The sequence below is a fragment of the Parambassis ranga genome, chromosome 10 (genome assembly GCF_900634625.1).
Source record: "Parambassis ranga chromosome 10, fParRan2.1, whole genome shotgun sequence".
Classification (NCBI taxonomy): Eukaryota; Metazoa; Chordata; class Actinopteri; family Ambassidae; genus Parambassis; species Parambassis ranga.
The window spans coordinates 10,128,467-10,200,330 of record NC_041031.1 but is presented as its reverse complement, the minus strand read 5'-3'; the positions used below and the strand labels follow the sequence as shown (position 1 = coordinate 10,200,330).

The 71,864-nt window shown below is 41.3% G+C and overlaps 3 protein-coding genes across 3 annotated transcripts; 2 read left to right on the top strand and 1 right to left on the bottom strand.

The window, feature by feature from the left end:
• Positions 1-30,781: 30,781 nt before the first annotated feature.
• On the top strand, positions 30,782-36,235 carry zdhhc15b (zDHHC palmitoyltransferase 15b). Its single transcript, XM_028417034.1, has 11 exons — positions 30,782-30,922; positions 31,320-31,346; positions 31,437-31,531; positions 31,615-31,735; positions 32,035-32,104; positions 32,336-32,368; positions 32,461-32,581; positions 32,747-32,879; positions 33,014-33,140; positions 33,369-33,487; positions 34,407-36,235. Exons 1-11 carry the CDS (start codon positions 30,805-30,807, stop codon positions 34,448-34,450), a joined length of 1,008 nt encoding a protein of 335 aa, XP_028272835.1. The 5' UTR covers positions 30,782-30,804; the 3' UTR covers positions 34,451-36,235.
• Positions 36,166-41,492, bottom strand: uprt (uracil phosphoribosyltransferase (FUR1) homolog (S. cerevisiae)). Its single transcript, XM_028417035.1, has 8 exons — positions 41,437-41,492; positions 40,969-41,202; positions 40,172-40,214; positions 40,020-40,089; positions 39,765-39,827; positions 37,966-38,127; positions 37,258-37,356; positions 36,166-36,518 (listed from the first exon to the last, which is right to left on the bottom strand). Exons 2-8 carry the CDS (start codon positions 41,199-41,201, stop codon positions 36,412-36,414), a joined length of 777 nt encoding a protein of 258 aa, XP_028272836.1. The 5' UTR covers position 41,202; positions 41,437-41,492; the 3' UTR covers positions 36,166-36,411.
• abcb7 (ATP-binding cassette, sub-family B (MDR/TAP), member 7) lies at positions 41,338-60,108 on the top strand. Its single transcript, XM_028417033.1, has 16 exons — positions 41,338-41,705; positions 43,111-43,194; positions 43,275-43,352; positions 44,866-44,985; positions 47,177-47,309; positions 48,959-49,227; positions 49,886-49,974; positions 50,084-50,171; positions 52,212-52,386; positions 52,903-53,060; positions 54,438-54,601; positions 54,780-54,909; positions 55,275-55,446; positions 56,928-57,031; positions 57,715-57,822; positions 59,206-60,108. Exons 1-16 carry the CDS (start codon positions 41,556-41,558, stop codon positions 59,422-59,424), a joined length of 2,241 nt encoding a protein of 746 aa, XP_028272834.1. The 5' UTR covers positions 41,338-41,555; the 3' UTR covers positions 59,425-60,108.
• Positions 60,109-71,864: the final 11,756 nt, after the last annotated feature.

Sequence of the window (71,864 nt, the reverse complement as noted above, 5' to 3'; positions counted from 1 at the left end):
AATAGGTGCTCACCTGTTTATTTGGAATAGACAAACTTCATATATGTCTTCTACAGTGATGGGAGCAAAGGTCTGCTTTGTACAGACTGAGATGTGCTGAGTGTTATGAGCTGCTTGTTTGTGTTACTCATTGTCATTGATGAAGTCAAAACATCCATCCGTCCATTTTCTTAACCCACTTTGTTCGACGCTACATGATCACAGGGGGAGCAGGGGGAGGCTGGAACCAATCCCAGCTGTCAATGGGCGAGAGGTGGAGTACATCCTGGACAGGTCGCCGGTCCATCGCAGGGTTAAACGTTTTTGTAGCAGTTTTAAATCAATAGGTTCTCACATGTAAATAAACAGATAAGGTTGTCAATTGTTTCCACATTATTGTTAGGCCAAAGCAATGTAAAGCCAGCTGCTGGGGGAGGTCGAGGCATAGAACAGTGATATTAGGAGTGACATCAGGAGACCCATGTCACACCAGTGCTTTTTCACTTTTGTCACTGTTTGCTTACCGGCACACAAGCTACTTGAATCAGATTATGGTTTGAGTTAAAACATGTCAAACAGGCTTCAGTTCCCCCTCTTTTACTGGATATATTGGAGCCTGCTGCCCCTCTTTCTGATAGATACCCAGTTTAGAAGAAGCCCTCCTGCTGCCTCACACGTAATCATCAGATCTAGGATCAGGTTCCTCGTACCCCTCTTAACCTCAGCCCTAGTGAGGGCATGAAGAAATGGCTGAGTCAGTGTCGGTGGCTACCAGGAATGAGGCCTTGTATCTCATACCACCTGGTTAACAAGGCCACTAAAGGGGTCAAACCGTCATGTCTGCCTTCTAGCAGAGCTGCACAACGAAGTGTAAAAGAGTGCGGAGTGTGGCTGCAGAGCGGCGCTACAAACTCCCAGGGAGAGAGAGAGGATATCATCTGTTCTTATTTTACCTTTTGTCAAGCAGCATGTGGAAAATGATCTTCACTGTGAGTTATTTGCAGAGCTGGATTCCATGTTATTTCATTCCCTAGCAGAGACATAACAGAGAGGGTCTCCTCTTTCACGCAGGTGGTCCTTCGGCCTTGTTCAAGGGCGCTGTGTGTGCTGGGGCAGGGTTGGGAGGGTATGCCGGGAGGGGGGTGGACACAGACAGATGCATGCGAATTTAGGTAATGGTGTAACATTTCAGCCCCTGCTTTCCTTGGCCACCCCATGTAAAGATAGTGTTAATTAATTTGTTTACTTTGCTTTCAAGCACTAACGAATGGAGCCCTCCAGGTTTTGAAAAGCCACTAGTATGCAAGGAACACAGTCTAAAACCAACATTTGTTGTACAAATTGCTTGCATATGTTCTTGGGAGAGGAAAAAAGATCCCTGTCATGACACCGACAGCGATGTCCCACTATTTTTTTCTCTTTTTTTTTTTTTCAAAGGGAAAACCTTAGTAGGAATATTTTTAAGTTTGTCTCCAACATTTTGGTTTAGCAGTTAATTATCCATACTCCAAACTTGTGGTTTTGCTGTTTTCATCTGATGGCTGACTAAACTGGAACACTCAGAGCTGTATTTCATGCTATAAACTTCCTACTTATCCATGATATAAGTCAGGTTTTTAGGCTTCTTTTCTTTCTTCTTCATGCCTTTTTTTTCTTACAGAGTGGACATCTATGGGATTATACGGGTGGCGATCTGCTGTGAGGTTCCACCTGTCCGTCCACGCTGTTGCAGTGTAGCAACAGCAATAACAGCTCGACTGTTTCTCAGCTCTGCAGGGCCGCCTGTGGTCTGACGTTAGAGGGTCTATATGCGTGATCATGATCCTGTCTGATGAGGGAACAGGCCCTCAGAGCGAGACTATTATTCTTACTACAACACAGAGCAGGAATCTACCCTCAAACAGATGTTAGGAGCCCTTTGTAGAGCCTTTGGCCCAAAGCCCAAACCTACCTATCTGCACAGCTATTTACATGGCAATCCAGCTGCTCGGCCTCTCTCTCCTTTTCTTCTTCTTTCTTCCACCCCCTCGCTCACTCTGCCTGAGTCTCCCTCTCTCTTCTCTGCCCCCCTCCTTTGCTCCCTCCCTTGTTTGAAATCAAATACTTGCTCTCATATAAACTTTGATCAATCAAACATACTAATTTGTTTAGCTGAGGAGACAGTGACATACTGATGCAAGTTCAGTTACACAGAGATGAAAAAGGCCAGGCGTCCCGTATCTCAGAATATCTTTGAGGAGGGGGTGGGGGGAGGTGATGCAAAACCTTTTCCCCATGTTTTATATTTAGTTAGTCCCTTTTTCTGTGAAAAGCCAAAAATACCCCCCCAAAAAAACATCTACCTGCTCCCCTGACTTATTGTCCCCTCTGGTCCAAGCAGATGTGGGAGCGAATGATTGATCATGATAATCATTCCTGGAATCAGAGTTTATATTTGCCTCCTCACTAATCTTGTGAGGTGATATAAAACGCCTTCACTTCTGTTTTAGGCTGCACAGACTTTGTGGCAAAAATATTCGTAATGTGAGTCATATAACTTTATTTAAAGGGGCAATTTGTAAAATTTCTAACAGTCAAAAATGATTTAAATGTTTTCGTTCTTGGTTAGCAACCGTTGGAGCGCAGGATTCATTTGATTGACCAGTCAGGGTCAATACGTACCTGTTGCAATGTCCCCACTGCCTGCAGGTATATTGGCTGGTTATTTATATAGGCCTACATGTGTAATTTGAAATTGAACACAGGTGGACTAAAAACCTGACTCACTCACAGGAAAAGTGCTACACAACATTGTTATTTAACTCACGTCTACATTCAAGATTCAAGAAGTCTATTGTCATGTGCACAGCAAAGGTTACACTGAGCAATTTTCACACGAGTAGAGTACACAACTAAACCAAACTAAAATACAAGAAACAAACTTACTTCAAGCTTAGAAAGAATAAAATACAATAAGCACAGAAAATGTATTGCTGGCATTAAGCTCTTGAGTGGGCATAAATAAGAGAATACCTGCAAAATCTAAAGAAACAGTAAAAGAATGTTAAATTAAAAAAACAAACATTAAAGAGTCCTTGGCTCACCTGTTAAACCTCATAAAAAAGCAGGTTTTATTTGGACCCCCCCAGTTCATTTCACAATGTGAGAATACTACATGAATCTGTGCTGAGGAGATGATAAAAGACACCCACATCTGTCATCCACCTTTTTTAGCAGTGACACTAAACATCACCCCGCTCCCTTAATTGCAACTGTACGGTCACTTAGAGCAGGAGCCAAATTGTCACTGCTAACAGTAAATCGAGTGTGGACGGATTTTATTTTATTCACTTATTCAGCACCGATCTGTCAACATGTTTCCATCATGTGACGCTGACATAAAACAGTGTCACTTCAATGGCCTTTAAGGCTTAATAACAGTCACAGTGACTTAAATGATGCAAAACAGCACAGAGTTCTGTAGCTGTGGGAAGGATCTGGTGCTTATTAGCGGGCTCTGCTCAGTGGCAGCATTATCACAAGATGATAATTAGACAAGCAATCTTCATGTAAATGAAAGGAAATGAAATCAAAGTCCGCTGGGTCCCCCGGCTGGCTCGTCAGTAGAGGGTGCTGATGTTTTCCCCTCTCAGAGCTCGGCCAACATCTCAGATTGCCTCAGAATCATGCAATGTCACGCTATGACAAATGGAGATACATTAGTTAATTAAAGTAGGGAGTTCAGAGCAGGGTGATGCAGGTCGTCTCTTTCTGCTTTCATTTTTACACATTCCTCCATGTCACGATGCAAAAGCAGAGCCGAGTCCAATTCTCTGACTCTCCTGGCGTGATTGGTTGAGTTCTTTCTCAGTTTCTGTAATCAAGGCCGCTTCAGTTTCTGACGTAGTTTTGCTGTTATTCTCCCCTCTGTTGTTGGGCTGGTTGTTGACTCAAGTGAACACTCTGGTCTGGTATATTAGCAGAGGTAATTTACTGTCCAGAGTGATTTACAGTTCAGGGTGATTGTGTGGGTCTGTGCCTGAGAACACACGGGTTTGTTTACCAAATAGGATTAACAGAAGGCATGTCTTTTGCGTGCTCATTGACATTAAACAGTTCTTCTTCCAGAGAAGTTTTAATTGACTTAAAGTGATTTTTGGCAAATGAGAAAATGTCTAAGGAACTAATGGGGGCGGCGGGTTCATGGTTGATGATTTCTATTGGGAGGTTACAATGGAAAAGAAAGCAGAGAAACACTCTGCTTCAAGTCGGAGTCTTCAAACCTCTGCGTCTTTGATGTTATGGGGCAAATAGTTGTTCAGTTGAGACAGTCTCTCCGCTGCCAGAAACAGGGCTGGAGGCTGAGACAGGTGCACTACGTTCATCACATCCTGATGGAGGAGACTTGGGGCCAAGATGTTGTTCTCAACATATTGGAAGTGTTTGTTAACAGATGGAGACATGTGCTGGCAAACGTTACCTCACTTTGTGCAGAGAGAGGGGAGAGAGAAAAAGGATGGGGTGAAAAGCAACATTTAATTTCCAATGGCACGAAGGACAGGGAGATAGAAGGAAGGAGGAAGATAAGAGACATATCCATCAAAATTGTAATATTTTTCCTGCCCGAGCACTGTAGCTGAAGGCAGTGTGCAGTTGTAAAAGAGATCTCCATGCAGTCGACTGTCAATCTCCTCCGAGAGAAAAAGCTTGAGACTCTGTTTACTCCCAGGTTCTGACTATAATATACAGCTGCAAATTGTGCAAAACCACAAGCAGGTTAAAGATTTTCCCTCTTCTATCCGATGGCTGTCATACTTTTCAAGTATGTCCTATAGTCACATATGTTCCTCCACAGTTCGCTCTATCTGTGTTTGTATCACAGCTTTATTTCTCTTGTAAGGTCAGCCTACAGCTGGCATCAATATGGCAGGGATTTTTTTTTTTCTGTCTGAGCCCAGTGCTGGAAAGTTATATTCATCGGGCTAATCAGTTTAAAAGATAATGAAAACAGAGATTGTTTACAGAGATTAGGCCCTTGGAAATGGAGTAATCAGTGCTTTGAAAGAGCACTGACAGTGGTGGGCTGGATTATTGTCTGTAGAAACCAAGCAACGCCGCTGTAGCTCTCCATCTCTAACAAGCTCTCTGAGCCCTGATGTCATCACAGATAGAAGATAGAGTACCTTACTCTCCACTGCTCTCTCCATTTGCTCCTCTTTGCTGGAACCAAATTACTCAACGTTTAACAGACGGGGCACCTGTCAGCCAGATGTGTTTGAGTAATGAAGTATAGGATGAAGTAAGCGTTTTGACAAAAAATGTCCAGAGAAAAATTAATCACAGGCTTAATTTCTTCTCAACCCCATTGTTTAATATGCTGTTATGATTTATGTGGCAACAGATTGATTTATTTCAGGGCTGGATTCTGGATTACTCCAAAAAAAAAGTCACCAACCCAAAGCTCAACTTTTGAAATATTTCATAAGCATATGGATTATATGTTGACTCAAAGCTCATTAAACAGAGGCCAACTGTTCTGTTCGGTTTTGTTTTCTCTGGTGAGAGTAGGTTTTAATTTGTGTGGCTCACATAGTGTTGTTTTGGTGGCTGGACTCTTCTATCCATTGGGGCCCCAGTTTAATTGGGGAGGGGTTCCCTCATAAGCGCTCACCCCAGAAAAGCCATGAAAGTAATTATCAGTATCTCAGATCTCATCCAGTGAAGGAGAGAGGGGGGGGCATGCGGACATATGTTTAGGATTTGTAGTTACAGGGTTGCCCCCTTCACCAGCCAAACACAACTTGTGTCCTTTTGCTAGCTGTGAGCTCAGTGTGAGTATGTAGTTATCAATAAGTTTGGAAAAAAGAAGGGGTTCAGTTAAAAAGTGTAGGAAGCTGAAGAAATGGAGTCCCACTTTTGTCCTCATAATATTTAGCTTCAGTACGTGTAAGATAATCAAAGAGAATGCCGGCAGAAATGTGTTTGGTGGCGTTGCTCAGCCTGTGACTGATCAGGGGAAGACGTCCTTCTGGAGAGGAGAGGATGGGTGTGAATCTTTTGTCTGAGTCCACTCTTGGCTACAACACACAGTCAGTTGAGCAGCCCGGGGAGGCTAAGTCCCGGTCCTCCGCCTCTGACCAATGGCTCTGGTATCCTCTGGCATGGTGAGATCCTGGGGGAATCTTTATTCTGATCAGAATACGGGGCAGAAACCTCCTATAAAGTCCCATAATAAAGTGAAACAGAGCGACCGCGGACTGTGCTGGAGAGAGGCGAAGGGGACAGTTAGATCACCATAAAAATGTCATTTATCTTTGGGGATTTGACTCGATTACAGTGTCCTATTTTCCCATACAAGACGTTTTTCTGTTCTTCAACAAAGAGCAATGCTCCTTTTTTCTGTTTGTGCTGCTGCTGTCACACTTTGAACTGTTTTGAGAGACTAATGTAAGGAGTTTGTAAAGCACTGAATGTAATTCCGCCCGTTTGATTCTGAGGGAGACCCTGACAGTATACTTGACAAACAGTCGGCTGATCCATTTCCTTCCCAAAGGAGAATGACAGGGGACTGCTTTTGCTGTGAGCGGCCCCACTGTGTGCCTATAAGAGCTGAGAGTTGGGTGGTCTGTCCATCAACGGCAGATCTGGGGTTAGGCCTGAGAAAAGCAGCTCACCCAGATCACTTTCAAAGAATGAAACCCTAAGCGCCGACCGCTCTCTGCTCGCTGCAGCCATGTACGCACAAAGACACCTGTTGTTCAACCCTTATACTAAAAACAATCGAGGTGTTTGCAGCCAAACAAACACAAATGCCATCTTTTATTCAGTTTGGTAAATTTCACGTGGATGAAACAATGGTGCATGTTTTGCATTTGGCTAGGTGAAATCACTGGATGCCAGAACGCTGATTACACTTTTTAAACATTAGACGTTGGGCCCTTTGAAGCAATTAGAAACAGATATGATTTTCCATGCACTGTCAGTTTGGAGCATTAATGAGACGGCTCTGTGCTAAAGGTAGGTGGCCTCTTGTAAGCATATAAATAAAGAGTAAAATTCTGCCCTGAAGAATACCATGATGTACTGGCTGTCCTCAGACTCACAGGATCTTTGTATAAATCCAGAGAAAGACTCTTCCAAACCTGTCTGGCTGCTCTGTTCCTGTAAACCGCATTGATGGAGTTGAGGATGTGTCAGACCTGGGAATATTTACTTCCATATTTTTTTATGACTAAAATGTCATAATAAAATACAATGTTTTCCTATAGAGGCACAAATAACTCAAACTGTCAAAGAACTTTGTCCGGGCACAAGTGAAAATATCACTCCACACCAGCAGGAGGCAGCACTCTGTGTTTGTCATTGAAAAGGTGAATGGGAAGAGCTAGGACAGCAGACATACAAACTGTAAACAAAGCAGTGCTTTCTTACTATTTTAAGGTCATTTCATGAAAAATGGTGAGATCTTTGTTCACTCTCTTGTTTGTGTGTGTGTGTGTGTTAGCTTGCTTTTAATACTTTGGACTCACACAGTCTTTGTATCTGATGGTATTTAATCCACTCGTTAAACACTGGACAATTAAGAGAGACTGAAGATTGTTGAGGAAAGATGGGATTGCTTTCTACCTAAATCTTTCCAGTAGAGCGGAGGCAGATATGAATAGCTGTGGTAATTTGATGAGGCGCTGCCTCTCTTTTGGGATCACACACTGAGAGGAGGCTTTGTTTACGTGCCAAATGGATTTATGGAATCAAATAGTAGTTTTCATTTCCTTGTTTGAGTCTATGTGCCCGGGGATTAGAAGGGGGAAAAATGTGGGCAAAGACAAAAGTAGTTATCAGACACATGGTGGTGGAACAAAGGAACCTTTGGTTTGTTCTGATTTTCCATTTTACTTTGAACAGTGTCTTTATGGTGAACCTGCTGTGTGCTTGATGGATCAAGATGGTTAGGTTTGTTCATGGAATGTAGGATAAGCTGTGAAAAGCTCATTTATCCAACTGAGAGTATTTTAGTCAGGTATATTTGAAGAATGTGTGAAAAATTGCACAAAATGTGCTTCTTATTTTTTTCCTTATTTGCGGCTTTAACAAAAATCAGTTATTCAAGTAATTAAACTGACAAGTCCAATGGAAGATGTAGTTTTAGTGCCTTTTTTGCTGGTTGTTTTGCATTTACACTTTTACTTTAATTTTCCTTTATTCATTCAAAAGTGTGTTAATATGTATGTGGTAAGTTATCTTTGCTGTTTCCTCTCATTTCATATTTACTGCATAGATGTAAAAGTGGCACTCACATTCATAAGTTAAAAAAAAACAACTTTTGCTGTGAGAGACAATGTCTTCAGTGTTTTGTTTTGTTTGTGGCATTGTTGGTATTCAGAGTTGTTGTGCATGCACGTATGCTCTCAAACAAACAGCAGGCATAAATAAGAATGCATTTTATAACACGCTGCTAGCTGATCGACTGCTGGCTCCAGCGACACATTGAACAGCGAGTGTGGCATTGACCTTCTTATTTAGCTCTCGATATGTGTAGCCCGCTTCTCAAAACGTTCAGCTTTTAAACTGTGACTTGATAGATGTGTGATTCTAGTGGGCAAATATTTTAAGTACTGAATGCCTGTTTTAAACAGCGCTGCCCTCTTGGCTCCCTCCCTGCAGTTAAAAGAGTCCTGTTCACATCTTATTCTCTTTTACAATCCAGAGCTGGAATCAAACCCTCACTCCAACTGTTCTTTGTGGTTTCAGGGGGCACAGGTTCAAATCTGTCAGTGGGAAAGGACAGCAGCCAGCTTTGAGCAACCAGTCACACTCTAATTTAAGGCACTGGATGAGGTAAATGTGTGAGTTTTTTTGTGCGTGCACGTGTCTGTGTGCTTATATTTGCTTTTCCAAACTTGAATAGGACACTTTGGTCTGTAAAGGGTTCGGTCTCATTCTGCCCATGTTCTGAACATCTGACAGCATCCCTCTTAAATCATCCTCTGATATCATCAGCTTTGTTTTATGCATCCAAGAACTCAGATCGATACAGAGAACACAACATCAGCTCACTGCCAACCTCCGACTAGATATGAGATATGAGACTTCTGGCCATCGCAGTCCAAAACAGCAACTTAATGGATGAAATATGGAACTATTTGTCATGGCGTTGTGTGTATTTTGACTCGAAACTTGCTCGTATTGACTTTTGCGTGTGAGGCACAAGTGAGGTTATTAATTATCATGGTCTCTCAGCTCTTGTAAAGGGAACAGCTGCATTTCATAGAGGGCTTGCAGGCAGCTTTGTATATAAAGAGAGGGACAGAAATAGACCTTTGTGCCTCAGAGTGATGTGTTACTCTCAAACTGACATTTCATTAGAGAGCTGAGGTGACTGAAAAGAAAAGGACAGAATGAATGTTAATGAGGTACTTCAACATTTTCATAATGCATAACAAATTTGCCAAACATATCTCAGAGCACAGGTATGTGGGTTACTATGGTGCCAAACCTCTGTTACATTCTTTTTGAAATTGAAATGACAAATATATCCTCATCATATTTGATCAGCTGTAGCTAGCTAGCCAATTAAAGTAATGACTTTGCTAACGACTTTTTAATATTTCCACCTATTTCAGCAACAGGAATCTTGGATGCTGTGTCTGTAAAATCCACATATTGTGGTAAAACTCTGTGTCAGAGTTGGATACAATAAAAATACTCCCAGTTCTACACTTTCTATCACATGGAATCCATGGAGCTTTCCACAGAACCCAGAAACAACATAATCAGAAACATCATCACAAAGCGAAGCATGAATCAAGCGGGAAGGAAGCCGTGAGTGTGGGCGGAAGGAGGAAATGTGCTTGTGCATTTGGCTGCACAACATGGAAGCAAACGTAGAAGCCATAAAGTGTAATGGACCATGTGCTGCAGGTATACCAATTTTCATTCAAGTGAGTAAGCACCATCCAGTACAGTCCAGTATCCGGTCCTCCGTGGTTGAAATACTGAGGCTGAAGCTGGCAAATATTTTGCATCCTCACCAGGTGATCAGTGTAGAGGAAAACTGTGGCCATCCCAAGTACTTCAAATGTATGATCTCCCCTTGTACTGAAAGTATAGGCCAGCCAGCTGCCCACGGTGTTTTCTACTTGTGTGGTGAGCATACATGTGGGACATCCTATGCTGTCACAGTGTGGCTTGAAATTTCATCCACTGGCTCACAAATGTAATTTGGCAAAATGATTTAGTACCACATTTCTTTCTCTTTGTGAGTCAGATGCATTTTGTAAGATTCATGTGATCAAAAACTCAGAAATAAAATCCATTTAGCTGAATCCAAATACAGCAGATATTATCTACTGACAAGCTGCTCAGTCATTTTCATCCATAGTGGCACTTAATAATTAATCTGAGACTTATTGAAGTTTCTTAATTAGAGACAGAGATTCAGTTCATCCATTCACCTGCGCAGTGTTCAGAGGGTTAACTTTCAGGCACTTCTGTAAAACACACATTCTATTCACAACAAATACACTTCAGCTGAAATACTGCTTCTTATAGATCACAATGTAAAGGTTATATTGAATAAGCAACAACTGTTGAATAAGGCTGTTCCAAGTTGTAGTTATTAATGTAATTTCAGATGTCTGGGATTTCAGTGCAGGTTTTTGTACTTCTGGAACAAAGATGTGAGCTCCTTGTTACAGTGCTGTGAACATCAGTTCAACATCTGCTCTGCATAGTGGCAGCTTAAAAGTATAAAAAAAGTCCGTTTGCAATAAAGAGACATCCTGATAGTGGGTGACTTTACCATGTTGTGGGAAATGGAGGCAATAGGTCTGGTGGTTCCTATTTGTGGTATTAAGTACATTTCCTTCTGCTGAATTGAATATTAGGATGATGGAGACAGAACACACACAGCGGCAGCTTCTTCGGAAGATATGAGCATAACCTTTGAAGTGAGTTGTGACAGTAGTTCATATATCTGCCGATGGTTTTGTCAGGTGGACAGACGTCCATAAACACATTCCAGAGGTCCAGACATGAGCCATTTTCCAGAGAAGGTGGAGAGCAGCGATGTGAAAATCACAGGCTTGTTTAGGTTTTTGCAGAGTGATCGCTGCATTATGAAGCTTTACATCTCTGACCCAGGGATCCAGAACTACCCACGGACACATGGCTTTTTCATTGTCCTCACAAAGCCCATTTTTGTCTACCTTCTTTTTCTATGCCTCAGTCGAAGTCTGACGCTGTTCTGCGGATGCACCTGGCCCATAAGGTTTCACTCATATGTCCTCCGCCTTGCAATATTAAAACTCTGACAAGAAGTTACACTGAGTGGTGCTGTCATCTTTTAGCAGACCGCTCTGTGCTGCAGTATTAGGTGTTATTATCCAGACAGACAGATTCAAAAACAACGTGTTCTTTATTGGTGGATAACATGTTTTTTGGAGGGATGAATGCAGGTTGGGATGTGGGAGCAGTGTGTGGAGGAAGTCGGAAGGTGGCTGTGACTTTTGCTTTCAGTCCTTTAGGGGCACAGATTGGCGTGGATCGGCCCAGTCATGAGCCTAACAGATGTGGCTCTCCCTCTGTTCCTTGTCCAGGCTGCCATGGCAGTTGTTCAGTTGTTCTCAGAGGTTCAGTCCAGGGAGTGCAGGTTCGGGCCTCGCGTGCGTCCTCTTTTAGTGTTTACTCTTCATGCTGTCAGTGTGACTGGATAATGGCTAAAAACAGCCAGCTGATGATGTCCAGGACTGATAGAGGTATCTGCTTTCATTAAAGAAGACTCCGTAGTGTGAATTTATTGTTTGTTCTTCAAGGCCAAATCTCAGATAAATGAAGGGTTATCTACAGCGCTCTTATTGGAACCACCTTGACTCTTGTTTCTCTCTTTCTGTTTCCCTCCATCGCTCCCCGCTCACTTCTCTACTAAGTGATTTCATGTCTTTCGTCCGTTTGGCGTCACAAGAAACAGATGTGAGCAAGATTCCTGCTGGTTTCTGTTTTTGATCGAAAACCTGGTACTTGGTTGGATTGATGACATTTTGTTTGCCTGTGAACATGTTCTTCATCGGATTTATGGAGTGTGTATCTGCTTTCAAAAACACCTGCTGCGGCGGTGTGGAAGTCAAATCAAAGTGCATATTCTAATGTCTTGTACAGCAGAAAAGAAAAACAAGTTGTCTAAAAAGAAAAATAGCCAATATAATAATTGGCCAATAATTTATGGGTACCTTTTTAAAACTCAAAAACAGATAAATGTATTCTGAATAAAAGTAAAAGTGGGCATCCATCATCAATTTACTCCTTATTTGAAGTCTTATCTGGACAAATTATTCACTTAAATTCAAACTCAAAGGTGATTTGTATTATGCCAAAATGGTATACTACACTGCAGCTCACTGTGATATATCACATCATCAAGTTTTGGATCAGTTTAAAGGGACAGTTCACCCCAAAATTAAACCTTCATGTTTGCTCTCCAGTATAACGGAACACTGGAAAAAAAATATGAATATTTGATTTTGGGGTGAACTGCCCCTTTAAAATGATTTGTGTTTAACCTTGTGGTTAACCTGATAACTCCTGAAGGAGATCTGGAAAGTAGAATGATTGTCTATTGTTTCCTATAGCTTCAGAGACCCTGTCACTTCACATTAGTGCTAACAGTCAGCCGGCCCGACACTGTCTGGCAGTCAGCTTGAGAGTCTAAAGCACCTGCTCGTATGAGGCGGTTTCCATGGAATAATGCAGTAATTCCATCAGGAATTGATTGGAATTGCTGGGGAGGAGGGAAGACAAATACGTGCCTGCACTTACAGTAGACTCGATTGGAAAGAATGCCACTGTTTGTTTTTTCAAGCGAAGGAAAAGCCTACGCTCTTTCACCGAAGGGAGATCAAAGAGGTTTTGTGATGTGAGATGAGACACATGCATCACGTGCATCAATTAATTACACCCCCAGTTTCCTGATGCTGTCTGAAACCTTCTTTGATTAAGAAAAAGAAGAAGTCTTATATGTGCTTTACCTGGGTGTCTGTGTTTATGAAAAATAAGTCAATGTTCAGATACAAGTTTCTGTTTGTGATTCAGTTCATATCCAATAACTTTAAATCAAAAGTGCAACACAGACATTGGCAGAGCAAATTATGCATGAGGACAGTCAGGCTCTCACAGAACTATATGTCTTTACACCATTTGGTATTTCCTATTGAATCATACTATGTAAATATATATACAGTATTTAACACTAACATTATTTAGCTGTTGCAGGAAAATGTCTTCAAGAACTGTGCTGAAAAAAAATCTCTGTCTTACAATTTTTTTCCTGCCATGTGTATAAATTCAAATATTCCCACTTCTTCCAGAAGGGAGGATAAGTGTTAGTGTTTTTTGCCAGGATCGAACATGCTGTGGGGAAGTCATGATATCAAAGGGGCTGGGGAGGATCCAGAGAGTGGAGGACGCACACCTCATGGGCCCCAGAGAAACACAAGTCTTCGCACATTCATCATCCCACAAGAGCACCATTAACGTCCTCATTCTTCTTCCAGCGGTGGACAGCGCATCTTTACTAACGCCGGATTTCTCCCACTTGGAATATGCAATGTGAATTCCTTCATTCCTTCTTCAGAGCATCCTTCTCATAACCTCATCCATGGGCGTTTTGTTATTACAGACTGTCCTGAGGAAACTACAGCCTCCAGTGGTTACCCACAAACACAGTTTGATGTCTGAAAGAAGAAAAAAAAAAAAACCTTTGTTTCCTCTGTCAAACGAATTGTAAATGACAAAACTATTTGATCTGTTCTGATTGCAACATCAAGATAAACTGATGGAAAACAGTGCAGTGGAACTTTCCGCCTGATTCAGGAACGGCTTGTCTACTTGTTTACTTTGTCTCCTCAACCTGCTAAGACATGAGATATTGTCTTCCTGCTCGCAGGTATTCTACGAGCTGCCGCTCGTGAGCCTGTGCACACACATGCACATGCACAAACAATTTCCCCCTATGTTGATGGCTGAGCGAGGAAAACATTCCTCATTTAGGAGGTGGAGGTGCCCTAAAGGAGTGTGTGTCAGTGTCTGTGTGTGTATTTGTGAGAGAAAGAGAAGAAGACAAAAGTGTAATTTTACTACAGATTTCCAAGACACAATCAGCTGGAATCCCTCCTGCTGCAGTGCAAGAGACACTATTACACATAAACTGTCATACACACACAGCAGAGGCACGCTCTGCAGAGTGAGGCTAGGTGGATTACATCAGGAATTGGGTATTACTTCAGGTGATGCCTTGTCATCTGCAGGGTGTTGGTGTTGTACACAGACTTATGCAGTGAACTCCAGGGAGAGGCATTTTGAGGAGCGGAAGGCAAAACAGCAAAGAAATAAACATGTTGCCAAGGTGATATCAAGCATGTTCTCTCACGCCTATAACTGTGTGTGCAGCAGCTGAGTATTTCTTAGGCTGTTTCTGCACTTAAACACCTGTGACACACAAAATGAGCACAGTCTGGGAAAAGCGTGGTTGTGGTTCCCCTGGGGAAGCTGGGGACAAGGGTGGGGAAGTGTGTGAGGCCTGAAGAAGAGTGTGTGTGTGTGTGTGTGTTACTGAGGTGTTTGCAATGCAGCACAGTGTGAGGAGCAAAGGGCTGCTGGGGACTCCAGTGTGTGTTCAGCTGGACATGCAGGATGTTTTTTTAAGGGAGGTGATCCCCCTCCTGCAAAATACGCACACACACACAGGTGCTTACAGGCTTTAGCTCTGACGGCACAGAGTTATGTGGTCAGTGCATCACTGTGCAATATGTTCGGTATGCTGTGAGTAGGCCGGTCTCTGTGCAGCGACAAGGCCTTTCCTGAAGCCTCTCTCTGATGTCTGCTTCGCACGCCTTTCTCCTCTCCGCTGTCAGCCTGTCAGAAGACTTGTTCAAAAATCTGGAGGTTTGGTCCGTCCTGCCAGGGCCTCAGAGGGACCTCCACTCACAGGTTTCCCACAGGCAGGAGGAGGAGGAGGAGGAGGAGGAGGAGGAGGAGACCCGACACTCACAGCCAGTTCTGAGTAGTTACAGTAACTGTCTGGCTTTTCCCCCTGCCAGCAGGAATAAATAAATAAATAAAGCCAACTCCACTTCATAACATTTTAATTGGCTTTGGAGGCTTAGCTGTGGCTCGTCTGTGGTTACCGCGGTCAGGCAAATATGGAGTCCAGCAGCCACTGGATGTTTTAGGCTTTCAGACACACACACTCTCTCTCCATGTCTCTCATTCTGTAAAGGCCAGAAGTGCTGTACTACAGAGGCTGGCATTTCCTTTGACATAACCACTTGTTGAAATCCAGCTCCCTCATTACACTGTCTTAGAAACATGCACACTCTTCCTGTGAACCCACCAATAGCCAAAACTCGTCTTCCAAACAAGTCAGATCAGAGTGTAAACACAGCGAGCTTGTTTCTGTCCGACCTCCTGTTCTGCTGCCCTTGTGTGTGTGTGTGTTTTGATATGTTTTGACTTGAGGCTTTTGTGGTGTGTGTGTGTGTGTGTGTGTGTGGTTCTCCAGCCAGTTAGAGTTGCACTGGAAGGGATCTTGTCAGCATTGAGCGCTGTTGCGTTGAAGCCTGCAAGTGGCGTCTGATATCAATAACTATCGCTAGCACAGGGGGGTTGTGTTATTTTAATCCTGTTTTGTTGGAGGAATGAAGAGTGGCTTCTTAAATTTAGATGAGATGATACAAAGGTTTGTACGAGTGTATGTCTTTCTCCTGTCTAGATGTTCCCTGCACCTCTGAGTGATAGAAAAGTCTCCAATTAGAGCCTGAGCTCATGTCACACATCTGCTGATCCCATCCACCCAGCTCCTGGAGTTTCCTACCTTTTTATGAGAAAGCCATCCATCCGCCTTCACGCCTCCTAATCCCCCAGCCTCCATTATTCCTGGGAAGTGCACTGTCACCATAGAAATCAGGACTGAAAAACAGAAAAACAACACAACACACAGGGAGGAGGGGAAAAAACGATAATGCAGGGACATGTAGAAGAAGAAAGCAGGAAAGGAGGCGAGTATTTATATGCATGTATAGATTTCTCACACATACACACACACATATATAAAGAGATAAAAGACAGAGGAAAATGAACACAGAGAAAAAAAAAAGAATCAGCCATGAAAGTGTCAATGTGGAGTTTGTGACGCATTGTCGGTGCAGGGTTTGCCTGCTCAGGCGAATGGGTCTCAGGGGCTCTTTATTTTTGAAGCTTGACTGCAATTTGGATAAGAGAGCCAGTGGTCCCAGGGAAGGAGCCGCCAACCCTGACAGGCTGCTGGAGGAGCCCTGCACGGGTTCACACAGCGAACCCCCATCCCCTTACAACTCTGGAAGTCAACTTGCATGCACGTTGTGCACGTGCACACACACACACACACACACACACACACCTTATCCGTGCACTTTATGGCAGGGACTACGTGTTCTCATGGCGTGCAGTGAGTGAGAGAAGCTCATCAGTGTGTTATTGTTTACCATGTCTCCTTAAAACAATTCAAGATAGCCTTATTACTCTGACAAGAAATGTCTCAAATAATCTGTAGCCATGGAAACCAAAAAAATAATAAAAGCAACTGGGAGACAACCTCAAACAAGCCATTTCCCAACTATTATCCTGTTCATTTAAAATAGACACACACAATTGTTGCTTGTGCTGGTTTGTCAGCCTAGTACTTCATCTAAACTAATGAAGACAGCAAGTGTGAAAGTTTGAGAAAGGGAGAGAGAGAGAGAGAGAGAGAGAGAGAGAGAGAGGAACCTGACATGTTCCTGTTTTGATGGGGAGATTCCATTATAACTGCAAAGGTTAAGCCTCCTGAAGGCTGGCTGCTGACTGGTTGATGGGATTAGAGAATACATAATTGTTCGCCAGTCACATGTGTCATAAAAAGAGATGCCAAACCCTTTGTAATGAGGATTATGTGTCTTTTCCATGCATTCATTTCTCCACTCTGTGACATTACTGTGTGAGCTGCGAAGGCCTGTATCTCGCCCATCCTGACTGTCTTTGTCTGATTGCACACTCGGGCCAACTACCTTGACTTTCCACTGTGCACTCTGAGGTTTTTACTGGTCAGTGTGGATACAGAGCACCGCCGGCCAAAACGTGTAAAACTAGCACAAGCATGTTTCATTGCACTACAAGGTGTGAACTAATAGAGTCTTAGTGTTTGGCAGCAGAGACGCCTGGATGTGAATCCTTGGACCTTGACTGTCCTCAGCAGATAATTGTCTGTTATTCTGCTTTTTTTCTCAGGAGAAGCCACAGCGCTTTATAAAAACCTACTGTTTAGGTATTTTATGTTTCTGGACTGATGAAGTGCATTGGCAGAGGCATCTTTGAAATGTGCAAAGCTGTTTATTGTTCAGTATATTAATTGACTGTAAGTGCTCCCATAGGCACGGTAAAGTCAAAGTAAATAGCCACAGTGGTTTAGATTCTTCCTTAGAAGGTGGATACAAAGACGAGACGAAACTACCCTGTGTGTGTGTGTGTGTGTGTGTGTGTGTTTTCTAGATATTGGTACTGTGTAATTGGTTTGTACCATTTAATTGACGCTCTGCTGCTGGACAATTACACTGCACAGACAGTAAGTTACACATTTGTTGTAACATTTTACACATGATGTAACATCGTTTACTGTTTGTGGGATCTGTGGTTGACCTTCCTAGACCTTCATGTTAAAAATGTACAACTTTTGTCACTGTGGTGATTGTGGGCTTGTTTAGGCTCTGGGCTTTTGGTTGTGAAGAACAAACCACAGAGGACATGCAGCTTGTTTTCTTAGAGACACAACACAGTTTGGCTGCAGATGAACACAAGAGAAAGAAAAGACTGACAACTTTTGGACATTTTAGGAAGAACACTACACTTCGACATGTCAACTTTATCAGGCTCATATGACGTTATAAGAGTAAAAAAACACAGAGAGTCACAGAGAGACATGCTGAGCTTTAATTTCATTCAGAGAGCAGTGTAAGCTGCCAAATTTAGTGAAGTGCCAGCAGGAGTTTACTGGGGCCCTGGGGGGTGGTCAGCAGCTCTCTGCTGCTTTAACACGACCCTTTTATGTTGTTGATTTTCCCTTTTCCCTTATTCTACTCTCCTTTCACCTGTGGTACAGGTTGACACCGTCGGTCCCCGTCTGCTCACAGATGATTGTCAGTGAGTGTCTGAAGCACTGCTGTGTGTAAATACAAAGTGATTACTGGAGCATGCATTGAAATAAGGCTTGGCTGTGGGGAAAGGAAACATTAAGTCTTGTGCTGCACAGAAAACACCAGAAACAGCATTAAACATTACAGTCACATTGTAATTTTACAGCCTGTTTTAGTATTGCTCTTGACTCTAATGTACGAGTGAGGCAATCAGTGCGCGTGAAGCTCACGAATCCAAATGAACTTTGAAGTGCACATTCGCGTAATGAGTTTTTCTTGCATGCCAGGCAGTTAAATTGTGGGAACCGCTGGACGTAGAAAGTCCATGCGAGTGGCTGTCTGAGGAGTTTGCGGGAAGAGCTGCTGATGCTGTATGGACTGAACAGACAGGAGCTGCAGCACACACTCTGAGGATCAGAGCAAAAGCTAAGTGAAAACCACTTCATAATGATAATGTGTTTTAAAATATCAATGACATGTGTGTGTGTGTTTTGAATCACATTTATTTCATTTTTCAACAATTTGTTGCTCTAAGCAACAAACAGAAAAAGCTGTGAGTGTGTGCGGTCCTGCTAGTGTACTTCTTCAACACCCTGAAAACCATAAAATAGCCCTCAGTGGAGCGAGCCTTCACGCTGCCTATCACTCCATTACCAGGCGCGCTGCTTGATTCAACCAATGTGCAAAACAGCTGTGGAAAAGGCCTCATGCCTTTTCTTTAATAGAGTGTCCCTTTAGAAATGTTTTTCCAACTCTCCGGTTTTTTATCAGAAGTACAGAAATACCCACCCACTTCTGTCATGTAAGATTGGTTCCTCTCCAAGTATGACATGGTGGAGCTCATCTGGATTGAGTTAGGGTGGGGCACCCTGTGGAGATAGAGCAGACGAGAATGTCATTACAAAATCGATAAAGTCTTGTTAGCATGTTCAGGCTCACGGTGTGCAATGAATGCTCATCAAGCTGTATCCCCCATGCTCAGAAGGAGCCACTGTAACATGACGGTGCAGCATTTTGCTCTTTTAGAAACACACACACACACACACACACACACTCTTGTTTCTGGTATGGTTCTTGTGAAGCACATGTTACACAAATTTCAGCACCATTAAAAATGCTCTTTGTTGCCATTTGAGCTGTAAAGCACAGAACACCGTGGCAGGAAGGACCAAATTTAGTCTCCAAACTCCCACCACAAATGATACAACAAAATCCACTTCCCTCAGCCCTAAAGTGTCCATAAAGGTCCACAGTAACTTTTCCCTTGATCATACTCTCCAGTGAGTCTCACTCAACAAAGCCAATAGAAACAGCTCATAAGCTGCAGACTGTGTTCTAAGGTAATTTGGTTTGATTGGTTGCACATTAAAGAAGTCTAGAGTTTCTGTAAACTTATATCAGATAATGGGAAATATCATGTCTCGCTTTTTTATTGTGAGTGCATGAAAGGTTTTGGGAAGCTTTTCTTAGATCCTAGTCTCCCGCTGATCCAAAATGCTGCAGGAAGATTATTGACACAAATTAACTTATTATTTTAGCTAATAATTTTGCTAATACAGAAAGTGCTCTCTGGGGATTTGCTTGCAAAGTTGTTACAAATCAAAGATTCTCAGTCAAAACATAGTTTATGATACAAGCAAGTAGAGAGCATTTGCTCATCAAAATCACCCTCAGCATCAGCACTGGATACCCAGTGACGCTGCTTGTGGACGTCAGAAGAGCAACAGTGACTAAAGATACGGTCGAAGATACGATTACCGTAAATGTCAAATCATGTCGTGTCCTCCTAAGCTATTGTTTTTTTTAACATTTGTCTATGACGCATTTTAAACCAACTGGAGTAGGAAAGTGATTAATGGAATAGAGGGTGTACCTGTATCAGGTGTGGTGAGGCAAGGCCGGTTCAGTGGCTGAACACAATGTGAAGGCTGAGAGGAGGAGAATACTGTGGGTGTTTGTGCTGCCAGCCTTTTCCTGGTTTAGATCCACTCATACTGTTGCTTCTGTAAATCCCCATGTCAAATGACATTTTGTTTTTCAATGATATTTCCTCATGAGACATTTAATTATGAAAAGATGTCCACTTTAATCTCTCCAGTGATAATGTCTCCCAGTTACATTTGAATTTGCGGTTTGTGAGGAACCTGTAGCAACAATCCTCTCGTCCCTCTGCATCAGGGAGCTCTCACCTCTCTCAACCCCCTGGTGGCTCTTTAGGGTAGTCTTTGTAATTATTTATGCAAGCAGACGTAAAAGCATTGCTGAAATAGCTGACATTTTCCCAAAGTCTTGTTTGATTATGTGAGAAAAGTCCTAATAGGAGACATCAGGCTTGTTTTCCAGTCCTCGTGCATGTCGAACACTCAGCCCAGGATCCATCAGGCCTGTTCTCCCAGCCGGCTCAGATGCCAATGCAGAGCAATCAGACTAATTGGACACGGCAACACTGATGAAATATTTCAGAAGGAGAAAAACACAGGCTTGGAAAACTGAATCAATATCATTAATCACAGGCAGGAATCTGCTATTAATGGTGTCTGTTTTCTATTAGGGGCTGAATGCAGACGTCAGGGATGGGGATTATCTGGCCGGTGCTACGACCCCAGCTGTCCTTAGCACGACCAAACACCAGAGTTCACAGCAGAGTGTGCAGCACAGTTCACAGTTAACTTCTGTCACCTGCCAAAAGAACAAATCAACACAGACTCATCTCTATCTGCCAAGGCTGCAATGGGCAGCACAAAACACACCTGCAGGTGCAACTGTGAGAGGTCTCTGCACTGAGAAGCAGTTTATGTTGTGTAAGACATAGAGGGAGGAAGTGTGTGTGTATGTGTGTTTTCCAAAACTTTAGACACAACAGACATTCTGTCTTTGAAGGGTGATGATATGAGTGTCTGTAAGTCAAAACAGGAGTAATCACCCTTCCTCAGGGCATGGCTGTCTCAGCAGCTGTGACTCTTCCTCTTCTAGTAGCTAAGCAGTGATGATGAACACTGCAGCACTGAAATAAGTCCTGCAAACATATAACAATGAATATTTTTTTATGAAGAGTCATGTGTAGTGTCAGTAATACAAGCAGCTAGATCTCATTTATTCACTTGTGGGCAGGTAGCAGCAGTGCTTCCTGCAATGGCTTCATTAGTTCAGTTAGATTACACAGACATTGCTTTAAGGAACTGGCAGTATAAAGTTAAAAGGTTCACACATTTGCTCTCATGTATATAGCTTTGCCAGATGGTTTTACACTACATCTGGGAAAGCACATCATTAACATACAGAAAGTCATGTCAGCCATGGTAAAAGTAAGAATATCGATGCATTCACTGTCTGTTGACCAGCTTTCTATGCAGGCAGCAGGTATTTGGATGGAACTTTAAACAAGAGTTTACATCTATAACTGAGCAGTTTTATTCTAAATTGACAATTAGTTATTTATTAGTCAATTAAGCACTTCACTGGCTTTGTTATTTGCTTGACTACTGCCTACTGCCTACAGGCTCCTGTGACCTGTACGGGCCGTAGATGCAGTCCCATCAGTGGCCATCCAGATATGAGGGGGAAAAAAGACTTTCCTGCTAAAGCAAAGAGAACCACGAGAAAATGCCCCCCAAAGCTTATTATGTGTCAGGTGTGAACAATGCATGGCTGCAGGGGCTGTTGTCCCAGCTCATAGCACTGGTTCATTCAGACTGTTAACTTGCCAGAGGGTGGGAAGTGGGGATGGTGTACACAGGAGCACCATGAACAGTTACCCTCCTCCTCCTCCTCCTCCTCCTCTTCCTCGGTCGGTCCTCTCCTTCCCTCCGCAATCCCCGACTTTGATGTAGCACTTCTGGTTATGCCATATTTTTCTTGGCTATTGAATCTAAATGGAAAATTCAATGTAACAAAGTTCTCGCTGCTGCCCAAGTGCATAGATTTAACGTTTTTATGTGACTTTAAAAGATGGAGGAACTATTTGGAGGTGACATTGGCAGTCTAAGTCTCCCCTAATCCTTAACTCAACACAGAGCTCTTCTGCGAATGAAAAGTCTCTTCCACACACTATTTAATGCTGCACTTCTCCTTTGTATGGAGGTAGTGACATCATCACTACAAGACATGTCCATTATCAGCCACCTGATGACATGTGGGCAAGTTGAATTTGTCGTCATGGAGACGGAAACACTGCTGTATATACAATGAATATCTCTGGCCCCGGGGCAGTAACATCCATACAAGTCTTGCTGCTTGGATTTTTTAACATGCGCTGTGCTTGTATTTCACATCAGGAACTCATCTCCAACGCAATAACTAATGACAAAAATCAACTGAAGATTAACTGAAGCAAAACAGCAGCAGTGCCATTCTTAGTAGCCCGAATTCAGTCCAAGCCAGACGTACAACAGTTGCTCATAATATTAAGCTTACATGACTTTCCAAGAGAAACATGTTTCTACCCGTTCAGTTACTGCTTCCCATCCATGAATCACACACACACATTAAGAAGAATTTGTGTTTGCACTCTTTCGACAGTAATTACTTATGTTGTCAAATTTATAATAGCGTTTGGAATAGCATCCCATAGAAGGCATTGGGGTTATTGTAGGTATAGTCTGTGGGAGTGGAACATTATCAGTGGGAATATTGTGGACCTCATGAACTAGATGAGGATTTACAGCCATGCTGAGACCCAGTGGACCCCAGCGTAGGTTCTGTTTGAACTCACGAGAATACCTCTCCAGGCAGCTGTCGGTCTGGCCGGTGGCTCTGGGACTGTAACACTGGATGCGATGCAGGGGGAGACACGCTCAGCTGCCAGGGTTCACATGACACTGCCAATGGAAAGATGGAAAGTTTAAAATAAAATACATCAGTGGAAAGACCTCCGCTGAAATCAGCTTTCCCATACTGATAAAAGGTGCTGAAAAAAACATTTAGTGACACACTATCGCTTTAAATTCCTCGTCCATTTATCTTCTCTGTGGCGGTGAGAATCATAGATAGTTGGTATAAAGTTTTTAGAAAATGGCTGGTCCACTGCTTTTGTCTTGAAACACCTACATACCTTTAATGTAGATCACCATTTTCTTTAAGCATTCTTGCTAAGGGTATATCTATAATGGATGATTTATTAAGCTCTTCGTGAGCATGTTAAACACTAACAGCATGTTAGCACTGTTTTGTGGCAGTGTTACTTTGAAAGACAAGCAGTGAACACAGGGTGAAGCAGCATAGCTGACATAAAGCTGTTTGTTTTTTGATCTGTCCAAACGTGTTGATTGGTGGGTGGAACATGAATTTACAATTTGATTCTAAAAAAAAAAATCATATGATATGTATTCCATACTTGCCAAGCTTTCTGATTTTCCTACCTCTGTCCCTGAGGTTCTCTATTGGTTTAAAATCATTCAATTTTTCCCCCTCAGACAGACACATAACCATCTGGGAAGTCACCCTTGGAAACGGTTTTGAAGGCAAAAATACGTGGCAGGTGATTGGATGAACATCTGTCTATAACAGGCTGATTTAAATTAATCACTTTCTTCTCTACTATTAGCTGGCAGTAGTTTCTGATAGGAAACTGGTCTGAACAGTTTTTTTTTAGTGACCCAACATGCCTATTTATCCGAATGAACTATTACTTATTCCAGAGAGAGAAAAAAAATTGTGAAACTACAAATAAAAAAAGAAAAGATTTGCTCTTGGCAACACGCAGGTTTTTGTTGGTGTAACAAAGAGTGTGAACCCTCAGGCATGAAGAAGTTTTGTACAAACTGAGAACAAATTTCCTTGCAATATGAGTAACAACTTGCAAGACACATGTTTTGTGTATTATATTCTATTTTTAAAGGCAAAGTCACTTAATGAAGTGTTCCTGCTGGCATAGGCATAGGATTTGAAATGGCCCTGCCTGCCTGCCTGTCTGTCTGTCTGCCTGCACTTCAAAGGCATGTATGTATCAGATACAGCAGTCCAGTCCAGGTTTCTTGGGGGTGCAGACAAGGTCAACAACATGTGCTATGACTACTAACCAGCCCCCTGCGGCTCCAGACTGCATCTGTTACATTCCTCACGAAACAGAACAAAACACGGTCACACCGTTTGTTTTGGTAACCCGGACCATGAAGCACTTTAGTGCCTACACACAAGGTTTTAAATGCAAAGGTTGGGATTACTTACTGTCGTTTACAGCTCAGTAACTGTGCCACCTTTGGCTGCCTTCTCTCACTGTGCTGAGAGCTGTGACTGCATTAATAAATCAATAAGCCTTTTTTCATGCCCATGTGCTTTCGATTTGCTCCTTGTACCTGGATCCTTCTTCACCAGCACCCCCACATTCATGTATCGTCTTAATCTGCCCTTTACCTATGCTTAGTTTACCCTTCTGTCTGCTCCACGCTCTCATTACTACTCAGCTATCTTCCCTCTTTCTTCATATCTTTTTTTCTAACATTTGTTCCCTTTTCTGTTCTATTTATTCTACTCCTGCCGTCCTGCAGTCTCACTGACTTGCTGCCCCTGTGTGTTAAATGGGAGCATGGAAACAGATTCTCTTATGTACCTGCTCTGGAATCTCTAATGATAACTCCTTTCCATGAAGGTCTGGGAAAATGGTCAATGCAAACTTGAATTTTCAGAGAGGAGGAAAAAAAAATACAAGCCATAAAAATGTTTTTGCAAACTCTGTAAATGTAAATTACTGTCATAGATGGGGTCACCTCGTTACTCAAGGCATTCATCAGAGTATTTATGAGCATGTAATCTTGGAAAGCATTCATTTGTATACGGTTCAAATGGCGTGCTCATAAATTACTATGCGCTGCTGTTGCCGGAGACAGATGAGCTGTTGTCACCCAGATTTTCTTTATGCCACATTACGACTCTGTCAGAGCTCAGTTCTTTGCACGCTCTGGCTCTGACAGCGCCGTGCACATCTGGACTGCTGACACTTCAGTTAACCTCTGTCTTATCGAAACCAGGACCTCAGGTGACTGTGAACTCTTCTTGTCAGTGGACAAGAAGTCTTTATGTATGCACAAGTAGTTCCATATCATTAACCTGAGAGTGACTGACTGATATATGGAGGTCATTCTCCTGTGTGTACGCAGGCAGAGCGGTGTTTATTCACGAGGATGAGTGACAGACATCTGATGGTGGATGAAGACGGGTTTGTTCCCTTGTGAACCTGGTGCGGTTGCGTCAGTAGGACTGGATCATCAGAACCCAATGAAGCCTTCCACTGTCTACCTCAGTCTATTCCCAACTGCATCATCAGTGAGTAATCTGTTTTCTGAGGCAATATGGGAAAGAAGGATGTTCACATATTTGTTTTCTGGTTATTGCTGTTATGCAAGTTTGAGACAACTAACTTCAGGAGGGGTGGTCACTTCAGCTTTTTGGGGGCTACAGTTAATATATATAATATATATTTGTTTACAGTCAATGCTGGATGAACTATGTGTCCTTTAAACCTGGTCTGAAAGGATGTTAATTGGTCTTATTGGTTTTGTTTTTTTGTTCTGTGTATAATGGGCTCCAGCTAAGGAGAAAATAAGGACAAAAGGACAAATCTGTGGGTAAACTTTAACAACTTTAAATTGAGTTCTTTATCCTCATATTGCCTTGTTTGTGTTGTTTTGTTTGGTCAGGATTGATATTTAACATTTGATTAGAGTTCATGCAAGCTGGAAAAAAGTGGGACATCTTTAGTTTGTCTGGGTTTCATGGAAAGGGTCCTCCAGTTAAGTGCCCCTGGGAGAGACACTGGAGGCAGGAACACAATACAAAACAAACAGCATCTAAATCCGAGAGATGATTGACTTTCCAGCTGCCCCCTGTGTCCAGTGCTGTACTCTCTGATTGTATATCCCGTGGCACTTAACAACCACTTCCTTTTCCCTAACCAAATTTTGATACAATCAAATGTATTATATGGAAAGTCAACATGAGGTGATGAAAAGGAGCCTCAGTAAGAGGATTGCGTTTTGTTCTCTCTACCTCTGAGAAGAAAAGGGTTATCAGCAGATCAGATTTTCCATGAGGTGGTTAAGTTTAGATAGACACAGACAGTGTTTCAGCTTTCAAATAAAGCCCCTTGAAAGCATCAAAGCTACTACAATTTCTCTTTAATGTTGGTCTTCAAATATAATCATGTGGTTTAACACAATGTGTTAATATATCACTTGGCAAAATGCAATTAATCTGTTTGATGACAAGCGCAAAGATCAAGAACAATGATACTGATGAAATGCATCGAGGCAAAGAAAAGAGCTCCGTGGAGGTCTAAGAGGAAACACAGAAATTGCACACAGCGTAATGAAATGCCTTTATTAAAAATGCATACGGTCCTGTTTTGTGGCGTGGCCAGTGAAATTTCCATGATTGTTCAAGACACACACGTCTCCACCCTTGAGCAGATTTATTTTCACACATGCTGGGTGAGGTGTCTGCAATTCCTCCCTGCCCTGTCATTGTTTGTTCTACTGTTAAGTGTGAATATGAGCAGAGGCTAGGCAGAAATATAGACTTGTTTAAGGGTTTCTCCTGCTCTGCTGAGTGCCGTTTGCTGATGTCACTCTGGCCAAACAGCTTTCCAGACATCTGAAGTCTGCTGTGTCCGTCAGTGGAGTGAGAACCAGACCTTGAGGCTCTGCAGTCGTCCTCGGAGTACGAATATTAGGATCGGTGACGTAAAAATGCAGAAATGGCATGCATTATTCTGCCTGATTCCAAGCTGACTTATTCATACATGCATAATGCATGAGAACAAGCTTCCAGACATTTCTCAGTGCAGTGCATTGGTGTTAATAGGTTAATAGTGGAATGGATTTAAGTCTTTTTCTGCGTTGTGTTAAGCTAAATTGCACATGGCGTGTGTGACTATGTTCTGTGATGTCATTGCTGTGTTTTCTTGTACTGGTCTGTCTCTCTAATTACTCCTGTGCTCATGTCTGATTTTTGCACACATACCTTTTGTCTAAATGTGGGCAACTCAAAAGAGCAGCTCTTTGATCACCTGGACACACACCAATGACAATATGTTAAGATGAATGCAGACTTTCCAATATGTGCTCCATATTGACTTCAAACGGATGCACACATGATGAATTCCCCCGTCCAGACGCTAAAGCATGCCGGGAATGAAATGGAAATTCTATCAAACTCAGCACTGCATCATCCCGTGGTGTTGCAAAAAAACAGACACAGACATACAGTCTGCAAACACAAAAAAACAAATAGCACCACCATTCCTCCTTCTCACACACATACACAAAACCCTGTTGCTCTTGCACACTCACATGGAAACACACACACCTCCCAAATGAATCACCCTCCCAAGTGCTTAGCATCATCAGCATTCCCTGAATCAGCCGTGACTGCAGAGCACAACTGCATGACATGAGAGTCTCAGGGGTCAAATGAAATGCACACTCTAAGTGCCACTTCATCTTCAAGGCATAACAGTGTGCAACAACTCAAGAGCAAACTCACATAACAGCGGATTGTGTCGGCCATTGTGCTCCCCTTGCCAGTTAATAACCCTGCATGGCGGTTCATTGTAAACCACAGTCTTTTCGCACTTTCCTGCAGCCACGCATGACTTCTCCCCAAACGGGCTCTCCTCCAGCCCCTACTGTCTGTTTATGCAGACTACCACCAGGGCGGCAAGGAATGCACTTCCAACACAATCTGCTCACACACACCTCTGAGACAAGGAGTCTGCCTCAACCTGCTGATATGAGCTGTTTGTGTTTTACTTTTTACACAGGGGTAAATGTTTTGATTAAAAGGCCGTTACTATTTTGCTAGTCACAATGACTTTGTAGTGGAGGGGTTTGCTGCCGTGCTGATGGATGGATGGCCGCTCCCTGCCTCCAGTGAGCGGTTGAATGAGAGAGGAGCTGTCATCACCCGACTGCCGACACTGTTGCATGAAGAGGGAGAGAGGAAGGTGGGTGGTGGTGATGGTAGTGGGGAGGGGGGGAGACAAAGAGAGTGAGATTTGGACGGAGAGCTGGTGAAAGACAATGTGTTGAAGTGGGAGGAAATATTAAGAAAAAGTCTCGAATGATGGAAGAGAGGTGGCCAGCGTTGGGTGCAGCTCATCTCACACCCCTATCCCAGAAGGCAGTGCAGTGAGGAGGCTTGCATTACATAAAACAGGGAGGAAGCAGGTGGTACTGTGAGGCCTCTCTCCTCTCAGGGCTGTTATAGAGTCCACGGTTAAACGCTTCAGTACCCTGGCGGGTCCCATGATGTGATGAGAAGTTTCACAGCATTCAGTAATGGGAAGACACTTACACTAGTTGTTACGCATTTGTGCTTGACAGCCACATCAGAAGAAGATGACGGCATTCCATAAATCCATGGAACAAAAGGAGTCTATGGATGAAGCAGCATTTCTCTTAAGGGATGGAGGATGAAGAGGAGAGAGTTTATTAAAGATGAGACACACACACATAAACAGAGGTGACTGTGACATAAGCTCAGTTTGTTTCCCCTTTCTTTCTCTCTCTCTTTTTCCCACAAAAAAATGTTGTGAGCCAGAAAAAACACAAGTCCTGTGTTCAAACAAGTCTAATTACTAGCATAATAATTGAGTGCCTTGATGTTCACACACACCCTCATTCATTATATGGCCTCCATCTCCTTTGATGCACCTATCAAAACTTGCAGCAGAGCAGGCTGAACACAGCTAATGAGTTCATATTAAAGTAACATTTGTCTACACACATATTTGATTTGCTTCTATAAAGAGCAATGACTAAAATCTGTGCTGTAAAAGGCTCGAGTCAGGCCTGTGTCTGCGTTAAAATGATCTCACAGTACCTCCTATTGGGGAGTCCTGCAAGTGCAACCAGTGTTAAATATATTTTTTTTTACCACACTCTTTATAAACTGCAACAATACTGACGGTGCTAAAGCAGAGAAATGATACAATAATTAAACAATCAACAATATTTATTTTTATGTGATCTGAAGAGGTGTTTGTACAATCATTCAAAGTGATTTAATCTGGTTCCTGTTGATTTTTATAACGGCTGATTCATGTATCTTTTTATTATAGGATGATGGCAAGAATTTGGCAGAGAATGTCAAGTATAAGGAAAGAAATGTAATCTCCAAAAGTACAATGGAAGAGCTTCTTCCAACACAGCAAGACACCACTATCACTGTCCAGAGTGAACAGCTGCAGATGCTGCACACCTGCACCTCAAATAAAATGAGATCACACGGTGGCACTGAAGCAAAAGAAAACACAATAAACTGTTCTTGATGAGTCTCAGGCTTTTTATTACAGAACAATGTGCAAGGTTATTGAGACATTCATGGCCTAAAGTACAAGAAATCAATTGCAGATCCCTTCTTGGTAGTAGACATTGTCCTGTAGCCTCAGAAACATGTGAACAGCACAAGGTTGCGTTCAAAATGGTGACCGCTAAACTCCTTTCTCATCTTTGGGGTAGTAGTTAGATGGTGCCAAATCAGGACATTAGACTGTATTGATCACACCCTGTTCTATTAAAGGTTCAAATCCCCATTCCTGAATAAACGTATGAGGGCTGACACTGTCCACTTTCTCTGACAGTGCTGAGTTGTGCTGAAGTTCAATACAATAGTAATGCCACATTGTTTTTTTTTACCTCTGACCTCTGACTGTCAGCATAATCACTCAAAGTGCAGAACTACAAAAGAGCTACATACCGGTAATCTCCTTTCTTCTCAGGCTATGGACCTTGTCAGTCACCTATACCCGGCATCAATCACAGGTGTTCAGGAGGATCAGCTCAAACACCCTGCCATTACTTCAATTTAGTAAACCTTTAAAAGGAAATTAGTCTTTGATCAGAAAGATATAGAAAAATGAAATTCTAGGTACTTAAGCATACAAGCAAAAAAGATCAGGATGAAAATTACATCAAGATGGTGTAACTCACAGTGTTGTTTTGTGAAGAAGGCGAACTTTAATCTGTATGTTAACAGCTAATGAACTGCAGCAGTGCCTTCAAACAATGCTGATGCAATGTGGCTCTTGGGAGGTCAAAACAATTAGGTGAGGTCTTGCTGTAAGTGTGTGGCCCGCACTTAATATGTCAAATGTATAGCATTATGTAACCTACCAGCACAGAGAGGACTTAATTGAAAACGTATGTGATAATGTTAAATCATTTCCCAGGTGGGGATTTGTGTGTATTGCTCCTCCTTGTGTATTCTCATTCCTCCGTGTTTACTTGTCTTCTCTGAAATGTTTTAAAATAATGAGCCTACTCTTATTAGTCATAATGGTAGAAGATCCGGTTAATTTGTCAAATTAAAAAAAAAATCAAACTGCATTATCTTTAGAATTACAATTTTGCATTTTCAATATTTTTGTTTAACTTTTAATTCATTTTATTGCATTAATTAATGATACATAAAACCAAAGACATATTGACTATATATGATATCTATTTTTGTTTAGTTTTTTTTTAGTTTAGTAAGTAAGTTTAGGTAGTAAATTGGCTATAAAAAATTTTTTTTTAATCAATACACCCGTGAAATGCCATTTTAGCGAATCGAACACTCTGGCCTGGTAAGTGCAGAGAATCGCTCTCCGATGTCACTGATGCACAAATCCCAGGAATGTAGTCGAGCGCAGATAATCGCGCAGGTTAGATGGAATATGGCTCTCTCCAGAGGTTTGAGATGCTGTCAAAGGGTTTTCTCCTGGATACCTGTTCTTATTATAACCGCGATTGTTTTATGGTCATACTACGCCTACGTGTTTGAACTATGTCTTTGTGAGTATACACGACTATGCTTTGATTTGGACGGTTTCGCCACGGACATCGTAGAATACAGCACAGCACTGCTGACAGAAATAACGTTAGATTGAGCTAGCAAACTAGGCGGAAGTGGTTCAGGGTGTGTGCTTTTATTGGGTTAACATATTGTTTTGCTTGTGTCGAAACGTACTTTAATTTCTTGCTGCTAAACCGTAACTCTGTTTTCATACAGAAATAGTTTTATACTGCTGTACTATTGTCGCTCTTAGTTACTATCTATAGCTTGGCTAGTCGTATTAGCCGGTAAATGTGAAACAATTATTTATCCTTTGCACAATGAAGTTGATGTTAACAGTGGCTAGTTTCTGATGTCCATTTTGTGTTTTATAATGTCATCTTGTCGTTTTAACAGTTACACTCACCAATACATTGGAAAAAGGTAACTTGCCCTCTCATGTGCAGTGTTTAGCCATGAATTAAGATTATGCGCTGTGTTGCAAAATAACTGTGGCTGGTTTCGTGCTTGCAGTGGCTTATCTGGTGGTATTTCATGTCTGCTTTGTGATGTTTTCCTGGACCTACTGGAAGTCCATATTTACCCCTCCAGCATCACCCTGCAAAAAGGTACAAACTGGCAGACAATAAATATTTACAGCTGCATGTGTTTAACATATGGTCTGACAGTAAAATGTGTATTGTCATTGTAGTTTCAGCTGTCATATTCAGACAAGCAAAGATATGAGATGGAGGAGAGGCCAGATGCCCAGAAACAAATTCTGGTTGAGATTGCAAAGAAACTGCCTATTTTTACTCGAGCTCAATCTGGAGGTAAGTATTACTGTCAGATAATATAAACCCTTCCTTTGCACTGATAAGATTTGCTATACATCAAACTCACTTAGGTAACTTAGTGGCTACCCCAGCCACAATCCATCATCTCACACATAATCTGTGTGTGGTGAAAGGAAGTAGGTTAGGGCAATTAGCTTTGTGTGCTCTCCCATCAGCCAACGTATCTCTTTCATTAGTGCTGATTGCTAAGACTAAGTTCTAGGCTACAGGAAGTATGTGAAGGGTAAACTCGGCTCAAATGTCGTTCATTCAACTGGCCATCCTCTTGTCTTCAGCTATCAGGTTCTGTGACCGCTGCCAGGTACTGAAGCCTGACCGCTGCCACCACTGCTCGGTTTGTGAAACGTAAGCCACCCTTTCCTCCCCAATCCTTTCATCTAGGGAGATTGCACCAAGCAAGAAGATATTTGTTGGCCAGGGTCTGTTGTGATAATTAGAGGATGTTGCTTTGTTGGCATGCAATCTCTTACAAAGAATATCCTAATGATCAATCAGTGCAGTGGTTTTAGCAGGTATCTGTCAGGAGATGTGTTAAGAGAGCTGTAAAAACCTGTAGAACTTGTTTTTCTTTTTTAGGTGTGTTCTGAAGATGGACCACCACTGTCCCTGGTAATTGTTTATGTAACTTGTTTTTCATTCTTTAAATGTATTTTTCATGTGCATTCACTTTTTCCTGACACCAGATTTCGTTTTCCCTTTAGGGTGAACAACTGTGTTGGATTTTCCAACTACAAGTTCTTCCTTCTCTTCCTCTCCTACTCTATGCTGTACTGTGTATTTATTGCAGCAACTGTCTTTCAGTATTTCCTCAAATTCTGGCAGGTGAGTCATCCTGCATGGGATAATGTAGTCATACTGCGAGTTTTCTTACAGTCAGCGATATTGCATTTCTACTACAACAGATAACTGAGCCTTCTGGTGTAGTTATAGCTTCTTAAAGCCCCCCCATTTTCTCAGGTTTCTAGTTCTCCTGTTTCTTTCTCTCAGGGGGACTTGCCAAACGGGCCTGCAAAGTTCCATGTCCTCTTCCTCATGTTTGTGGCGCTCATGTTCTTTGTCAGTCTCATGTTCCTCTTTGGCTATCACTGCTGGTTGGTGGCCAAGAACAGATCCACTCTAGGTGAGGCTTTACATACCTATTAGAGAACTTCTTTTATGAAACTGCGTTTAGTGTTTGGGTCATGAGTTTTGATTGTTGGACAGTTGAAGAGGGAAAACATTTTCTGATCCACTGTTCTTTTTGTTGTTGTCCAGAGGCCTTCTCGGCTCCAGTTTTTGTCACTGGACCAGATAGAAATGGCTTCAATATCGGCATACGCAAAAACCTGCAGCAGGTATTTGGAGAGAATAGAAGACTGTGGTTCATCCCTGTCTTTACCGGGTGAGTTTGCCAGGAGACAGCAGGTTGTGATGCATAATTAACCAACGACATCAGGGCATCTGTACTCTGAAGACTCTGCCACATTAAATAAGTGTTATTTTACCAGTCCTAAAATAATTCACTTACAAAAGTGGAGATACAGCATTGTTTTACAAATATTAACATTTTGTTAAGTTGTTAGTTCCAAAAGTTCCAAAATGATTCTTTTTTGCACCTTGTATGTGTCAGCCAAGGGAACGGCCACTACTTCCCTTTAAGGAACCGGAGTTCTGAATCTCACAACCCTTTATTAGCTAATGAGGATATGTGGGAGGAGTCAGACGATGGGTCTGAAGAAGGAAGCTTGGGTGAGTTCTTTGAGGTCTTTTTCACATTTATACTTACACAAACTTTCTGTGGTAACTAAAATACAAATACGGGAACGTTTTTCCCAGTTTTCAGATTGCCCTGCTTTATATCATGAAATAAGTACATGTTCATTGTCCTGTATTTTGGCTGTTTTGCCATGATGAAGATTCTCAGTCATCCAGGTCATTTTCATTCAAAGGGTTGTAGCGATGCATCTGGACTTAGACTTAAGACTTTTCTTGAAAATGATTCGCTGCTCCTCCAAGCAGCTTCATCAGTTCTGTTTGGTGGGGAAACATGGTTTATATGTGGTGGAGGACCTCAGTAGGTGGGTCTATGTGAAACTCCCAAACAATAGCTCTAAATGTCTCCATACTTACCTGTGTTGGTCTGACTGTCTAGACTACAGGGAGCAGTGGTGATGGGACTGGTTGACAGCCTATTGTTCTTGCTGTAAACATGTGACTTGGAGTGAAACTTCCTGGGAATGGATGGAAGCTGCATTTTATACTATTTATTTAGTTGAAAGATGATGTTTGAGTCCTCCACCTCTCTTAAGGGAGGGTTTTTCCAACTTAACATAGATGGCTTCCTTGACTCCTCTTTCATATTGTAGAAAGTTACCTTCCCTCACCCTGCATAAGCAGTTTAGAAAAAGTACACATGTTGTGGCTTTGGATTAAAAACCCTTGCTCCTGTAATTACACCAGATGACTGCAGATTTGTACAACAATAACCAATTCCATTGTTATGGAGGAATCAGGTGCACTCTGTGCTGCTGCTGCTGCATTTGGATTACAACCATTATATTCTGCTACCACCTGGTGGTCACATGGAACATATTGTTAACTATGAGCTGCATCAGTTACAACACAAACATAAAATATGTATGCTGATATGTTTTCCCTTCTGTTCCAGTTGAGGACCATGACCCCTCTGTTACCATAGAGATGGAGGAATAATTTACACTGGCATAATAGATAAGGACTTACTGTACATCACACACACACACGCTGTGTGTACCACGAGGTAAATGCATTCCAATTAATGCTGATGATCGGATATACAGAAGGGGGCCAAACAAGTGTATTAGAACCTGCAGAACCTGATTGTCTTTGCCAAGTTTACCCTGGAATTTTACAAGTGATGAAAGAGGGAACTCACTGGATGACCAGAACCACCATCCCGTCTCCCATAAAGATGAACCACAGCATCAGTTTTATTCCAAAAAAATAATATCAAAAAAAATATCAAATCAAATATTACCTCACTCACGTGGGCTGTATTTCTGCCTCTAGCTGTTGATCATGTTAAGGGACCTGGCCTCTGTGGGAGTACTGTTAGCTGGGAAAAGTTTCTATGTGGCATCGTGCCTCTGTTTCAGAGGTAGGTTGAGTTTACAGCACCTTAGAGTTTGGTCAGTACAGGATGGTATCATCAGTTTAGTCATATTTGACCTTTTTTTTTATTTATTTATTTTATTTGAATACCTGACTTGACCTGCGCCTTATTTAATATAAGTATATCCTTTCCTTTTTCTCCTAAGAATGTATCCTGCTCATTATCCAGCTTGTGAGTACATTGTGCCAACATCACAGGCACCTGTTTATGAAAGAAATTATCATATTATTTTCATTTATGTTGTAGTTTAAGGGCCATTATTATTCGATTTTTCATTTCTTCATCGGTAGAGCTCATTACATTTAACATATGGCAAATGGTTTATCATATCCTAAATACACCAAATAACATGACTTTAGTGCTGTTGGGTATATGGCAGGTTTTAAAGAAATGCTGTTGTTTGGGGTGAAACTTAAATATCCCAGACATCTTGCAATCAGCCATCCTGTGTAAGATCACACCCTTTTATGGATGCAGGATGATGAAGTTAAAACTTCATGGGACACGACGTATTTCTTCTATGTCCCCAACTGTTTATGATCTGTTTAAACATAGATAACTGTACATATATATGTGTCTGTGTGTATACACACAGATACATATATATATATAAAATGACTGCTTCTTATCCACCGGTGATAGAGCACTGCAGTCTTCTGCACTATTATGTTCTGATTTTTTTGTACCTGTGTTTATATATTTTAACATGTTTAATACTAGTACACCCATTTATTGTTAGTATGGGTAAAGAGTTGGGCCTTTGTCACACCGTACTGGTGTTTGATCTTTGACACTTTAAGTCATCGGATCTGTGTTTTCTATGTTGGGTAAGCCAAATCAAATGCTGCTCATGTCTGAGAAACGTACAGTCCACGTATTGACTCAAAGTGTATGTTGTTTTATCAGAGGTATGATTTGGTGTTTGTAAGCATGTTTAGGAAAGATGTGGATGTTGAGTGCTTCATGTCGTCTTGTGTCTATTTATTGTTATAACATTCATCTTTTTCCCTGTGTATTGTGTTGATTGATTTCTACCTGCTGCAGGCAGTGTATGTATATTTTGCTCCATTAAGTGTTGAAGCAATATGCTTTTTACAATTCACAGGATGTTGATAGCATAAGATGACAAATTATACCCAGTTTGGCAGATAGGAGTTCAACACTGCTAGAGCATATATGGTCCATTTTGAACTGTGTAGCTGTTGTTGTGCTTCCCTTTTTTCCCGTCATCACCACTAACAACACTGATACAGTTTAATTTGCTGTTCCATCTGTAAACAAATATATAAATTCTTTATTGATCCATCAATTGTTGTGACATGCAAAATAAAATGATCCAAGTTTAACTATTTTATGTTTCAGTGTTGTTTTCTACAGCATGAGTACACACGGCAAAATAACACAATAAATACGACTGATCAAATTAATCATTTTGAGTTTTTGGCACAACAAGGAGAACATGAGATACAATACAAAGTATACCAGAAACAATCCAGATCATGTTCCTCAGGTTGTCCTCAGTTTAGTCGGTGCCAAAGTACCTCTGTCCAAAATGTGTTGGAGCCACTGGGTGAACCTCTGTGGTCAAGATGGTTATATCTGGGAACTCCTGGATTATAGACTTGGCTCCTAGAAGAGACACATTTAGTTACATTTTTTAAAGTACAGAAATATGTAGTGAATTACAGCCTGTGTTGAGACTAAGGATAGCTATAACACTGTACAGGCAGAAGTTACATGGGAGGCTTCAGAGGCTGTGAACAGATCACTGACAGTATATTAGCAGGCAGTGGCTTTTTTACACATTTAGCTGTTACAGAAGTGTTATCATTTATTTAGAGATGAGTCCTTATTCTCTTTTTCTATACAGTTTTTTTTGTTTTCTATACCAACCCTGGGGGAGATATCTTTCTCTTTATGCATCACTATGTTCACCAGCTGGTTTCTACTTCACTTGTCAATCATTTGATGCTGGTATGAAAGTGCACAGTGGGTTTTCAGTGCTGTTTTTGTTGACAATAGTTGTCTGTTTATCCAAAAGGACATTTTGAGACAGAGAAAGAGAACCAAAGCAGCAGAGTTGTGTTACACAAAACAAAACAATGAACCAAAACTTACTATAAAGCCACTTAAACTAAGAGCAGCTACAAACTGTGACACTCTTTGGTTTAGAAAAAAACAATACTGTCAGGATTAAGTTGGTAATGTTTTGTGTAATCTTTGCATCTTGATTTACTGCACTGGTATAGGAAATAATTTGAATATTGCAAATTTACCCTGTTCAGCAATTCTGGTCCTAAGTGCATGATTTGGTATCTAAGCAAAAGTAAACTGCAGTGATGAACAGCAGTGGAACTGGCTGGTTTACCATGAGGTGTGGAGAAGAGACTAAGCAGGATAATATGTCTGGGCTGGACTCCATGCTCTATCAGCACTCTCACTGCCTCAATCACCGTGTTCCCTGTACCTGCAGAAACAGAAAACAGAAGCTTGCGTGTCAATTTTTTTAAAAAAAGTCTTACTCATTCATAATAGCAACAGATAAAAAAATCTTACATGACATAAATGAAAAAAATATATAACATCTCTAAACATTGTATATTGTTTGATCCCTCTGGACGCCTCTCTGCCTGTTACCCAGCATCTGTAAAAACATGTTCCGTCATTCTGACATAATAAAATGTACCTACAGCCATGCTTGGTCACAATCACATTTTTTTTTTCAACGGAACAGAAAATGCTGCTTTGTGACATTGTGAATGCAGAGCTATTAAGATACTATTTTTGTTGGACCTCATTATGCTATTCAGCAGCCTGGTGGCTATCTCCCAGGCAGTGTATAATTTCCCCCATGAGAGCTATAATTATCAGAGCAGTGTGAATGGGCCTGTATGATGGTGAAATGCAGGCTTGGTGGTGAAGGTCAACTCAAGGGAAATTTCTCAGAATGAATAAATGCATAAAACAGTTTTTACATTTGCACAAAATTGGACATCTCTTGACATTTGCATATAACTGAAGGTGGTAAACTGGAGTCATCAGTAAGATACATGATGCTTAGCCCTCTGCTACTTACTAAGAATGGGGTACATGAGCAGCACTTTTCTTCTGTACACATCTGGGGGGAACTTGGCATAGTAGACCTTGGCTTTCTGTGTCTCCTCATCGCTCTGGATGAGGATCTTGCCGATGCGGATGGAGCGGCAGCAATCCCGAAGACCCTGCTCCATGGCCTCGCCTATGGGAAAACACATGGAACACAACCTGGATTCAAAGGATGTCTCTTTAAATGAACTGATAAATAGATGTATGGCTGGCTGACAACTAGCCAGGGTGGCTAGCTGACAGCTAGTTGGGGCTTTATCTGATTGGTCAAAATATAAATGCATGGCACTGTCTCATTATTTCAGGCAATACTTTGCAATGCATTTATTACATTTTTGTAATTGTAATTTAGAAACAGTACAATGTTGTTGTACTGTGTACAATGACAATAAAGATTCTTAATCTGTTCTCATGTCCTCCCTGCCATTCCACACTATTATGTATAACACTTCACAACATGTTGTGCAGTGTTGCTTCATTTAATATGTGTAGTAGCTTGGATGTGCTGATCTGGACTGTGACGTTTTTAAACAACAATCCCCATGGACAAGTGTCAACATGTGAGAAGTGCCGTGTGGACAATAACAGAATATGCTTTGACGGGCACCATGCGCTGCTACTCTGTGCTGTTAAGATTCATTGTTTGTGTTCAGCTTTGTTAATCCTCTTAAAAACTGCAGCAAAAAGAAGGTTTTAATATTCCTTCTTTTGATACGACATGAAAAGAGTAGTGGAGAAACTAGCTGAGGTTATAATTCTCAAGTGGTTATTTTACATTTTATGCATGTTGTAGTTAGATGGTGTCCACTCTGGTTTGTTTAGTTTAGCTAGACCTGTGGAACAAGTGAGCTATGTTAATATGCTGACTTTCTGTCTTCTAGTTAGATAGCTGTGTGACCATCACATGTTCAACTAAGTTTCAGAGTGTAAGATTCCAGAAAAGGCTGTAAATGTGTGATTAAAAACTACTTAAAGGTAGGAGATTTTGAAAACTCAGTGAGAGTCAGCCAGATTTCGAAAGTAAACACACGCCCCTTTCTCTCAGAGCTCACCCTGAAGCCACGCCTCCTAACCACATGGACGCGGATTACCTGAAGACGAGCTGCGGTCTGTGACTTCGACCATCATGCACGTACCTCTCTGGTGCACGCAGAGCAGGAAGAGAGTGACAACCAGCCAATACTCCACGCAGGGTCCACCCGGAGGATTGGCTGATGTTTTTAGAGTTTTATAGCTTCCACAGATGATTAATATTCTTCATTTTAATGCGAAACTGCCGAACTAATTGGTTGCTATCGGATTGTAAAGAGAAGTTACACTAATTTAATAAAAAGTGCATCAGAATGAACTCTTCTACCCTACCTTTAAACTGTATCTGTAACAATTACTTTTATTCTGTATCAAACATTGCTTCAGTAATGCTGAGTGTCTGACAGGCCTTCCTTTTTATTTTCAATCTATTTTTAGTCTAAAACGATGACGTGTCACATCTGGTTGTGTGTTTCTGCTGCCTGTGATGCTTTCAGTGGTAATGCTTTGTGAAAATACACATATATTTGAAACATAACGTGGTTTTAATTTTGTACATTTCCTTTCAAATGATCAATGACATTCTCTGATAGAAAAGAACTGTGAAAAAAAGCTAACAACAGTTACCCTGACGAGTGAGAGCAGAACAGAATGTACCACAGGTGAATAAAAGGCTTATTACATGCCCTTACACATGGAGGGCTCTTATTTAGTAGGTGTGCTACAGCAGCCTTAACTTACCACTCCTCATAATGCTGACTCCACAGTTGCCTCTTTCAAACTTGACACCTTCATATTTATAACCTAAGGGAGAAAAGGGAAGCAGGAACTGTCACAAATGTAGCCCACTTAGTCACATTTATTATGCTGGAGGTAAAAAGCTGCAGGGTAGGAGCCTTGCAGTTATGGAGTGCATTATGCATACACGTGTCAGATTGTGTTTTTTTTCGATCCTTGTTCTTTAGACTTGAAGTAGTTATGAGAGATCCACCTTACCTGTTGGTGTGGTCACAGTACACTCTGAATATGGAAGCTGATTCAGTCCCTCTTCAACTACTAGTCTGATCTGTTTTGGGACAAATACAAGTGATATTTATTTTATAAACGTGTTTACAGTAGCTAGTATTAATGGTGCATTGTGCTCTTACCAGTCGGTCCGCACAAAACACAAAATCTCCTCTGCTGGTTGACCTACAATATAAACATTAGCTTTGTCAGATCGATCTAGATTATAAGCGCTAAAACTATAATTCAGTTTAGAATTATAGATATAGAGGAGTCTTTATAGATTATAGATATAGCCTCAAAGCCTCACACACTATTGAAAAATGTTGCCGATGGTTTAAATATGATAACTGGAATACAGAAACTGTCTGTTTTGGACTACATTGGAGCTACAGTGAGATATATTGCATTACGATCATGTAGTGTATTTTGGGCTGATTCTAGGAGTAAAATCATTCAATATTATTGGAAAAAATATACACACAGGATATCCGGGGTATACGTGGATATAGATACCGCTAACACAGGGTTACATAATGTTTGTCTAGGACAGCATTACTACAGAGTTATATCAAAACAGGACAATGATGGGGTCATTGTTTATTTAAGATAATGCTCATCTGCAACATGTACTGATTTATCTTTGGGTTCAACGTGTAGTTTTCATATAGTTATCAGACTTAATTTGATATAATATCTTTAATTCTCAAGCACATTAATAATATAGATTTATTAGTGTTTGTAAAACAAACAGTAATCTGTTGTTGCTACTTTGTTTAATCATTACTGATTACATTTTTATGAAGAGATAATACTCTCTGGTTAGATTAATGAGCACCTGAGAGTCATAAACAGAGTTATAAATAAATTATCTCTTGTTTTTGTACAGACATCAGGTTTGCTGTGGCCTGTTTGTCACAATAGATGAGGGTGGACTCACTTGTCTCTGATTATTGTCTGTAATTCACGGATCTGGTCGTTCAGAGGAAGCAGTTTGAGCTGGGGTCCCAGGTTCTCTTGGCTGACAGACTCTGTGGTGTCATCACTTGGTTCAGAGTTTGGCTGCAGTACTGCTGACACGCTGCTGCTGCTGCTATTTGCAAACCGAACCTGCTTCATCGGGTGCTCCTGGCCACTGGTTACATTGTTCAGCTGCTGATTGTGGCATGGCATCCTGAGAACGAGATCAGAAAGGTCCCTGTGCTTAAGCCAGTTTCTTGACCGAGCGTCACACTTGGAAACAGTTAGGCGCCGCCTGACAAAGAGGGCAACGTGCTCTTCCTTTAGCTTCACTGTCGTTTTTACGATTCACGCAGCTGCCGTAAAAACAGACATCAAGACCACATCAGCTAACATGTAAATACTAAACCACGTCGTGATAAAACCAGTTAAACGGGAGCTGTTTTACCCTAAAAATGTAGCATCAAGCGGAGCTGTTTGCTGGCTAGCTTTGACACTGACAACGCTGCCAAAGGCCGGATATGACGTACCCGGCGTGTTGACTAACCGCCTTCCTCCTTCGTCAACATGGCGCCGATGTTGGCACCACTAAAATGCGGCTTCCACTTTCAAAGACGAAAATTAGCGCTTCTCTTTCAACAGACAAGCTCATATCATGTTTGGGATAGAAGTCGCTTTGATAATTGGACGGACCATAAAAGCCAAAGGACTTACCTGGTGAGTAAAGACACGGCAAGTGGAAAAGGACACTGTGTTTTTGGTGTGACAGTCACCACGCAAGGGCAGAGAATGGAAAGTGTTTCTAAGTAGCTTCCACAGAAACGGACAGGAGTGTATGTTTTTTGTTTAGTTTATGTTATTGAGTCGTTGTCGTGCTCGTGATTATCAACCAGGCGCCTGTTTGTGGTCAACGACGATAAGCTAGCTGGCTAACTCGGTAGCACAAGTTTGGCTAGTTCAGTTAACATTAGTGCGATGTGAGTTAACATCGTTGAGAATGATTTCAACAGGTGTGCCTCTTTTCTTTTTTATCGTGTACATATTAGTATTAGCACGACATTTGATGCTATAAACAGTTATTATGTGTGTAAACTCGGTAGTCTGTCAGTGGTCTCAGTCACGTGCTATGAGTGACTGACAAGTTAGATAAGAGTGTTTGTCCCACCCGGCACAGCCAGCTTAACACTGTCATGACCTGTCAACACACTGTTTTCGGTTATTTTTTATTTGCTGCTAAAATCAACCGGCAGGTTGAAATCTATTTGTCATCATGGTTGCCAAAAATGATGCAGTCAGTTGTTGAACTGTCTGGGACCAGCAGTTTGTTGTTGTTCTGTCCCACAGCTCTTCTCTGTATGACAGTGGTCCATTGCATTAGCTGTTGGCTAGTTAATAATAATCAATACATTATGTTAGTGTATATTGTCAAGAATCAATGTACTCAAATTAAATCATGCATTTAAACCATACATTTATTACAACATATGTAGTAGCATGAGCAAGCTGTAACAGTAAGTCTTGCGCCCATTATCTGTTTACGTGGGATGATATGTCATCATTGATAAGAGTAATGTTTGCACTGAAAAGTTTCCAGTATTCGCTCACTCACATTACTAATGACTATAAGCATTTTAGTAGGGCGGCTTTAGTATTACTGTACCTACAACATGGAGGGTTTACATCAGTACGGCTAACTCACATAATAAGAGTTTATGTTGCATCACCTAGCACACAGGTCATGATTTTTTGTAGTCTGCATTAAACTGTAACTAAATTTATACTTCTTCACAGACTCACAAATGGTGTTATAGAAAAAACAAATACCAAACCCGGATAGACTCAGCAAAATTACTGCTCTAGTGTTTCTTTAAAAAGGATTCTGATAATCACAAATATTCATAGTCAAAACAAGCATAGCTTTCAAAACATTTATGGCAGCCTAATCAACTTGTTTTCTAAGTACATCTCCAGCATCATAATGACTTTAAACTGTGTGTATTCTTTAAAAATGTATTTGTTTATTTAACATAACTTGACTGCTTTGCTTTCTCTTTTGTTCCTGTTGCTGTATTTTAATGTATGGAAGAAATATCAGTCAAATAAGCGTCTTCATGTATTTCAGTTAAATTACCCTCCACACCTACGAACAGCAACATGGAGCACAAACAAAAGCGAAAACAGTCGTCAGATTTTGGAAGCTACAAAAGTAAGTTGGTGTTTTTGAGATTGTGAATCAGTGTTTGTTGTCAAAAACAAACAGAATAACAATGTAGTATGTTTCCACAGAATTTACAGGTGACAGACAAACGGACATGTTGGCACGGACATGCAGGAGGAGGTTTGAGTGCAGATCCAAAAAATGTGGTAAGTACAGCACCTCATTTTAGTCACTGTTAAATTAAACCTTTGATGTAATAGGTGTAATTTCTGATGCCTGTTTTACATAAACTTGATTAATTACATAATTGACAGATCATTTTAGCACTACAACTATATGTAGTCATATACAGTATATATGTTTTTGATTATTTTTACTCCTTAATCCTTAAGTAGCGCAATAAACTATTGATGTTAATCAGCCCTTCATTACCAGCGCCACACATTGCTTAATTGTGTTTTATCAAAGGCAGGTGTTGGGCACATTTTCACTGTAATTTGCTTGGACGTGTTGCCATTTTGCTGCCATAGCACTGTAACATGGGGCCACCATATTGAGTGGATTAGAGGAATTACTACATATTCTTTGGCCTTCGGAGAGTCCCTGTGGCAGATGTGTGTTGAAGCATGGGTAAACAGCCATGTTGGCACCAGTGGGCCCTTGGCCTCAGCTGGAATGACAGCCCAGGTGTCTCCTGGGACTTGTATCGTCAGACTCCCCAAGTCCACCTGGAGCCTCTGCTGTCGTTGCTGCTGCCAAATCTCCCAGGGGATTCCTCTTGACATTTGATGTTTTGTGCGTCTGCCCAGAGATCCATCTTTAGGTTACTGTGGTTGTCACACTGAATGCAAAGGGCACTTTCATTGCCAATACTGGCAATCATAAGACAGGGTGGAAAGCTAATATCATCCTAAATACTATGACTATGCACAGTTGGACACAAAGTTGTTAGTTCCCCTATAAAAATGTCTTTTTCAAGTATTTCCCCTGTTTTGTTTAATAGAGCACAGAAATACTAACACAAACTAATTTAATTTAGAACACTTACATTATTTTACCTTGAACACAGAAACAAAATCCTTTTCCCAAAACCAAAATATAAAGGTAAACTTTATGAGCTCCCCTGATCCTAATGGATGCTCCTGGAGGAATTTCTTCACTGGAAGAGATACATGGCTTGGGTTGTTGTCATATTTGAGGAGGAAACGACGCAGCCCATTCCTATGCCAGACGCATTCTTTCCTGGTTCTCTCCAGATCTCTCCAGATCCTTCCAAATGTTTCAGACGCTGACAGTCTCGTCCGCACTGTTTGAACTTCTCAATAATAAGTCTCACACCAGTCTTGTGCTTTGATAAACTTGTATGTCCATATTCTGCTTTCTTCTCATTAATGATCTCTTTTGTTAAGTCTAAACTCGTTTCTTTCAGTTTTTTCTAATGCTTTCAGAAGTGTTAAGGCAAAATGTTACCGCTCCTCACTCAAGGGCAAACTAAATTCTTGCACGGTCCCTTAGTTAAAGCATTGACTATATAGTGTAATTGCATTACAGTGATTTGTACTGTGGCCAAACAAAGTGGATAGTTCTTAAGGGCACTAGAGAAATTCTGTGGTAAAGAAACATGTTAATCTTTTTTACTCTGTTTAAGAAAACATGGGAAATGAATTTGTCCCCAACTTTACTTGTCTAATAAGAAACTTTGCTATTTCTTCTCCACAGCTGAAGGAGGTGAATTCAGCCCAGATCCTGTCTGCTATGCTGTCTTATGTGTGGCCAAAGGATAGACCAGATCTGCGTGCTCGTGTGGCAATCTCCCTAGGCCTGCTTGCTGGGGCCAAGGTTTGTTATCAACAATGATTGGCTTTTTCCTATTTACTTTCTGTTCTGTCCAATATTTGTTATGAAAAGCAAATTTGATCTATTTGATTGGCCCTATAAGGTTGACTGAGCTATAACTGACAAAAGACATTTTTATTCTACATTAAAAGCACAAGCATGTGACATTCTGTGTTCTTTTAACATGCTGTGAGGTTCAACAGCTGAAATCTGGCTGCTCACATAGCATTGCATTCATGATCAATGTAATATTTATTTATCTCATTTTGGAGTTGTGCATTTCAGATATTTTTCAACACATGCAGAATTTGTAGAATATTTGCTCATTTATTATATGTACTTACATTTCACCAGACCATAATACCAATATCCCAAGGATTTTTGTAAACAGATTTCAGTCAGTCATCATCTTAAATCGATATAGGAAAAAAAGAACTGTGCTTGCAGTCCTATTTTAGATTTAGATCACTGCTCATAAAAATGTCCTTGTTTCCTGATTTTCTTTACCTTGCTAATTCAAAGGCAGAGCCGGAATAAACATTTCAGTAGCTTGTTGTTTCTGGCACATGCATTTTGTAATTTGTTATTATTGTTTTGTAAAACATGTTATCTGTAACACCTTTTAGATTTCATGAATTTGAAAATCACCTACAATGATGTTCTTCAAGATTATTATATCGCTAAATAAGAATTCCTCCATGCTCAATCAGATAACCACCTTTTGCTCTGTATACTACTTGCTCAAACAGCATGAGCACTCACTCTAGGTGATTGCAGATGATAAAAAATTAAAATGATTTTAACATAAAAACATGTGCATTTAAATAGACAGCATTTTTAAATTTTAATTACTTGCATGCATCAGTCATTATGTCATGTATTCCTCTTCCTTTGTTGTCTCTAATATACACCCTGGAAAACAATCACAAATTCACAGCTCTTAAATAAGCATGTCCTGCTGGTGCTCAGCATGGCTCCCTCTAGTGTGCGCTAAGAAGGAGAGAACTTGCACATGCAATCCAATCTTCTCCTGTTTTCCTGCTTGGCTGGAGTTAACCTCGATTTCACCATGTTGTCTGTTTGAACTGAAACCACCAGCAGTGGGGATGCAATTTTTAAATCAACTGAATAATTATGTGGTTACAGTGCATCACACCTCTGCAAGCTACATTATCACTGACATTTTCATTTCATTTAAATGACTGTATGTCGGCTCATGTTTTGCTTGAGTCAGATGAAGTACTATCTGCCTCACTGTCAGTATGTCATCCCTTAAACTTAGGCTAATTCTTTATGTCCTGAAGCCTTTTTTCTGGTACTTGACACAGCATGTCTATTATGGGATGACATTACCAGGTACAGATTGACATGTTGTCACTTTAAGCTCCATTGTTGGCCATTAATGGATTATAAGAGCATCCAACCTTATCATGTATTACTGATAAAACTGAGGACATGTGATCATAGGTTCAAGCTATTTTTGTGTCATGTTCTGTTGTCTTGGTAGCAAAGTGGCAGATATTGTTTTTCCTTGAGGGACTCGGAGGACTTCTATTGTCTGAGTATAATACCCATGTGTATAAATCAAGAACCTTGGAGCTTTTGCGGTAATAATGGTGCTTTATTACATGTTCTGTTTTACTTAATTGTTACTATATTATTAAAATGATGCCATGCAGAATTTGACAAGTGTGAGGAAACAAAAGGTAACCTTCCCCTGTGTAAGGGTTTGAGAGGTTCAAACAAAATGGTTTTCAAATGAAAATGCTTTGCTGTGTGATGCCGTGTTCTCTGTCTGTCCTAATGTGCAGCAGACCGCCCAGCCTGAGTCACACAGCTGTCCCTGTGCTTTTAATTAGCCCTAATAACCATTTCAATTCCATTAGCAGGAAGCACCAGCCTCCTCACCAGCCCCAGCACAGCCAGTCAAGAAGAACACATGTGAATGCATTCACACTTGCACAACATGCTGTACATGCTGTGTATGTACTTGAAATCACCTGAATGGGTAGTCATGGATTTACTCCATAACAATAGAAATCCATTTTCTAGACAAATCCATAGAGAGGGCTAAAAACTGGCACTGGACTACATTAGGCATATGTCGGTGTAATTGGCTGTTTGAAACAGTTTCCACTCTTGGCTTTTTCTCTTCCTCTGAATGTTTCTCCTTTTCCCCTCTCTGCCTCCCCAGATCACCAATGTGATAGTGCCCTTCATGTTTAAGTATGCAGTGGACGAGCTTAACCAGATGTCGGGACACATGCTGAACCTGAATGACGCGCCAAGCACTGTGACTACCATGGCAACGGCTGTGCTGATTGGCTGTAAGTCCCAGACTTGCATTGCACTGGCAGGTGCCATGCTCATCAGAGCGGACTATGGGACTGCCCATTATCTTCAGGCTGACCTTTCCTACCACATTCATATCAATGCAGCTCCACAAACCTCTGCTTCTCTCTCACATTTACATTATGAGTTCCATTCTGTGGCTTCACTTTTAATCCTGACTACTCTCTTATGAGTACTTTGGATTTTTCAATATGATACTTGTGTGCTCCCAAGGTAAACTGAGGTAGATGCATTTTCAAAGCAAGGAGAAGAAATATCTCATGTCCAGAGAAAGTGGCAGGATATGTTTTGTGTTATGCAAGAGGCCAGGGATTTTTCTTTTGCTTCATTCATTCTGAACACTTCCCTTTGTTCCCCTGTTTCTGCAAATGGGCCTATGAGTACCAGAGGGGTCAGGGGTGAGATGCGAACATTAAGTTCCTTTCTGATTAGAGCAGTTTTTCACTGAGCTGCTGATGAAAGGCAATATAATGAATAAATATTGTGAACCCGACACCCACTAAAAGTCATTCTGGCCTTCAGCAAAGACTAGAGTGAAGGCATTGTACGCTTAGCCCTGTAGGCACTGGTTTTAATGAGCCCACTTAGGTCTCACATACTTATGCTACAGCTTTAATAATTGTAGCACATGACCAAAAATCCAGACAGGTGAATTTGTTTGTCAAGAAAGAATGCAGGGGATACTCTTAAAGCAAAAAATAGTGTCTGGCTTTGTTCTGTCTTTGCAACACCCAGGGCACTGTGACTGGTGTAATTTGGCTGAAAAGGTTGCACAGTGCTCATCCTACCTTGTCAGATGTGGACACATTGTTCATTAGATGAGCATTCCTATTTAACGCCACATTACAGCCCCATGAAGACCGGCAGACAGAGCAATTATTACCCTGACTTTGGTCTCAGCAGACAAGTCATGTTTTCACACTCAGTGAGAGCGCCGCAGGAAGACCATGTGTCATTCAAACACAGACTAATATCAATTTGTGACAGTCATGCTAGCCATCTGCTTGTATATCAATTTATGAGCAGTGTAAGAGATTAGTGACTTTGGTTTTACATATCAGGTATTCTCCTTAAATAGGCTGTGTTGCATGCTTGCATATAGCTCTTTTTCTACTCTCATGGCAGTGGTAAATTTAGGTCTGCTTATTGAGGACTCATAATCACATCTTTCCATTACAGTCTTATTAAATCCTCCTCTAGTATTCTGCTCACACGTGTAGCCTGCTACCCCATCACACACTTTTGTGTACACTCAGATATCCTCCCTTCCTTCAGTCTGCAGTGCGTTGGCCCACCATAGTAGCAAGGCTTCAGACATCAGCCTGCTCTGTAATTACAGAGGGGAGGCTGCTGCTGAGGCACTGCAGGGCTTGCAGACCAGAGACAATGTCCTGATACCTTATATAAACAGTTACTGAGCCTAAAGCGTGTCTGGTCTCAACTGTCTCAATATGCTGCATTAGATCTATTAAAAACAGAAAAGTAAGGGTCAGATTTTTGCTGCTTCTTAACAATCTGTCTTGTTTAGAATAGTGTTGTGTTCTCAGTTGATAGCCCTGCTGTTTAAACCTCCCTGCTTTTTACAGCAGGTGTCCTAAACTCTCTGTCTCTTCCACTATCCCAGATGGTGCCTCACGGGCTGGTGCAGCACTTTTCAATGAGCTGAGGAACACTGTGTTCGGCAAGGTGGCCCAGAGCTCCATCAGACGCATCGCCAAAAATGTCTTTCTCCACCTGCATAATCTGGATCTCAGTTTCCATCTGAGCCGCCAAACAGGAGCACTGTCTAAGGCCATTGACCGTGGCACACGAGGCATCTCCTTTGTCCTCAGTGCACTCATTTTCAACCTAGGACCCACAGTCTTTGAGATGGGCCTTGTCAGTGCAATCTTGGTGAGTTAAATGAAGACATTCATCATGGTATTCACAAGCTTTTTTTATTGTAGTATACTATCAGAATCATTCCCTGTAATTTTTGTTTTTTAAATTTATTTTGCTGTCAATGTTTCTCTTCTTTATGTTAGCTCAGGACCTTTTATCACTTTGACATTTTTCACAGTAGATTGTCTGGAAATTAATTTCAGAGATAGTCTCATTTACATTCCAGATGGAATGAGAATCCCTGTGAACTTTTAGTGGAAACACAGGGTCCATTAGTGTCAGTGATGAATCCCAGTGCTTTGTAGCAGCTTAATGTCCTCCTGCAGAGTGTGCCCTAAACAGATGCCCCCCTCCTTGACCACCACCGAAAGAATCATCTATAGCTTCATGCTATTACTCCACCCTGGACCATAATGTCAGATTGCCTATAATGAGGGCAGACTCCATTGCCCAAATAGCTATAGCATTAGCACGATTACTTCTTGTAGTTTCCCGTCCATTTGTAACACTCAATTTCATAGTAGAATGGTCAAAATCAGTACCTTCACAAAATACTGTGTGACACTTAACATTGAGTCCATCTGTGTGCTGTGGCTGTGTGACTTTTTATCACAAAGTTGTTTGAATTACTGAATATAAAACATGCTTTTGTCCTCGCGCTCTTTTGCAGTATTACAAGTGTGGTGGACAGTTTGCAGCAGTGACCTTGGGTACCTTAACAGCATATACCTTTTTCACCATTCTCGTCACTCAGTGGAGGTAGGAGAGATGATTTCTCCTGTGTGTTTATCTGTATGTCTGAATATGTGGTTTGGTGAAGAAATGGTCAGTCATACACTCATGTCATTGTTCACGTGTCCCCACACAGGACTCGTTTCCGGATAGAAATGAACAAAGCAGATAATGAAGCAGGCAATGCAGCAATTGATTCACTGCTCAACTATGAAACTGTTAAGGTGAGGTGAGGTCCACCCCCTCCCCCACCCCACCCCCTCACACACACCTATTATTCTCATAAACACCTATCATACACACTCTTTCACCTTTCCCAACCTTCCCTTTCAACATCATCTTTCTATCTCCTCCTCGCCTCTCTGGTCTTTGTAGTCATTCACTTAAGCTAAGGCATAATAATGTTAAGAAAAACATTTGCTTTTCTGTGGAAATAATATTTTTTATTAATAATATATTAATTAAAAGTAATAAATGGATTTATCAAGTACTGCTGCTATATGCTACTAATACTTACAGTACAGACAATGTAATTGAAATGCACCTATTGATCTATAAAGATCATAACATACTGGAGAACTTTCATCAGTAATTGCCTGAGCGCTGTTTTATAATCATCTACTGATCTGAGTTAGACAAAAATGGATTATTTGAAATTTTTGTTTGAAAAATGAAGATCAAAAGAATTGATTAATTTTCTTGTTGATCATTAGTTGACTAATCTTCAGCTTTAACAAACACATAGTTTCCTGCTTTTCAGTTTTATCATTTCTCTTTGTCTGATAATCTCATTCTCTGCAATGTTCCCCGTCTGTCATTGTCTAAAGTTGTCAACCCATTTTTGGAAATGTCACTGCAGTTATTACTAACAATGAAACAGTTGTCGCTGGACACTCAGGACTCTTTTACCGGTTTACTCGACGACCCAAATCGGGTCTGAATTATAGTTTAGCCTAAAATGTATTTGCCTTTAAAGGTTTTAGGCCAGCTGAAGGCCAGTGTCTCTAAAGCATCTCTCTGGTTGTTGTGAGACGATGTGGTGTGTAAATATTAATTTACTTTTGTCTGTGTCATGGCTATTCTTAATGTGCACCCTTACTGTTGTTGCGGCTCTATCCAAAATGACCTCATTGTGCACATTACACATAACAGAATTGAAGTTTTGTGGTGGTGCTTTGTTTGCCCTTCGAGATATATTTTGTAGCCATGTTATTTTCATAGTTGTGTTATTTTGTCGTTTTTCTTAACGTTTTGTTCTGTGTTATTTTGTGTCATCTGTGTCAATGCAGCCAGATTTAGCATCACTCTGAGCTGTGAGTGTGCATATGTAATTAGATCTCCGCCCACTCAGAAATCCGTTCCACTTTCATAAAGGGTTGGATGAGAACCTGAACACTGTGCCTTGCACTGCTTCGTCTTGTCCTCCATGTGCTACTTTCTTGTCTCTCTCTCTTTCTGCATTTCCTTATATGCAAATCAGTGGCAAGTCGGTAGCCGTGCAGCACCACTGCCGTTAGCTAGAGAAGCAAATCGCCCACTTAACCAAAGCAGGGAAATAACAATGCAAACTAAACAAACTGTTGTACAGAAACAATATTAAGTAATTGCCAGCAGACTAGCTGAGGAGAATTGTTGTAATGATTACGCTGTTTTATGTGCTAAATTTAAGAGATCAGCTTGTGGTTGATTCATGAGGCTTTTTTTCTCTAATTGATAGCTGTATGTCTTAAACAGAATTAGTGCAGCTTGTGTGGTTAACATTTAAGAGAGCTATCTGTGCTGTGCTGCTGATGTAGGTGTCTGTGTAAGCCGAGGGTGATGACAGTGCCAGGGATGGATATTCAGCTGCAATTATTCTTAAGTGATATTTTGGCTTTCTATCCAGTTATAACTTCCTAATATTTGTTGTTTTACCATAAACACCGTGCTCTGCCAAAGCCTTAGATCTACAGCCTGTTGAGTAGAGCAGGCTCTGGATTTTGTTCCACGTCCTTTAAAATCTGTTGGGAGCAGATGAAGATACAGAGACATAAAAAGTGCTTTAGAGGCCAACAGAGACCTAGACTTTGGCCAGAACGGTCACTGAGAACAAATGCAGCCTTGAGGCAGGCTGCTCTAAAGTGTCTATTTGCCTGACACTGCTCTCCATGCTGCCTTAACCTTTAACCTCAACCATATTTGTGTATCTCCCTCTTTCTCATCTTACATTTCCTTTTCCTCTCTTTTCTGCCCTTTTAACTTAATGTTTCTCATCTCGGCTGCAGTACTTCAACAACGAGAAGTACGAAGCTGAAAGGTATGATGGATTCCTGAAAATCTATGAGTCATCCTCTTTAAAAACCACATCCACGCTCGCCATGCTCAACTTTGGCCAAAGTGTCATCTTCAGTGTCGGTCTCACAGCAATCATGCTGCTGGCAAGTGAGGGAATTTCAGCAGGTGAGTGAGTCTGGAGTTTGGGTAAATATGTGTTATAGTTCAGGAAAAGGGCTTTTTAAATTCCTGTAAAAACCCCTTTTTCAAGACATAAACCCTAAAAAGTGTCAAGGTTGAAAAATACCAAACCTGTCCTGTATTTACCTCTTGATGCTTGTGATTTGCAGCCAGAGCACAACAGGAAAAATTAGACTTGGAAATAAGAAAGCTTTAAAAAAAAAACCTCAAAACAAAATCAAATGGACAGATGAAACCGACAAGTAAAAACCCCAACTGAACTGGATAATAGAAACTAAATGAGAACAAGGCACAGCAAGCATGAAAAAGTGTCATGAATAGGAAATAAAATAGCCTTGATGCAGAAAATGAAATCACAGGGGGGTAGAGATGCTCTGTCTGCTTTCAGAACTTGAAAGAAAAAAAGGTTTGAGTGTTGTTTTTTAGATCTTACATTCAGAGATACATAGCATAGATACAATGCATGTCTGTAAGTGAATTGTTTCTTTTGCCATCACGTAGGTACAATGACGGTGGGAGACCTGGTGATGGTGAATGGCCTGCTCTTCCAACTCTCTCTCCCTCTCAACTTTCTGGGTACAGTGTACAGAGAGACCAGACAGGCACTAATAGACATGAACACGCTCTTCACCCTGCTCGGCGTCGACACCAAGATCAAGGTAACTTGTCGGCCTGACACACACTTGCACATTGTGGCAGTAGTACGCAATTTTCATCCTCTAATGAAAGACGAGATGAATTAGGACATAATAGAATGAAAACAATTTCAGTCTAAAAATCCAATAAAACCTTATACTAAGACCTTTTCTGCAGCTGCAGTAACAAAGGGCATGTGGTAAAAGGTTTTAACAGAAGACTGAGTTATTCTTGTTGCTGCATGACTAACCTCCACAAGACATGTGCTGTAAAAAATGATAGGTTGTAGGCAAACACAATAATTACATGCTTGGTATGACTCAGGTGCTTCTTCATCTTATGCCACTTGTGCATGACGGTGCCTGCTGCACTAGTTTGACCTCTTGTGTTTCACAATTTGAAAATGATGAATGAAAAGAGTGACAGGGCACTGTCAAGATTAACTGTATGTCTACAAATTTAGCATAAATGTATGTAAATATGTTTTTAAAACAGAACGTTTGCAATTTTTAACATATACCTTTTTAATAGCTATCAGTTGTTTTTGTGTGACCTTTCAATGCTTGCATTTTTTGTTGTTGTTGTTGTTTTGTTCTAACACAACTCGACAGTCCATCTTGCATCAGAGAAGTGCACTTAAATATAACTCTGCACCTGCTGCCTAACAATATGAAGGCCATTCCCATCTCCAGTCTGTAATTACAGTAGGAGAAATGAATCTGTCCAGTTATTTTTCACTCATCAGTAATATTCCTCTCCATTGTCATTCCCTTGGGGAATGGCACTGCCCAGCAGGCCATTACTGTTTGAATGCTTCTTTTTTTTGGAACATGTTGGCCTATTATGCAGATGTACAATAATTTAAAACTCCTCATCACTTGAAACTGTGCCACAAAATAAAAAATAAATTATTTTGGCTTTTTTCCATGTAGGGTGGTGTGAAATTATCATCTGTTTATACTAATGGACTGTGAGTTATTTGTATTAATTGACCGAGGTGGATTGTGGGTGATTATGTTGCTATTAGGTAGTATAGAAATGGAGCAGAACAGGCTTTTACTCTCTGGCTAAGGATGGCGTTTTATTCAGTGCTGACCTTGGCTGCATCTCAGCACTATGGCTGTGCTCAGTATTTGCCCAAAGTTTTCATGCTTATTGATCTCTCAGTTACCATGAAGAGTGGCATCTGAAGATACAGATAGTCCTTTCAAACAACCTTTTCAATTTGCTGTGAATATTTCTGCTTTATGCAGTCTTATGTAGACTCCATGCTCAAATATTATTCCTCTTTGCAAAGTGTTGTAGTAACATTGCATCATGTCGGACCTTCTCTGCCGATGGCTGTTCTGTATCTGTCTCTATGCTTACTATTTTGTCAATCCTCTCTTGGTTTGCTTTAGGAGAAGAATCTCGCTATGCCATTAACTATCACACCACAGGAGGCCACCATTCGTTTTGAGGATGTGTATTTTGAATATCTGGATGGGCAGAAAGTCTTAGATGGAGTATCCTTCGAAGTGCCTGCTGGGAAGAAGGTGGCAATTGTCGGCGGCAGCGGGTCAGGGTAGGTTACCGTCTGATACAAATACAGTGGATATAAATACTTTAACCAGGTGTGTGTCATTACATTTGCATGTGCAGACAGCCCTAAGATCAGATATAATCAGGAAACTGTGGGGGTGCGGCACACGCCTGCTCACAGACAGAATGATGCTGACGATTGGTTCCACGTCTGGTTGCAGGAAGAGCACCATTGTGCGGCTGTTGTTCCGCTTCTATGAGCCCCAGCGGGGGAACATCTACATAGCTGGGCAGAATATCCGAGACGTCAGCCTTGACAGCCTGAGGAAGGCTTTGGGGGTCGTACCTCAGGTCTGAGACACTCCAACACTATAACATACACAAATACATAGAAACAAATATTGAGGTTCGTCACTTAAATAAACTGTATGTGTACTAGTGTCAGTGAAATGCAATGCTTATTATTGATGATTATATGCAACAAGGTGGCAGCATAGAACAGTGTAACTTTAATACAATAGCAAGCATTCAGTGGGTTTTTTACTGTAGTGTGCTCAGAGGCTGATCTGAACAGATGGTGCATGAACATATTTTTGTCATTTGTGTTCGTTCTTTCTCCCTCTTATCCTCATATCTGCAGTCTTCTGTTTTTGTGCTGCTGCAGTAGAAACATTCTCTGAAGCCTCATTTCTTCCCCCCAACTGTGTTTTTGTCAGGATGCTGTTCTGTTCCACAATACCATCTACTACAACCTGCTGTATGGGAACATCAACGCCACACCAGAGGAGGTGTACCAAGTGGCGCGTTTAGCAGGCATCCATGACGCTATCCTCAGGATGCCCCATGGCTATGACACCCAGGTTGGGGAGCGGGGCCTCAAACTGTCAGGTTTGCTACACTAGTATGCCTACTGTTTGAACATGGTCTCAATCCACAAACCACTGAAAGAGCTGTTTGTTTAGTCTTTTTCCGCCTCATAAACTAAACTGGAACAGTAAAAGCCAGTTTTTTTTTTGTTAAGTAGTTCAATTCTAACAAAAATAGGAAGAGCAGGGAAAATATTGACATATTCGAAATATTGTAAAGTGATGTGAGACTAGCCGTTATTAAAATTATAGAATAATTTGCTTACTATTTTCTCTTTAATCATCTGTTCTATAAAACATCCAAAAAGACTTTTGATGTCTATGACAACATCCAGAGTATACACTTACACTTACCACTTATATTAGTGAATCACATTATATCTTATGAAAGTCATTTCTGTGTGTAAGGAGAAATTAAATGATGCTTGATGAGAAAGGGTTGAACTGGCAATCATTCTGCAGTAGTCAGCATTTATAGATATGAGTCCAGTCAGATAAGTTAATTTTAACCCCTTTTGCCTCCAGTGGTAAATTTGGCAGCTCTTTCACAGCCACAAATTCTAACCGCCTCCATTTATAAATGTTTTATTCAGTGTTAATTGAAGTCAAAGGAATAAGTAGTCACCACTGTGGCATAGTCACTAGCCTCCAGGTGTGTTTACCTGAAAAAAAAATGTTCATCTACAGGCAGGGAAAGGATTACATTTTTAGCAGGTTTAGCTACATTAAAACAACCCTCATATATGCACTAACTTTACCGTCAAAAAGTCGATGTCTAAATGACATTGCAGTTGTATAAACATGGCATTTGGAATTATATCAAAGACGGTGATTAATCTCTTGCTGCAACATCATCATTTTTTTTATCATTTTCTCTCATATAGTGTATGAACTTGTTTAATGTCATTTTGCCTTATAGTTAGTCACCCTCAATTGATCTGCAAAAGAGTGTGTAGCTTCCCAGCATCACTCTGCAACTCATTTAGCCCACGTAAACAGACAGTGTGCAAGCGGTTTCACTCAACATTCAAGGCGCAATTACTGGCACCACAGATTTCTTTATGTGGAGTGACTGACTGAGTGAGAGAACGGACAAAATAAAGACATGACTAACTTCTCATTAATTTCACTGCTGCTGTACGTGACAGCTGCCAGTGAGTGTGTGAGAGGAGGGGGGATCAGAAAGGGGGCAGTCTGGGCTTCCAGAACTTCCTTCATTGCTGCTCTCCACTGCCAGCAATATTTACACTCGTTGAACGCTGCTTGCTTTCAAGAGCCCACACATAGCTCATATGCAATAAAGGCCAAGGCGGACACAGTGGGAGAAATCTTTGAGTCCTGCTGATTTTTCGTCACAATGAAATGAAAATCTGCCTTAGTATTGTCTGAGTCTGGCCCTCTGTTTAAGGCAATTATCTGATGAAAAGGGCTAGATAGAGACCTGCTCTAACTTCACGTTTCAGCCCTTTGGCGTGTTAGCTAATTCGTCTTTTGTTGTTACAGGTGGAGAGAAGCAACGCGTAGCCATCGCTCGTGCAATACTGAAGAATCCTCCCGTCCTCCTGTATGACGAAGCAACGTCCTCCCTTGACTCCATCACTGAAGAGGTAGGCCCGACGGTGCATGAGCACACCGACAGACACTGGCATGCATACATAATATACTTACAAATGCCTGCTCTGTGCTGCACGTACAGGTTGACACCTTATCATTTCCGCATACACATTTCGCAGAGCAAACTCCCACATAGTCACCTGCTGTAGGTACACAATAATTCACCTCATTCCTGCATCGCATACCTGCTGTGACATACACCCCTCACACACAGACACACGCACCACCCCCATGTTCTCCCTTGCCACCTGCTACTGTTTTCTCCTACTTAATCTGAAGCTTAGCTTAAACTGCACAGTCTTTGTAAATGTTACATTTAATGAGAAAGTTCAGCACGCCCTCTCTGAACTTCAGGGAAAAGAGTGGGGCAGTAGATATGGCTGTTAATTGAGATCCTCTGTTGCTTCTCATCACGATGGTGTTTTTAAATTATCATATGTAAACACTGGAAAGAAAAGCATATGAAGGTGGATGTTGCTGAGCAACATTGTGTTGACTTAGCTTCTCCTTCATATCAAAGTTTGAGAGTACATTTCATATATATCCTGTCATTCATACACTTTTTTTCCCCAGAACATCATTATTGCAAACTTGGAAATATTTTCTTTTGGATTTGAGGATACTCTTGTAAAGCTTAACAGAGGAATGATGTTATTTGTCTTTGTCTGGCTTCCAGAACATCCTGACTTCAATGAAGGAGATGGTGAAGGACAGGACATCAGTGTTCATTGCCCATAGGCTTTCCACAATCGTAGACGCAGATGAGATTTTAGTACTCAACAGGGTAAGAACCTATCCACTTGTTTTTTTTTTTTACTTGCTCTTGTGCCTTCCCTGATTAACATGCTCAGGTGTAATGTCAGTTCCATGAAAAGCAAATTATATGACGGTGAGAGTTTCCAAGTAAAAACATACAGCGTGTTAATTGCCAGTCCAATTAGACGATTTTGCATTGAAGGGAAGGATGATGACCTGCACTCTGCGTAACCTTCAGCACACGGCATCTGCCAGCAACATGAATTTAACTAGTTGCCTCTGTTTTTAAGCTCTCATTTATTTTCTGTTACCTTTCTTGAACGTATGTGATAAAAAAAATCATGCTTTGTTTAGCTTTTCTCATTAACTTATAACAACAACAGGACACTGTTAGTAGAAGTGAATGTATTATTTTCTCCATAAGGGCTCATTAAAGCAGTCAGACTCGACTGGCTGTTTTGGTCAGATGGCGTGTCTTGTTTGTCTTGGTGACTAATAATGTATGGGCCAGCTTCCCAGACACTGATGAGGCCTTATCCAGGACTAAACATGTCTTTCAGCAGAGATTGCCATTCACATGGTTTTTCTGTGCAGGTTTTTGGTTACATTCGTTTAGTTCAGGTCGGAGGTGCCACATTGTTTCAACTGTGGGAATATATTCTGTGCTATGCCGTTAGATGGTGCCTCACAGACATTCCCAGGTGAAGAGGAAAATGCTGCAGTGTGTAATGGGTTGGGCCTGAAAACCCTGCAAAGCACAAAAGAGACCGAGTGAAGTCAGTTATTATCTGGAAAGTAAGAGTTAATATAAAATGTAACACAGGTGAAGTGACATTTTCCGCCAGTGTGCTTGAGTCACACAGGATAAAATGAGAAGAGGGTTCTTTGAACTGTGGCGAGTGGAGCTTGCGTCGTTCCATGTTTCCAGAGTCAGATGGCAGGGATCAGAGGGTCGTGGCGAGGAGGCTTGTTTGCGTGTGATGTCGCCATGGCGTTTGCTGGTGTCACCAGCAGAGGACTGCCTGGGGTGCTCATTAAAATAACGAGTGGAAGCAGTCACATGCTCATCTTAGGTGCACTAAAGATGATGCCAACACCTCTGTATGCTCATGGGAGGTGGGGGAAGGGGTGCTTTCATTTGTGTTTGACTGTGTAGGAGGAATGTGTGTTTGTCATGTGTGGATGTGCCTGTGTGTCTGTGTTTTTGCAAGCGCAATGCAACAGTTGTTGGGGAGGCGGCAGGGATTCTAGGGGGGAGCTGACTCTCCGCAGAGAGTGTGGTCAGTGTTGTGTGGTCATGAAAAGATGCTAACTATAGGACTCTGTGTATATGGCCCCCTCGTTCTGACTGAGCTGTGAAGCTAATGAGTCTTCCTTTTCCCCCTTGATTCTTCTTTTTTCCTTCTGCTAGGGTAAAGTGGCAGAGCAAGGTGACCATCACACCCTTCTCAGCACCCCAGGCAGCTTGTACGCAGACCTGTGGAATGCTCAGAACAGCAAAATCCTGAACAGCAGCGGGAGCTCACCTGAGCCGCCGGCTGAGCGGCTGTCCCAGAAGGAGGAGGAGAGAAAAAAACTGCAGGAGGAGATCCTCAACAGTGTGAAGGGCTGTGGGAACTGCTCCTGTTGAGAGAAGCTGCCACCTCCATGTTTCTTCATCCCTCACAGATGGCCTGCACTGGAATCCCTGGTCTGTGTGGTAGTGGGGAGGATGGGAAGGGGGTGCATCCTAACTACCCACTCCCACTCTAGCCAACCCCCCCACCCATGTGACCATCTCTATTCCTTCTTTGAATAAAGGCCACTGCTCGCCAAAACGAAGGAGGAGGGGCAGAACAGGGAGCAAGTGTGTTTAGCACTGGCTGGTGTCCAGAGATAGAGCTTATATGCCAGTTGTCTCAGCTGAATGAAAGCATAAGAGACCTTGTATATCACATACGTTTGTGTAAGACATCTGTTAGGCAATATGGTTGCCCCCTCCTCCTCTTTTTTGACATCAGGTTTATTGACATCTTCCACTGCACTGAAAAACAGATGAGAGTACATGTGATGACTTAAATATGCCTTGATGTTGACTCAAAATTTATATTGATTTTTTTTTAATTATTTCCAAAATAAACTGAACTCATATTTTGCTTTTTTTATATTAAGAGTGTGTACATCTTACAGTGGGATCACAGCTAATATTTATGTTGTTTGAATGATACTATCATAAAGAGATTTTGTCACAATATGACACTGTTTTCAACAGTTCTAAAAATGAACAATCTGGCAGATAATCACATCAGAGTCAAACATAATTTGGCTGTTTGGACGCACAAAACAGCTCCCTGTTGAATTGTTAATGTCACAGTCAGAAACATAAGTATAACACTCACAGTAACAGGGAGGAACTCTTAATAAATCATGAATGCTTCTCACCACAACTGGAGCCACATCAAGAGGAAAAGACCTGAGACCTGTCTTTTTTTATATTCTTTTTACAGTCATATCATGTAGCCTGCATTTACAGGCTTCTTCTACTGGAAAAGTTTTAACAGTGCTAAGACAGCTTTTTAGATTGAATGACCAAAACACAAACTCTTCCTCCTGAGAGTGACAAGGCTGGCAGTGTGTGAATGTCCTCATTTTTCTGAGGGCTGATTTGGCTGCGATATGCACAAACTATGTATTGTATCTAAATAAAAAAGGAAAACGTTGGCGTCTTGTAGGATGTGCACAAAGTGTAAAGCCCATTCTACAGTGTTCTGAACTGTGTTGATGTGTGACACTAAAGACTGTTTAATAAATATATTTGTCTAAATAAAAAAGCTTCTAGATTCTTTATGGTGGAGTGATATGACTTTATGTAGTTTTTAATGTGTGTGAGTGGAACCACTCTTGGCGAATATTTGAGGTTACAGTGAGATGGCATGAAATGTTTCATTTTTTCCCATAAGTGTTAGTTTAATAGTGTCATTTTAATAAAACATGTTTAATTAAAAACATGTAAAACTGGTTTTAACTGCACCTAAAGAAGCTACTTTGATGCTATTGTTTCTTAAATCAGTGTGCTGTATGTCAGTATGTATTGAGGTTAGCATGCTAACCAGCTAGCAGCGGCCTGCACTTTCATGTAATACCACTTTTGACCATAAGGTGGTCTAGTGAGCTATTCCAGCATGTAGCCTACCCTCAGGCCAACAGGTGAGGAAGAAGAAGTACCAGCGCTACCTGTATTCACATGTAGTAAGACATCTCATGTGCTGGCTGGGCTACCAGACTTTTCTATGTTGCGAAGAACAGGGCGCCCCTCCTCTGCGGTGCATGGTGTTGGGAGGCCGGTAAAATGATGGGTGACCGGGTCAGACCAGGTAAATGCTAAAAACACACTCCAGCTGACAGCGCGGTGGGACATGTTGACTGTCCTGGACGGCGCCATTCTGCTGCTCCCCTGGTGTTGTACGACAGAAACGCAGCTGCAGTAAGATTTGTGCTCTTTGACGCTCTTTGAGTTAATAAACACAGTTATGTGTGATTACAGTACATCATGATGAGAGTCGGACAGAAAGAGAAACAAACAATCAAGTTCACTGACTTGTGAAATTATTTATTCCTCTCCCGGTACTTTAAATAACAGCATTTTAAGTATGGATGGAAGCTGTGGTAACTGACAGGCGGTGCGTGTCTCACCTCCATGTAGTCCACATACAGTATGTACCTACTTGAGTTTTGATAGTGTTTTTCATTGATGACTCAAAGTTGTACTCACTGGAAATGATACGGTGATGGCAGTCCAGGTGTTTGACCACAGAGCTGCCATGTTTGTGTTGGGTTTTCCTAACGAGAGGACCCAGAAGCAGAACAGAGGCAGAGGGTTGCTTAAGTTCAGTTTAATGAGAAAAGAAATAACAAAAGGCGAATCCAAAAGGGATCAGTTCACAAAAGGCTATGCTGTTCGGCGTGGCTGGCTAGGAGCTGGCTGGAGGAGCAGTCAAACAGGTTGGTTTCCTGGCAAAGAGAAAGAGGGAAACAGTCACTGAAAAAGGCTGAGAATGCTCAGATCCACGATGAGGAGAATTAGTTCTCAGGAAAAGCTGTAACTGACAAGTTACCAACTACGTACACAATCCAGCGTCGAAGCAGAGAAGAGCTCTGGTATAAGTAGAGAGCAGAGATGAAACGAGGTGCAGGTGTGCCAACCTCCAGCCAGCAGGTAACCATGCCCAGCACTTCTGAGGAGAGACATGCCTCCAAGAGGAGGGAGAAAAACAGAAGTCAACACAATCATGACAACAAATAAGACCCAATTCCCATATCATAACAGTTTGTCAGAATAAACTTCACTAATGCGACCATAAGACCATATGCAAAAATACAAAAATACTGTTTTTATTATTGGGTAACAGTTATATAATATATGATAGTTTATTGGTGGGCTCATAATTATTGGAAATGAACATGCCAATATACCCTGCCAGAAATGCAAAATAATTCACCATATGCAACTATATCAGCATAACAACAACAACAACAACAACACAACACCAACAAAACAAGCTGTGCAGGTAAAATCACTGTATAAAAAAAAAACTGACTTCTGTGTTTCAGTCCAGAACTTTATTATGAATGCTGCAGTTAAAAATGAACTTTGTTGTTACAGTTTCTTTTATTTACAATTACATTATATATGTTGGTACATTCTGATTATGTCTTACAGTTTTATTGGATAGTGTCCATCTGAGTTGCTGTCATAGAAATTATTCCAGACTTTGTATCTAACAGTTTATTGATCTCTCCTTGCTGGATACAAGTGGATAAAATGTGTCATGGACGCTGAAGCTATGAACACAATAGTGACACTACACTCTCTCATTGTGTTCATTGTCTGGTGGACAGAATGACAGTGGATCCCCCTGAAGAGCCCCTGCAGCTCTCTGGATCCTCCTCTGGGAGCAGAGACACTAGACGACACTCTCTGTGAGGCCTTACGGCAGGATTATAATTGAAACCGACAATAACAAAAAACATTCACATAACGTGACAGACCAAGCCCTGCTGCGCTGCATTGTGAAGCCTTCACCACCTCCTGAGGAAGTCACACATTACAGATGAAAGTAGACTTTGAAAAAGCCCTGCTTTAAAGGAAACCAACTGGATGATTACTCGTTGGATGGGTCTCCTTTCATGCGTCAGATGTCCAGGCAGATGAGTTGATGTTAATGGCATCCTTCTAATCTAACCTAGGAAGAGATTACGAGACTATTCATTAGCAACTCTCAACAACGTTCAGCAGATGCCCCTAACAGGTTATTCGCTAATTACTCGGTGAACATAACTCACTGTGATCTGCCTGGGTTCTCTGAAAGAGCCTTATATATTACACAGAGCTGAATATTTTTGCCTTTTTTGTCTTTGCAGGCAGGCAAATGTGTGTGTGTGTGTGTGATATGGTCAAGGATACAACAGTCTCAAGCACTTTAAGCGATCCAAGATGGAGTTACACAAACAGGGTGTTTGTGTTTTCGCTGTTTAAGAACTGAGTAACAAAATCTTTTGTTCAATGACCCCTAATTGTTCTGCATGGCCTGCATGTGATTAGTTCTGTTTGTCTGCACATTCTCAGGTGGTAATAAGGAAGCCATGTCCCTGTCTCCGTGCAGCATTCTGCAGACAAAGGCCTCTAATAACGTCCTTAATGTGGACTGCAGCAGGAGCCCCACTGCAAACCATGACCTTCCGCTGAAGGAGAGATTTTCAAAGAACACGCTGCTGATGTGCAGATAGGATGTTGTTGTTGTTGCACTTGCTCTTTCTGTCCATACATGGTTATCATATTATCCCTGCATGATGATTCAGTGCCAGATTTAATACGTAGATCCTCCAAACATGCCCGAAGAGCTGCACGAAAGCTGCTCAGAGTGCACAGGTGATAAGAGCGATTCAACCACACACGTCAAATCCCCGCTGACCCTTCCTTGGCCTGTTGCTGAAGTCCTCTGCGCTTATTTTCATCATGATAACGGGCAGAAGAGGCTGAGACTCAGGGCCAGCCCTCTGCTGCAGACAGTCAGCTCACTCCCATCCCACTACAATGGAGCTAGCATGTGGCCAAGGGCGTCTACGCCTTGATAAATATGCATTGATGCCTTAGAGGAGATGTAGTTATTTCCACCGTTTTGTGTGGGAGTGTAAATTTATGTGCGTAATCCCTGTGTACTATATCAATGCTCCTGGTCAAAATGAGAATGAATATTCACACATGCATGCACTTGCACACACACAGCTGGTGCTTTTAAAGTCAATAAACACAGATACAGCGGTGTCTCTGCACATATACAGTGTGCTGTAAATGATGCAACCTCTGAACAGAGCCCGCATGATCCAAGCCACACATTTGTAATCCAAACGCTCACTGCAGATATTCACTTATGAATCTCTTATGAATCTTATGAAAGGGTTTTATCCACATAAGGGAAAAGGTCTGCTTCCTTTTCTGCACAATAAAAACAACTGAATATTTTCTGCATCTGATCATGCAAAGTTAAATGTTTTCTCCTTCAGTTCAGACTCCATTAGTTCATTGAAGAAAACTGATTTTTCATAGTTTGTACATAGAAGGAAATGATTTATACAGATCTCATTACATGCATATGAGGTTTGAAGTGATTAACTGTTTCAGTCTTTCCATTATTGATAATAAAAAAATGACAAATCTGCACTTTGGCTGTCACACAGTCATGTTGTGCCCTCAGTCATGGCTCGACCCAACATTGGAAAAAGAGAGTTTTTGAGATCTAGAAAGATTTTGTGACCTTGTGTCCATCACTTCCAGAGACAAAAAAAAACAATCTCAGCAGTGGAACCTCCCAGAGACTACAGCTTACAAAAAAATGATATAACAGGGGCCTATTATGCTGATCATTGAGACAGTTAAAACAATGAAAAAAAATCCAGAATATATAAAATGGAAAACCAGTAAAGTGTTCTTCCACCAGGACAGTGCTCCAACCCACGAGCTGAATGTGGATTTATTTGACACCCGCTCTGTTCACCTGATGTGACACCTTCAGTCTACTACCTCTTCCAAGGATGAAACGAAGGTGCTCAGTGTCATTTTAACAGTCATGATGACTTTCTAAAGGTCCAACACTCCTACAAAGACCTGTACGCTCCAGTGCACTGAAATGCTATGTTGAAAATAAATATGTCATTTTTTTTTTAAATTGATACCTTCACTAAATATCAGTCTCCCTTTGTGAAATAGATAGACACTAAGACTTGAGGGGACGATAAATCCACTCTGAAAATAATGCCCTTCAGCTTTTAAGTTGTGTTTTTCCACAGTTTTTGGAGAGCAAAGTTATTATTGTCTTGTCGAAGATGCATCAAGACCGGAGCTGAAGATGTCATCAGGTGTCTGTGGACGACACTGAATTAGTGGCTGAACTGGTGGATATTTTAAATGTAACTCTGCTAGCTGTGAATCACAAAATGCCCCTGTGTCCCAGTAAAATGACTGTGGCTGCTGTCAAAGAGTCCCACTGGGTTTGTTCCATTATTCACTGTCTACAGAGCAGCTCTGGGGTTTGTGTCTTAGATGACATCATCATCGCTACTGTGGCTTTCTTGGTTCAGCAAGAAATTAGATCCACAATGTTAAACCAAAAAGCCTTACAAATAACCACTTCCTTTAAAGAGCTTTTCTATTCAGGGTTTCAAGCTCCAAAAGATGTCATGTCTCAAATGGCTTTTGACGATAAAATTTTTACTTTCCTCTAACATAATTGGTCATACATTTAAAAGTTTTAAAGCCACATCATTACAAAGCTCTCTAAAAGCTAGGTGTGGCAAAAGTGTCGGCGCCAGGGACAAATCCAAAGCTCGATATCTGAGTGTGTGATAATAAAGCTTTGAGGCTGAGAAGACTGAGCCTGCTGCGTGTGCCCTGTTGTTCAGTGGTCATAAAGACTTTCACATGAATCATTTCAGGTCTGCTATTTGAGTCATTGCATCTCACACAGAGCTGACAAATCAGACCAAGTGGCTGCTTTTTAGACATGTTTGGCCAGACGCAGTGCTGCTAATACAAAGATGGATTCATGCAGGTTACAACTGTCATAATCTTATTGGAGATTTCACACCGTCTGTCAGACCTGGTGAGCATCAAAGCTGGAAATTTCTGCATTTACATTCTGCACTCGATGCGTTCAGCCTTTAATTTTACATGTGCCTGACTGTCAGAGTTACCTCCTGTGGATTTATTTAAACTTTAAACTCTGTTATGGAGAATCTGCCCATTTTTCACATTTAATTCAGCTGCTCACCCTGGAAAAAAAACTGCCCCATCACCATGCTTGTAGTGTAATGTGATTTTGTAAGGTCAAAAGTCCAGCTTCTATGCAGCAGGCCTACATCAAGGTCATCATATAAAAAGGATAAATATGGAAATAAAAACACTATAACCACTGCGTTCTTCCACATCATATAACCTGCCGGCTCAAGCCATAATAGCTTCATATCTGTCTGCCCCAGCTTCACCTCGAGACCGACTGCAGTGGTTAAATTATGAATGCGACTGAAACACACTGCTGTTTACGTTTGTAGAACCCTCTAGTGGCCACAAGGTTATAAGGCTGAGATAAATATCTTGAGAATCAGAAATGGTCAGAGATGCCTGTTGCAGATGTGAGAGGTTTGACCTGTGATATGTCTTTAAGCCTGTTAAAACCCAAACCATGACTTTTCCCCACAGTAAACTTAACCAAGTAGCTTTGATGCCTAAAGAACCTTTGGCAGTCTTATAGTTCTTCCTCACTCGTCACATGAGCATAGTAACTAATCTATTTTTGTGTGAAGGTGAGGCGCTATCTGCCAGACCTTTATCATATTTAGAATCCCATTTGCAGCATTATGGCAACTTTTTCCCCTCCTCCATACTCGCTTGCAGAAGGTGAAGTGCCCAGAAAGCTCTCTGCTTCCAGCCTTCCTTTCTTCATCGAGCACTAATAATATGAAAACACAATGTATGTATAACATCAGAAACATTATGTTTGCCAGCAATAAAATGAGAGCTGTTGATTTATAATATAAAAGAACAACAATGAGTGTTTTACTCACAAGATGAAACAGGCACAGTGCAGTGGATTGGTGTCACAGAGTTTGGACCTGTGATGCATACAGCTGTGATGGACAGCTGTTCGAGCGCTGCATTAAGAAAACACATCAGTGAGGCTGCTTCTCTGAAACACAGACATGCAGGATGTTCTGTCTCTGGTTCCTCCAAAGCCACACACAAGTGTGTGTGTGTGTGTGTGTGTGTGTGTGTGTGTCTTTAAATTATATCTTAAACCTTCAGTAGTCCAAGATCACGCCGGCGTGATTGTATTTTTACAAATACTCCCTAAAGCAGTGAGTGGAAAACATGGATTTGTGGGTTACTACTATTTTATTCTGGTTTTTCAAATTTGGAATTCTGTTGTTTTACAACAATATTTGTACATTTCTGATGATTTTGGAACAATTTTAAAGACTCTTTGCTTTAAGAACAAACCTAAGATTGTGTTTTCCGTCGTACCACGTGCACGCTTGTGACGGGCTGAAATGTGCTGAGGTCTGTTGCATGTTAACTTTGTATACATTACTTGAGATAAATAATATCATACAGAGACTGAATGCCTTCTTCACACCTAATTCCAACTTTTTTACCCAAATAACACACATATAATTTATCATTTGTGTGCATGGGCCAATTTGAAGCCTTAATGTGAATTTGTATAGCTGAGCATATTATTTCATATTAAATTCAGCATACTGCAGTACTTGTGTTTGCTGTGGAGACATGAAGAAACTCTGTAATTATACCAGCATGAAAATGTTCTGCTCTTGTCAGCTTTGAGTTTTGTTATTAACTCTCAGTGCTAAAAGAAGCTCTAAGCTAATTTGTCCTTTTCTTAAAAACATCTGTAATGACGAGTGCAGATGAAAAGGTATTTTGAGGAACGTGGGTATAATTCCTGTTACTATGGCGTCACTATGGAGATCATTAGCATCTGTCTCTGTACTTTACATTTAAAGTGAAAACATAGCCAATAAAGTAAATGCTACTCATCTATTTCCAGATGTAATTTGCAGTCAGTGTGTGTCCGTGTATGTGTGTGCTCGTCATATAGTTATAGACAGGTACATTAAATGAAGAAACGGTTATGAGTGTGGGCAGCCGTACGTTTAATATTAAAGAATCTGTCTTTAATATGTGCGCCTGAGTGAAGGACAGCTTGTGTCTCTGTTACATTGAAAGCCATTTCATCTCAATCAAGGTAACACACAGCAGGAAATAAACTGTTTAGCTGACATAAGTGTGTTTATTGTTGAGGTTCTGTTTACACACACATACATGAATGGATGAACATCAGAATGTTTTCATATTTATGTCTTCATAAAAGATTCTTAACACAGAAATTGACAAATTTTGTTGTTTCAGTAAAAAAATATAAAAAAATAAGCTTTGCTAAATATGATATAAAAACAAAATAGGCAACAATTTGACCCCAAAACAGTGACAGCCCTGATGGAGACAGTGCTTTGTAAGGTTCGAGTTATTGTATGCTGCTCCTCTGAACTGAGAGGAAGATTGTTTTGCTTTAAATGAACATATCTGTCACATTATTCCCTGGGCTTTTGCTTGTATTTAGACTGCAAAATTTAATTGTCTGGCTGTATGTCTTTAACATGCATTTTCTCAGGTTTGGTGCATTGAGCACTCCCATTATGAAGCCATACAGACCAGAAAAAAAGTTGATTAATCAATACAAGATCAGCAATTCATGTATACAAATGTTTTTTAATTGTCACATAATCAATGTCATTTTTGAAGGAAAAGACAAAAAAAATGCATTCTCTATTCAACTCTGTTACACACCTCTAGGTTTAACTGTTTAAAGTCTGTAATAAGACGCACAGTTTTAGAAACAAATAAGCCTATTTAGATTTAGAATTAAATAATTGTCTTTAAAACAGGCTATTTTAAGAAGTCGATCTTGAGTCGATCTCATATTGTTATTAGATCAGGAATCTTCTTCTCCTTTGATTTTTTAATGTATTTTGACATGAAAGCGAACACAAAAAGGGCAATTTAACATGTTGAGTTCAGAAAGCCCTGCAGCCACTCAATTGATCATGTAGGCATAATCAAAATTGCTTTGGATTGATATTGTGTCAAGCAATCAATAAAATGACTAATTCTTTAGGACAATCTGAGGATTTCTTTGACAAAGGGGTTTGAAAGTGTCAAATGAAAAATGAAAGATGTGGGCTGAGAAACAGGCATATTTATCACTGTTAATCAACATTAATGGAGTAAAGTAATCAGCAGATTAATCAGGGATTGATACACACACCGTATGATCTTTGCTCAGAATATGAATTGAATCTGTGATGTTTTATTTTCTCCTGGGTTTACATTTAGAGCGATCTTTGGACAAAACTGCATCAATGTTTAGTAATGGACACAAGTCAGTGGAGTCACTTCATCTATCAGCAATATCCAAACATGTTCATGTGATGGATTTGCAGTTATTCCTCATTGATTATATGTTTTTACTTTGCAGATCCAAATATTGAGAGAGAGAGAGAGAGAGAGAGAGGGAGAGAGAGAGAGAGACTATAGTCTATCCAAACATTGCTTCCAGTCCGGTACGCGTTGTGAGTGGGCCTATCATCCAGCACAGGCAAACATGAGTAGCCTATTCATTATTCATGTCATTGCAGTTGCCCTGTTATGATACAGTCCTATTTGGAGTGGGCTACCTGATTTGCTCAGCGCGTCCGTCAAAGCAGTGCGTGGCCCTGCGTCGGCTGGCTGTGCGCGCTCATAGGTCGGACCGAGAAGAATCGGAGGGGGAGCAAGCAAAGTGCGCGCCTACGAGACTGCGCGTCGCAAGGAGGGGGAGAGGTCCAGCTGCAAAAAAAAAAAAAGGAAGAAAAAATACGCCGTGACAATGGCAACATCAAGCATCTCGTAAAAGGTAGATAACAGGCGAGGGGGCGCCGCGGAACCGGAGTTTGAGAGGCGACGGCCCCTGTTTGTCCTGAGAAAAGCGGCGATATTAGGACATGCTGGCTGCCCTATAGCGCGTTTCCTGGAATACGAATTCTTCCGTAATTGAAAATGGAGCGGCGGGGGAGAGGAGAGTCGCGCTGTCTCCATCATTGAGAGGCGCGTCCACCTGCTATTACTGGAGGCCCGGGCTGCTGCTGCTGCTCCTGGTGGTGGTGGTGGTGGTGGCGGGGAGGGTGGGGGGACATGCAGGGGAAGTGTTTGCATTTCGGGGGAAAGACGCATCTCTGATACTGTCCAGAGCAGCTGAGAAGGATCCCATTGCGACGGGGGAAAAACGCAGTTCGGGCGCATACGCTCTGGAGGTAGGCAGTGAAAACGTTATTATGCTGCTATTCAGCGTGCCGTGTGTATTTGAATAGGGAGCGAGCTCTATTAGGTATGCACATGACAGCCTGATTTATACACACACACACACTGATTTATATCCTGATTTGGTCTGATCGGACATTTTTTTTATTCAAAGGGAGAGAACACACCATGCATGCGGTGTAGTAGCAGCCCTACCTCCTTGGGACAGCTGTCGTAGCCCACATTCATTCGTCTCTGCTCCATCGATTACATATTCCCTGCGAAAAATACCCTCACTTACTTACAGCAGCAGCTCTCACCCTTTCGCTAAAGGCTCAGAAATCCAGCAGAAAAATACAAATGCCACGTGTGGTTGTTCACATTGAAGCCCTGCACTGTTTGTGTGTTTTGGAGACATGCAGTGGCCTGTGGACGTCATTTTGAATCAACGTTATGCATCCTGAGCAGTAGTACTGCCCCAAAATGAATAAAGGGGGGAATAATCTATAGTCCAAACTAATGAATGATTCATGAATGGGCTATTGAAACCTAATGGATAACACATCATCTTACTCGCTAGGCCCCTCCGCTGTGATATGGCGAATAAATGATTCATAAACGCTTTATAAGCAACACAATTTTTTAGAATTGGCCTAAACATAATGACAGTACAACACACACACAGGTTCATGTGTAAATGCCTGCACTGTCGGGTCACTAGATCAGTAGCTTACTGTGTCTGTGTGCTCCCCTTTAAGGGCGCTTCATGACAGATGTTTACTGGATGTCCCAGTCAGCCACACTGAGCCACAGCCAGATGAGTCTTTCTGGGAAAATAATGAGCTGCAGCCTCTGAGCTTGGTTCTGTGGAGGTGTAACTTTGTTTTAAATAATTGGATTAATTTTTAACGAGCTCTGCCTGGCTGATGTTCATTGGAATGCCTTGTAAACAATAGGATTGCTGGTTCGCTGTAGTCTATGATCTTTACAGCATACAGGTTTGTTTGGCAGGGTGCTCTTGACTTTTTTGTTGGAGTAAATACTACATAATGTCAAAATGCAGGAGGTCCTATAGTGACTGTCTTTGCCCTCTCCGGATCTCATGTGAAGACAGCAGTGGAAACCAGATGGAAGGCCATGCATTGATTGAGTCAAAGCGAGCCTATAAGAGGGCCAAATTGAGTTGACATGTTGATGTGGGTGTCATTATCATGTGTGACGGCACAGTGTGCCATTGCACCATGTGACGTGTGGAGGGAGATGGAGGTGGGGGGGGGGGCCCTCTTTGCTCCTGGCCTTGTTTGAAGATCACAGATCCAGAAACTATCATATCTATCATTTCAACGGTGTCTCCTTGGCTGTGTGATGTGCCACCAGGCGTGCCATGGAGAGTTGTCTTTACAGCTTTTGCTATTCATGTTCTGGTCATTCTCATTGCTTTCACTAAAGTGCAATTTTCTGTTCAGTTTAAATTGGGTGAGAAATTGAGCCCAATGACACATTTCAGCACCGTGGCTCTGCTCCACAGCAGCAAGGACAGCACTGGCAGGTTTTTCTGACACTGTGTTTAAAATGCTATCCGAGCGTTATGTTGCAGCAATAAAACCAGCAGCTTGTGTACATAGTCTCTTATCTTTCCCAGTCCATGTGTGCTCTGTGGCTTCTCCTCTGCTTCAGCCTTC

What these genes read in the sequence shown, in the direction of transcription:
- zdhhc15b (XM_028417034.1), top strand. Translation starts at nt 30,805, where the DNA reads ATGGCTCTCTCCAGAGGTTTGAGATGCTGTCAAAGGGTTTTCTCCTGG. An exon ending in ATTTCCTCAAATTCTGGCAG is followed by an intron (nt 32,582 to 32,746) that starts GTGAGTCATCCT and finishes TCTTTCTCTCAG; the next exon opens with GGGGACTTGCCAAACGGGCC. An exon ending in GTCTGAAGAAGGAAGCTTGG is followed by an intron (nt 33,488 to 34,406) that starts GTGAGTTCTTTG and finishes CTTCTGTTCCAG; the next exon opens with TTGAGGACCATGACCCCTCT.
- abcb7 (XM_028417033.1), top strand. Translation starts at nt 41,556, where the DNA reads ATGGCGCCGATGTTGGCACCACTAAAATGCGGCTTCCACTTTCAAAGA. An exon ending in GTCGGCGGCAGCGGGTCAGG is followed by an intron (nt 54,602 to 54,779) that starts GTAGGTTACCGT and finishes GTCTGGTTGCAG; the next exon opens with GAAGAGCACCATTGTGCGGC. An exon ending in CTTTGGGGGTCGTACCTCAG is followed by an intron (nt 54,910 to 55,274) that starts GTCTGAGACACT and finishes TGTTTTTGTCAG; the next exon opens with GATGCTGTTCTGTTCCACAA.
- uprt (XM_028417035.1), bottom strand. Translation starts at nt 41,201, where the DNA reads ATGCCATGCCACAATCAGCAGCTGAACAATGTAACCAGTGGCCAGGAG. An exon ending in TACTGTGACCACACCAACAG is followed by an intron (nt 39,828 to 40,019) that starts GTAAGGTGGATC and finishes TTTCTCCCTTAG; the next exon opens with GTTATAAATATGAAGGTGTC. An exon ending in AGTCAGCATTATGAGGAGTG is followed by an intron (nt 38,128 to 39,764) that starts GTAAGTTAAGGC and finishes GTTTTCCCATAG; the next exon opens with GCGAGGCCATGGAGCAGGGT.